Source organism: Mobula birostris, chromosome 4, assembly GCF_030028105.1.
Source record: "Mobula birostris isolate sMobBir1 chromosome 4, sMobBir1.hap1, whole genome shotgun sequence".
Lineage (NCBI taxonomy): Eukaryota > Metazoa > Chordata > Chondrichthyes > Myliobatiformes > Myliobatidae > Mobula > Mobula birostris.
Genome location: NC_092373.1, coordinates 22,705,197 through 22,777,285, shown reverse-complemented (window position 1 = coordinate 22,777,285; position 72,089 = coordinate 22,705,197). Strand labels below are relative to the sequence as shown.

At 38.5% G+C, this 72,089-nt stretch overlaps 2 protein-coding genes across 2 annotated transcripts; one reads left to right on the top strand and one right to left on the bottom strand.

Moving 5' to 3' along the window:
* Positions 1-14,307: 14,307 nt before the first annotated feature.
* Positions 14,308-27,466, bottom strand: zic4 (zic family member 4). The gene is made up of 4 exons (XM_072256935.1): positions 27,440-27,466; positions 18,581-19,037; positions 17,876-18,472; positions 14,308-14,744 (listed from the first exon to the last, which is right to left on the bottom strand). Exons 1-4 carry the CDS (start codon positions 27,464-27,466, stop codon positions 14,308-14,310), a joined length of 1,518 nt encoding a protein of 505 aa, XP_072113036.1.
* A 3,782-nt stretch (positions 27,467-31,248) lies between these two features.
* zic1 (zic family member 1 (odd-paired homolog, Drosophila)) lies at positions 31,249-34,682 on the top strand. The gene is made up of 3 exons (XM_072254503.1): positions 31,249-32,224; positions 33,791-33,954; positions 34,367-34,682. Exons 1-3 carry the CDS (start codon positions 31,249-31,251, stop codon positions 34,562-34,564), a joined length of 1,338 nt encoding a protein of 445 aa, XP_072110604.1. The 3' UTR covers positions 34,565-34,682.
* Positions 34,683-72,089: the final 37,407 nt, after the last annotated feature.

The following is a 72,089-nucleotide window of genomic DNA, read 5'->3' as shown; positions in this document are numbered from 1 at the left end:
TGCAATACAGTCTCCATTTTAAGTCGAAAGTGCGAATCATGGTGTCCGCAATACTTGTTAACAATTCTGGATATATAAATTTATTTCTGCATCTTTAATAGGCCGGAGTTGCCAATTTATATTTTGTCCCAGGATATACACTTAGGCTTGGGCGAAACTTGTTGCAGCACAGGGTCTTTGGATTACGCTGCTACATCTTGATATATTACAAAATGCACAATTCTTCCGGAGTTCCAGGACATCGTAGGCGTAGTCGTTTGAATGTAGTCAGTCCAACACCGTTAAGGCAATTCACCTATTTCAATCCCTCTATCCATTTTTCATTTGCTTTCTTCGAATTATACTATACTTGAGTTCCTCAACTCCATCACATTTGGCTTGGTGAATCTGACATCAGCGAAACAAAATGGAAGTTGATATAGTTTGAAATATAGTGCGTCAATGTATGCTACCGGTCTACTTTTTAAAAAAAATCAATGAATCCAGAACTTATCTGTTACCCTTATTTGTTGTTTTATATATAAAACAGAGACCTCAATGTTTTCATCTTAATTACCAAGCAATTTTGACATGGATATTCTTGTATGGCAACATTGTGTTCATAAAACTGAAAAGCCGAGGGACACTTTTGTTTGTGCTGGGACAGAGTGGCACTCGTTTTGTTTTTGACAGTAGGGTTTTGATGACTTATAGTACGTACATAAAACAAACTTTCCTGCAGTGTTAGTTTCTTCCTGATCGTCATGCTTCCTTCGAGACTGCCAGATGATTTTAAAAGACAAAAAAAATGATAAATAGTGTCGAAGAACTAATCGCTGGAGGGCGCGTTTACCAATTCATAATCATTTGTTCTTGGTGATGTATGACCCTTTCTCTTAAAACTGAAAAGCTTCCATTTGAAGGTGTAAATAGCTTTTTTCTTCAGTAAACCTTGCTGCATTAGGCGTGATTGATCTGATGTACAATTTGTCCCAGAGTGCCATTTTAGAGAGAGAACACAGGTTTAGGAGATTAACAGGCAACCCTGTTACATATTAATGAAGTCGAGAAATACATTGACGTGAAGCTAATTTAGTTAGTTGTTTCCACCGCATTCGCCCTTATTTGGGTTGTGATAGACCCCCGCGGTTGTTGCACGCAGAACCGAGAAAGTAGGTTGTGATATCTTTCCAGAGACAACTGAACACCTGATGCAAAATAAAAGAAGCCACAAACGTGACCAGCTCTATAGGGTTTTTTGCTGGCTAATATATCAGAGACTCAAAACTATTATAGCAGAGTTGTAACCAAAACTAAAATAAATAACCAAACAAAAGCACGTTAATATGGTAAAGGATGGACTATATGCATTTATACCTTGGTGATTCTAATAAAAACATTTATAATGTTGGCTGTTTTTTTTCTGTACGCATTACATCACAGATTGTTTCCATGATTTAGAATATGACTTTTGTTACATCCCAGTGGTCTAGAGTCTGACCTCGAGGAACCCCGGATCACTCAGCTTGCTACCTTTGCAGTTTCGTTCTAGGGCACTCCATTAGAGTTTATCCTGCAGGGATTTGCACATCTACCACTTCAAGAAAAAACAAACTTTATGAAATGCCCTTGGTGAACTACTAGTTAGTCTGATTATCTAAAAAAAATGCACTTGCACACAAAAAAAAATTCCCTGTAGATGTAGTGAGGTGAAATTGAACTTACTGACATAGATTGATCATGATATGTCTTGAAATCAAACATGTAGAAGCCGCTTTAGTTTATAATTTTGCATCTTCCTCTGAGGCGCATAATAAAGAGTCAGATCTCGCCAATAGACCCGGGAAAATATGTTTGCCAGCGAATATTTTAAAATGGTTTGGTGTTTGCTGACAAGTTTTAAAAAAACATGGAATTGACCAATGTATTCAATTTATTAATGGATTTTCTTCGGTATTCGGGAAAGCTCTCCGAGCAGCCCAATTTCAAACTAAATTGTCCGGTACTGTTGTGCGAAATCTCTTCTATACCCTTAATCCTTTGTGTGTGTACGGTTTTATTTAACCCTGTTCTTTTAATTGGCGCAATTAATTAAACAGAGGGTGATTGGTCACAATCATTTTTTTTCTAAAAATGTCTCCAAACTACTTGTAGGAAAAAAAGTTCCTCTCCTTAAGTTATCATTCTAAGTTATGTTCGTTCAAACATTAATGTTAATCGTAACATGTAAAATCTTCCTTGCATTCTGCAACCTTACAATAGTTAATGGCTTAAAATATTTCCCAAGAGATGTTAGTTGTTTTCTGTTGATTTTTTTTATTCTTTAAAATATTTTGGAAAGTGTTTATTTTAATTTGGAAACGTTGTTACAAAGGAAAGGACAAATTAGAAGAAATTTTCTGTGATCAAAGGAAGAAGAGAAAAGCAAGTATGGGCATTCAGGACGCTTGACTTATTCAGACAACTGCTTTGGAACACAAGGGCAACAAGCGTGTCTTATATTCAAAAGACCGATCTATTCATAGTGCAGGTGCGAAATAGTGTGGCACATTCTGCCACATTATGTAAAGGTTGTTAGAGATTAGTGTTCAGACTTAATAACTAAGGCGCTTGATTTACATTGTAGAAAGCCTCTTCATCCGTGAAAGCAAAATAATTTAACGCGTGATCATTTGGAGTGCGGCTGATATCCTAATACATTTATTGTGCTCGAAAACTACTGGAGTACTTTGCATTGCTTCTTTAAAAACCTATCATTTACACCCACTGCACTAATCTTAGAACTGGGCATTGACTCTGTCGTTCTGTGTGTGTGTGTGTGTGTGTGTGTGTGTGAGTCTGTGTCTGTCTATCTGTCTCTCCGCGTGTTTGATGGGGGTGGGGTGTTTCTCGCGTGCGCGTGTAATAGAAGGGGGAATAGAAGGAGGAAGGAAGCTGAAGGGAGTGGTCAGACGGGAAAAGAGGTGAGTGCCGCTAATGGAAAGGAAAAGGGAGCGTTGAAACAAATGACTGGTTGCAAAAGCCAGTCAAGTTTGTTCCAAAAAAAGACAATCAAAATGAATGTGTCGATAAATCCTACGTAGGCAGTCACTGGTATATCGGCTGGTTGTATTCGTTAGACAATTCCTCTTTGCAATTGTTTCTAATATTATTGTGAATAATATAGATCGTCTCATTCTTGTGATTTTTGTCATGTGACCATACTACTCACATGCATTTTGGGGAGATTGTGGCTAATCATTCAGATTGTACGTCAGTGCTTTATAATTTAAATTGTTACTCACACTCGGATATATTATAACATAACCAAATATTAGATCCATCTTATAAACACAAGCATATGTACAAATAAATACGTGCAACTCTAAAAACTTTGAATGATTGTAAGAACCCTGCCGATGCTATTATTATTAAATTCAGAACTGTTCCATACAATAAAAACCAAAATACCCGAAAAGTATACATGATAATTATAAATAGAAAACGTGTGTGGTTCAGCATAGTTTTATGGATTGAAGTGCGACTTCTCCCATTTTCATTTCTCTCAAGTTTATTGTGACGGGTAACGCAACTCTACCTGGTGGCCACCTCAAACATTTCAAGACGTGAACGATTCACAGCCTGAAGGAAATATTTAAAGCCAGCTTTGTTAGCGGAGGTTGGTGCATGCCGAAGTTTGGCGCCTATATTTTTAGCGAGTGAAGGAAGACAACTTTTATTTTAGCCATTATACAAAACTTTGCCTAAGGTGAGCCGCACATGGTAGAGTGCAGCTTTCAACATCTAAACTTGCGATACACAGTAGGGGTTCGTACAGTTTCTATACATTGACAGTAGACTACTATAAGTTCCGTTTCTCATCGGACTAGACACAACGAAGTTATGCTGAATCTAGAAGAGATACAATTTCCTAAAAAGTAGTCCCCCTAGCATATAAGCCGTGAGTTAAATCTTAAAGATTGTTTCCACATAAAAGGTCGTAAGTCAGTCCATTGCTGTCTGACCCTTGAGTTCCCTGTTAAAAGCATTATTCACAGAGCCTCTAACAAAACCTCCTCAGCTTTCACGGAAATGTTTTTATTATTCTATTTTCTTACATGATTCGTTAATTAAGAAAGCTGAATGATTAGAATAGCACCTGCGTGTTGTCAGGACGATTTCTGCATACTAATCTGTACATCTTTATATCTAGTAATTATAACATAAAATAAGACATTGAATAGAATTCAAAGATTTTTTTCTAAGGCTTCTGCTAATCCCCTATTAAAGGAGTCTTGTTAAATAATTCAGGACAGTTTCCGGAAGTGGGATTACCGACTCCATTATTTTTCAATGAAATGATATTTCACACTCAAATGAACCTCTGTATTTCTATAACAGCCTCTGAAAGGTCAGCCTCTATTTTCCAGAAATTAGAAATCTAAAGGGGAGCTTGATTCTTTTATGAACGCAGGATGACAATAATCTCCTTACCCACAACCGTAATTAAAAATCCAACGAAGAAACCAGGCTTTTTTTTTACCCCTGATGTGGAATTTCACTATTTGACTGCATGTCGCCAAATATAAATGTGAACTTTCTTACCAGGCTACCGAACGTGCCACTGATTTATTTCAGTTTCTAATTTTTTATTTCGTCTTGACACTTACTACAAACGTGCGCATTTTCTGTATCAAAATCCCAATAACGTTTTTTTCATTCAGATATAAGTGCAAGCCTCAATCTCTTGGTAAAAAAAAAGTATTATTTGTCCAAAGAATGGAAAGAAAGAAAATGTCAAAACGAGAATATTTAACTTGCTATAATATCGGGTGCGAAATTATTAGAGTTATGCTGCTGTTGCTTCGCTTGCAACCAGTATGCTCATAATATGTTCTGCCAGTTCCCAAATACGTCATACAATTTGTTTATGTGTAATGTCAGACGCATCAATGCACCTACCTAAGAATGCACATGAAATATTGGCACATTTAATTGCTCATTTCCCCTTATATAGTTGAATATGAAATTGAGCTACTGTTGCACTAAAATCATATTGAGAGATATTAATGGTTGAAACATGCCTTATAAACACCAGACTGGCTGTATTTATCATTTCTGCGAAGCTGACGTTTGCATGCTTGATTGATTTGTGTGGAACAGCACCAGATGCACGAGGAATACTGGAACACTACATGTTATTAATCTAAACTTTGGAAATTAACATCATCATATGCCACGTCGCCAAATCCAGCATTACCTGAAAGATAGGGGCGACTCCGTACCCCGAAAAAAGGATTTCAGAGTTATTTCCCGTTTTAGAGAAATACCAAGTTTGTCAGAAACTAATATATAAAACACAGTAACCGTCATTACAACTAGAACCGCACACCAGAATTTTGTACCTATTTATTGAAAGCTTACAAAACATTAACGTAATAAAATCGATGAATCTTTCAGCTATTATGCAGTGCATTTATTGCGTATATTTTGATTCTATCGCTTTTAGGGTTAAGTGTCACGTTTAAGTGTAAAGGGGAGGGTGTTCTGAAACAAAAAGTACGTTAGTGAGGACATGTAGTTTAAACTAGTGCATTGAACGAAACTCGAAGAAGTACTCAGTTATACAAACTTGAATATATACACATCACCTCTTCACAGCTATTGATGCTAGAGCGAAAAAAAGCCGCAAAAATGATGGCGTCTTTGTTTGATTTTTATATGAAAAAGAAACCAGTGCTGGGGTTATTTATCGAGAGTAAACCAAAGCTATATTTCTTGTACTTCATTTATTGCAAGTTATATCATGTCTCCAACAGATATTCAGAAGCCAAATGAAAATGTAGGCTACTTTAGGTTATATGATGTAGTTTCACAGTTGCCTTTCTGCAAAATAAATCCTGGCGAACGTGTTTTAAGGATCCGTCTCAGTGTGGTTTTCAAAATAAAAAGCACGACATTTTATTGCATGTGAAATTTAGTAGAGGTGCTAAACGCCAGCAAGATTAGTTACAATAATTATTGTCATGTAAATCGAAAAACACGAAGTTAAATATATATATAATCAAAAGCTGTGTGACAGTCTACATAGATCCTATGTTCACGTCGTACATCTTTTATTTGGATAGCTTTGCATTTAAATATCACTATAATTGCAAGAAAGCAACAAACCCTGGTTTGCTGTTTGGATATTTTATTGAGAGTATGCACATGTGCTTACTTAAGTAGTCAAAGCAGGGACTACTATTGTATAAACTTTAGTGCACCTCCTGTTATGAAGATGATATCTTAGAACTTGTTCCACGGAAGGGCCGAAAGTAGATCCTTCATTATTATTGACACATGCCACTTCTTGTTCTTATATAAATAGGTTTCATGAATAAACTTCAACGGCGTTCTTGAAATAAAGGTGATAATTATGCGTTTGGAATGGCGGTGAGAGAATGTTCTTCCCAAAGATATTGAAACGTTTATTGCCTGCATGGGTGAGTAAATAGATTTTAACTGTATTTTGCATTCTATAGAGACTCAATTCAATGTTACTAGTCGGTTAAACAGAGCCTTGCTTTGTCTTTATCCGCTTCTGCGCTTTTACTTCTCGTATTTAGGAACCGCACTTGATGTTACTACGGTTTATAATGAATTGTATAAATCAACATATGGTCCACATCTTCAAAGGTTGACCGAAGCTGTACGATTTTAATAAGTCATGTGGGTGACATTGACGACGTCAGAATCTCTACCAGGGGTGATTGCTTCGGACAAATATTGTTTCTTGGAGCGAACTTCCGTCATTCCTGCTCCTTATTAGTTTTACTATAACCAAGTTATTAAGCAACATTATTCAAATTACCTTGTGGCGGGTGTTGTTTTTAAACAAGTTGTGACTATTCCCTTGTTATACGTTGAAAAGAATATACAAATAAAAGGGCGAATGTTGTAGGATCTAACCGTGTTCAGTTGGTGCATACTGAGCATGATTTTTTAACCAATAATTTATTCAACTTGCAATCTGATGTCTTTGGACGATCATTGTATAATATGACATAGGTGCCTATCATTCCCTAAGAGCCTGTTTCACTATTAACGTTACTTGCATTTAGTGGAAGTCAGCTTTTCCCATGAAATTCATTTTAAATCACAATGGCGGTGATTTTTGTTATAGTTTAAATCTGCATCTGGTTTATTTGCAAATGCAGAATAAGATTTTTCCCCATACACCCCCCCCCCCCCCCCCGTTATTCAATTTGCAGATCCACTTCTTAGCTCAAAGCTGTAGGACGACACGACAAGAAGCTGTTGAAATCTTAAACAATCTTAAGAAACTCAGGGCGCGGGGAGATTAGGTGTGTGTGTGTGTGTGTGTGTGTGTGTGTTGGGGGGGGGAGTACCAAACCTCCACTATTTTCAACGTTATATCCACCTTTCGTCTAATTTGTATAAACGCGATGGACCGATATTGTCTAGTATTACACAATATGTTTTTACACATATTGCTTCGAAAAGTCCGGTGATTTGTTGCTGAAATTCAGTTTCAATTATAAATTCTGACGTCAAGTTCTTTGCATAATATAATCACAGAAAAAAAAGGTACCATGTTTTTGATTCACGTGCAAAATCGAAATTCAAATGTCAAATTTGCAAGACAAAAATCTCGGGAACAAATATTTGAGTTGATTACTTTTTTTTATCCAATGCATTGTTTTGTATTCTGGTCGCTTTGTTGTTTAGGGATACTAGTCCTTATATATGCATTGCTTTGTTGTCACAACTGATCACTGAATGGACGTTAATTAATGCTCTCCAGAAGCTTGGATGGGGAGGATGATAGGAAGCAACAGGGGATGAATCCCTCCAAAATGGTTTGTCAACGATGAGAAAGCAAAGCCAGTGTCAATAAAAGAACCACTAATGATGGCCACACGTCTCTCAACATGTTGTCCAACGTGCCTTTCCATCTCTTGTTGACTATAGTCAAGTGTAATATCTGCATATCCTCAGTCAAGCATTATAGCCTTTCACTGTGTGGATTAATTAGTAAGTGTTGTCACCTCTTCGCTTTTCCTGACCACCATTTTGGACAAATATTGAAGTAAGCATGCATGTGAATATATAGCGAATGGGGTTAAATTTCGATTTTCGATCACTTAAAATCTATTTGATCCTTAAAGGTTCATAAATTAGAGACGACAGAAAAAAATTGTTAAGTCACCGGAAAAATTGCTTGCTCATTTCACCATTAACTATAGTGTAAAAGTGAGCGCATGCGTATAATTTTAGGTTCTATTGTGTTTTAACCAAGAAATTGGCCGAACTGCGATGCTCGTGAAATTGTGTTCAATAAAATAAATGTACTTATTTGCTTGCTGCCCCATTTATGTTTTAAAATATGTTCATCAAAACCGTGACATTCGACTGATATAAAACCCGCACTAACCAAAATCATGTGGCTGAAATCTTGCCCTCGTTTTGGTAAGTTGCCATTTACTTCACCTTCGCGTGCCTGATTTAAGGAAGCACTTCACCGGATGTCATATCACATAACTACAAAAAAAAACAATTTAAGTTAAGCAATGCAATCAAACAATATTTTAGATGAGACGATCACGTTTTGAAATTAGCACCTAAAATTTATATAAATATCCTTAACTTTTGCTTGTTAGTTACGAGGGGAAAAATCACCCCTAGACATTTAGGATCCACATTAAGAGATTCGTTCTGTTTGATCAACAATTGAAATAAAGACTCGATCACTTTAGAGACATCAGTTTACAATCGGGCTGGGTAACTATTGATTACAATACATATCTCGCACTTGCGACAGCAATTCGATTTGATTTTCTGCACCCTTTCTGTTACTGTATTAAGAAACATCGTACACATAATGTAGTTGCCAATAATTTCCTGAAATGTATTGACAATAAATCATTTGCCTGAGATCCAGGTCCCGATTTAAGTTCCCTGAATGTCTATGCAAAATGAGAAAGCGTTTCGTGGACTTCAGAGGCGAGATTTTGTAATCATGTTAATAAATTCATTAGAAGATTGCTTCCCTGAAAATTGCATCTTGTCTGTCATATTGAGAGACAGCTATTTACGGAACGAATAGACTGCTAACATATTTCATCAAATTTGGAAAAGATTGATTCGTGACACAATGCTACAATAATCCCATCCGAAAGAATTCCTGATTAAAAGTTAATGTCTATTGTTTTCTTGGGCCTAACTTAGCGTGGACTTTAACATAGAAACCAACAGGACGGAATTGTGGCCAGTTTCGAAGACGACAAGGATGGAGCTATGAATAGTTTAATTAAAACTAGCTTATATTGTTAAACACGGTTTTGTGAAAAAAAAACTGCTGAAAGAATCTGTTTCAGGTTGAATGCTTTTTAACAGATTCCTTTTTAGTGGTGTCAGGCGCAATGTAATGCCTAGCACTTCTTGTATAGTGCCCATTTGCCGTGTTCCCTAAAAAAAACCCTACATAATCAAAAAGTGAACAGCAAACAAAAGATGTAGGCATTACAACCGATTGAAGAGCAAGGCGAAAGTACATTTATTTACTCGGAAGAACTCGGCCCTAAATCCGTTCAGGGATAGTAAACAACAAGGGGAAAGAAATCCACATTTTTTTGTGTTTCTGGTTGTCCTGGGTGCAATATGAGCCTGTAAAATAACTGAACCTAAAAGGCTGTCACTTATTACGGTGTTTTGTTGAATATCCTATACAAACGATATTATCTCTTCGATTGCATTTAATTTTGTTGACACGTTGTTCAGTGAAGTTTTTTCCCATCTTTAATTTAAAGCTAAATACACGACTTGAAAGGCAATGTTCTATAAAACTATTTTGCTAATATAATTTGGACAAGAGAAATTAATTGAAAAAAAATATGCTCCTTGGATAATGGAGATCACTGCGACTAAATCTTCCTGCAATACTGTAGTAAATTGCATTGAACAAAATGGCGACCGTGTAGTAGTTTGAAATGTAAAGCCCGAGATTAATGTTTCTCCCCAATTATATTACATGACCAAAGGAAAATTAAATGATCGATAATAACGCGGGAACCATTCAGTTCATGAATGTATAAATGTAAAACAAAAGTTAGGTAAATGCTGTACTCAACGCCCAAAGATTATGACCTTTTAACCACCGCTCTATTTCTATGACATTTTTATATCAGCAGCACACATCTGAAGTTTCAGTAATGGACTACCATTTTTGAGCATGGATTTGAACAGGTACGGCAGTATTACATAGACATGCAATTGTCCTTTATTCTAAAATGTATCAACAGTTCTAACACTCTCTGCTCAAGGTAGTAATACAAGTCCTTCAATCTTTTATCTCTTTAGAAACGGTTCAGAACTAACGGACAGAAAACGCTTGACAGAGAGGAGAACAAATCGCGGACAAAGAACGCTTTCCGTTTCATCAGCGTCGTTAAGACGACGAGGAAGAATCTCTTAGATAATAACTCCCACTTCAAAGAATTCTGCCCTGAATAGAGAATGTACCATCCTTTTTATACAGCCACAAGGGTTTTCACTAAAGAGGACTCGACTGTTTGGTTATTTTTCACCGTGTTTATTTTTCGCCATTCACTGGGTACTTGTATAAAATAAACAACAAGACAATTACTAAAAGACGAATTCCCAACTTATCTGCTCACAGGACCCAGATCGAACCCGCTGTGCTCCCTCTCCGAGAAGCCAAACCAGTTCGCTTCAGACCATCCCTAATCCGCCTGAGAATTCGTCCCAACCCCAAAATATTAAAGATTATGATGAAGTGAAGATTGACTGTACTAACCTAGCATGAAACCAAAGGTCAACGCAAATGTATCTTAATAGAGTGTCTCGAATCGAATGTGCCTCCTTTGAAGGCAGTTTGCTATTGCTGCGTTCATTACCATAGCGATCCTAGTGTGCGGTGCTGATGTACCATAAAACTCACACTTTGGAATTCTAAAACCCAACTCTTTGAACCGCCCGAGTCTGATTAGAGTCCTTGTGTCTTTTATTTTCCCTCTCGTTCTTTTCGGGGAAAAGAGTCTCCTAGTGCTTTTTAAAAAAGTTTACAGAAAGTTGAACTTGCTCCCTAAGTAACTATATCAAACAGAAACAGGAAAGAAAAGTTAATTGACACTCTATCTCAAGCAGCCCCCTTCTCTTCGCTGGAGGTTGTGGGGTTATATTTGATGTTTCATTTATGTTTGTTATACTTCATGCTTCGCACGAGGCTTTCTTTACTCTTTAAAGTAGCAACGCCGTAAAACAAATATATGTATACACTCGTGTAAATGCACACACAAACTTGCTTACATGTGGCTCTTAAAGAAGTAAACATTCCGTCCTTAATGAAAAGACTGGACTAGCTCCAGACTTGGCTTTCAGTATTTAAGTATGACTTGTCTATTGCCATAGAAATCCTAACTCACCATGAAGATTCACCGTTGCGAAGAAATACTTCTTTGTAGATTTTTCTGCTTTGATGTCTCCACGAGGATATTCAGGCTTTTGAGCCGAAGCTGAAGCTGCCTGGATTACCTATAGCAACTGGGCGGACATCTGCAACAAGTAAATAAAAAAAGGTGAATGGCTATCCAGCGTAATGATTCAATTTTTAAAATTGAATGCAAAAATTGTACCAGATACGACTCAAGAGAGGTTGCAAAATTAATCAAAAGTTGTTTTACTTTTTTTTACCGTTTTAAACGGAAGAAACACACAGTTTTACCAAAGTGAATTAAAATAAATATGTGGAAAGTTTCTCTCCTTTCTGCTGCTCAACTTTTGTGGACATTATTCGTCGGTTCCCCCAATCTTCTGGATTTATTACTGGTCAAAACATAAGTTCGAATGCTCACCATGACTTTCACGCGAATTTCAACACTTTTAAACATGAATACTGTATCTTTCTGAAGACGTGTTTCCTCAATTTAAAAAAAATCGTTTCATGAACATTTTCTTTTTTTCTGTGTCCTGCAATGGTTTCAGCTCTAGGTCTCAAAGAAAACGTAATTAAGGGAAAATTAACAAACTAACTTATTTAATAAGCTGTGAAGGAGGTCAGACAGCCTTACACACAGGCGGTGCAAAAGAGCAAACTGAGGAAAAGATGATTGGATTATTAATATCTTTTCACAGCTGTCCAGACTTTACTGGAATATATAGTAGATTAGGCTTTCTCTAAGGGAGAAACGAATATATTAACCCCATATTATTTATCTTGCATAGCAACCTAGTCCCCTTACTGTGCAACACGTTACATCCCCATTTGCTAGGCCCCTTACCGGAAAACGTGAAAGAGAAAACGACCAGGCTGCGATAGCTACTAATGGCAATCCTTTAGCTCCAGGTCTTTGTGCGTACGTATGTCTTTGAGGAATGGCGAGTGGGGGAAATGATGGCATACTTCAATCACTAACCGCAACTTGGGTTTCAGTAACAAAGTTTATTTTGCACTTCGTTGGGATTCCCGAAGGATTACTATTTTTGTCAAATATAGATTTTGATTCATCAAATGTGTCACAGGGGGACATTTGCACTAAACTGATACAAAATTAATTTGTGCACTGTGGTAATTTATCAATTCTTTCTTCTGCTGATTAAATGTTTTCATATGTATGTTTGTTTAGGAATCACTTATTTCTATCTTGTCTATCGGCAATCATCTGTAAAAAAACTACATTAGTAGTAACATCTGTGACAACTACGTGGCTTTAGCTTCCCATTGTAAAGTGCAGCAAAGAGTCATTTTTCATCTTATTTTACAAAATTTATTAATTTTCCAAGACGCATTTATTTGTGAATTTTTGACAATACAATAGGAAACTATGCACAGTTCATTCGTACATTGTCAAAATACAAAGTGGTTTCAGTACACATTCGAACGACTTCTGCTTAAACAGTAGGGTTTCACCGCGACAATACCTCGCTCTTACAACTTCTTTACCAATTATGTTTAGGGTTCCATAGAAAGTAAACGTGCTTCGCCGATGTTACTTATTTTCAAATAGAAAATGCACTTTGAATAACATACTTGCGGCGTAAAACGATGTACTATGAAATGTATTGCTCCTGACTAAAAAAACATGACCAAGTCAACGAGTTAGAGTTTGTTCTTCAGAAGTGATTAATTATATATGTCACAGAGATAGGACAGAACCAATGCTTTACTATACATATTAACAACAAATATGTCAATTCCTAAAATGTCTTTAAACCTTGTTCCTATTATTATCAATTTATTACAAACCAGTACCCATGTATATCAAAACAGGATCAAAAATACAGAAAGAAAATTATCCTACAAAGTACAAACTTCCATTTATAAAACACTATAATTTACAGAACACACACTAATGATTTAAAATATTCTAAGAAAGAAATATACACTATCTAACTGCCCTGTGATAAAACACTTTGGTTCATTGATACAAAATGTTTTTTTTAATTGTAACATTTTAAATAAATTATGGCAAGAAAAACAAACAAGAAAACAAGACGAATTACTTAACACAGACTTACGGTGCATATCAATACCAATATTTATATGATTTACAGGCATATTCTGTAAAATGTCTAATACGAAGATGTTTGTAAAAACGTTTAAAGATTAGACAGGCTTTTAAACAGACAGTATCCATCTTGTTTTGACCTACAAAGACTTGTGTACATTACTATTCACATCAGGTGTGTCTTCTAACGCTTTCCTGTCTTTCAAACGGCAACGTAATAAGAGTCCTTTGACAAAACGTTATCACAGTTTGTTTCTTTTTTCCTAATAAGTAGGAAAATCCCAAAGAAACATTGAAAAGTATCTGGCCTTATGAAAACAATCCTTTAAGCTAGTAGGACGAGGAAGGGATAAAGTTGGGATGGGGGCACTTGAAAGAGATCGAAAATACCTTGCAGCTAAAGGTGCGTTACTCCTGACTATTGATTTCAACTTATGTAAGATATATATATATATGTGTGTGTGTGTGTGTGTGTGTGTGTGTGTGTGTGTGTGTGTATGTGTGTGTGTATATATACATATGTATGTGTGTGTATGTATATATATATATATATATATATATATACATACATACATACACACACATATATATACACACACAGAGATACATATAAAGGATACTTCCTCTTTAATACATGTCTGCATCAGTTGGTGCATGCCAGTGCATTACATCATTTTCACATTACTTAGGCGCTGGGCCTCCAGAAACTCAAGTATTTCAAGTCAAATTTTGCGGTAAGTATGGGTTGCAAACATCGAATGAACAAAACTTTAGTTGAGATTTCTTATGTGAGTTCATGTCCAAATAGTCCTGTTTCTTGTTATAGAATAGTTCTGGGATCAGAGTTTCTGTAAGAATGTTCTCCTGGTCCAGGTGATGATGAATTGCTTGGAGGAGTTGGGATACTGCTTGCTCCCGTGCTCTGACACACATACCATTCGCTCAGGTTAGCTGCGTGGGAAGATGTGATGGGGTCTAGCTGGGAAGCTGGAGCTGGGGGGTCCCGACCTGAGTCCGAAGACGGTGATACCAGCGAAGGGGTGGAGGATTCATAACCCGAGCTTGGAGGAGGAGATTTGCAGTGGACCTTCATGTGCTTACGAAGGGAGCTGGGGTGCGTGTACGATTTATCACAACCTCTTACTTTGCAGTTATAGGGCTTGTCACTTGTATGCACATGAGAGTGCTTTTTTCTGTCGCTGCTGTTAGCAAAACGTCTGTCACAGCCTTCAAATTCGCATTTAAAGGGTTTTTCACCTAAAAGGAAACCACAAAGGGCAGAGTGATGAGTCACAAACGTTAAGGTATTTTTGTTTCATTACTGACGCTAAAGTGGTATCTACCGCTATTAAAAGTACACATTACTCACCAAAGCGTGTTTTAATAAATATTAAAATTACTACTTGATATATTATAATGATATATTGCAGTCACGTTCTTGTAGATTGGAGTATGGTTTATTCTGGCTGCTAGCCATCATTTAGGCATTCTCCTTGTGATTTACAATAAATGCTTGACGTAGCAAAGGCGGGGAACGGCACAAAATTATACTGGCAATTATTTTAATAAAACATTTCAATATCATTAAATCTTAGACTAATACAGAGTTGTATGCGCAGTAAATATAAAAAGCGGTGGCCACAGCGTAAATCTACGTGCTTTGCAACAGAGTTCTCTCCCGCGAACTCTCAAAATGTCGATTTAATATTACACCGTAATTAGCCAAACGTTCAGAAAGCCGTTAGAATAATTTGACCTTCACTTGCCAGGTTGAGGCGGCCAATCAACGATATTAGTGTAGTACAAGCTAGTAGTAAGTTAGTGGGCCCATGGGGAAGCCCAGACGCATAAACACTGTTATTGTGCCGTGTCTGGAGCGTCCGACACTACGAGAATGAAGTCTGCTCTGACAATTCCCGAGAGTTCCAAGCTCCTCCTGGCTACACATTTCTCCTTCTTTACTATTAATGCTGTGTATAAAAGAGTGAGTAATGTAAGATTAACTGCGACCAATCCTTGTTAACTGTCAGTTCACCAGCTAGCTTAGCCTTGGCTGATACATACATACAAAAAAGTGTTAAATGCCTGCCCGAACTTTGCATTAGATAACTTAGGAAAAGATGGCTACCTGGTGATAACTCTACAAGCTGTTTGTGGTTCTAATAAATTATTTTGATATCCATGTTTAATTCCGGATTTAAACTTTAAATGGTAATATTTTATAAGTGAGGTGACAAAAATACTGATGTCCCTGTTTACCCAGAGGCGATCTTTTCATGCTTGTTGAAATAAATAATGTAAAAGGGACGGGATTTCAATTCAATAAAACCTGCCTATAAAGGACTGAAGCCAATCAAACGGCATGAATATTTTACAAGATAATTACTTTGTTAATAGAATTACTATACTTGCTATTTTTTATTTAAGAATTTAGTAACAATAGTGTTTTCAATTTTAAACTGGAAGAGAAATGCAATATTTATCATAATTACAGTGATTAATTGCAACATATGGAGAATGCTATTTAACTGAAATATGGGAATGTGCATGCATCCAGCGCTACAAAGCATTCAGCTCTTCTATTGGTTCCTATATTATTTTAAATTACTAGAAATACGGATGGTCGAATGAAAAGCTCTTGTAAATTAAGTGCTCAACACTCTGAACTGCTGAGCTGAAGTCGATGAAGTGCTGGGAAAGTTTGTTTAGGCAAGCACAATACAATGCTATCAAGTGTCAGATACGCACAGGCAGCGCGCCTGCCCTGCACCAGGAGCATAGCAAGCATTTACAAGTGCCATATACTCCACGATTTAGAAGTGTGGGGTGGAATAACACAATTGCTTAATATATTTCTGAAGTATCTATTTTACATATTTTGTGACAATGCTCCATGAATTTTATTTTTTATATCCCACGTGCAGCAATTTACGACGCCATCTGTGCAGATTCATTTACATTGTATAGGGGAAAATGCATTTTGAATTTAATATCTACCCACGATTCTTCTTCTTGAAAAAAATGTCACGAACCACTTCTTGATCCGAAGTACGCTGGAAGTGCACTTCGATCGATTGGGAAAAACACTAACCCACGTTTCATGATGACGGGGCGAATAGAAGTTTCAGTGCAGATGAGTGCCTCGGGTTAAATTGTGTCTATTGATTTCACGGAGAATCCCTCTCTCTTTCACCACCCCAAACATTCACCATCCCCCACACCCCCTCCCCTCGCGCCCTCGTCCCCTGCCCCTCCCCCATTCTCCCTTCCGCCAACTATACTGGGATTCAAAACCGACCAATAAACATGTTTTGCTTCCACCGAATAGATTATAGCACTGAAATATGTGAGGCGTTTAAGGGATACCGGGTGGTGGGTAAGGGTGGGGGTGGAGAGTATGGGATGATCGGCGATGGGGACCGGTGGTGAAATGGTGGGGGGGGGGGGTAGGATTGGATTTCGTGGGTGTACATTAATTTTTTGCACCCGAGCAAGGCCGCGCTCAAGCAGGCTGCAGTACACAAAACGTGTCAGCGACGTATCGAACTGCTGCTGTAAAACCAATTAATAGAAGCTGTCCTAGAGAGTGTGAAAATTTTACTTCCAGCTTCATTACTTGTAGTTTATCCTGGGAAGTTCAAAAGCAGCTTGGAATAAGCTTCGATCTATGTAATTTACTTGCGGCTAAGTGGGGCTAGCAGATGTTTTTGACACATGTCCAAGTTTCACAAATGGTTCTGCAAAAGGCATTTTCCCCCCGAAAGCTAGGCCTGAACGCTTGCTTTACTTACTGTTGAGCTAAGAGCATGTTTCGATTTATAAACAATGATTGTTAGAGATGGTAAGACCTACACTTCCGAACTAGTGGAAAATGTTAAATTGAAAATTAGACATATTTAAATTAGTCCCTTTATGTTTCGGGATTCCTGAAAAATAACAATATATTTTCTTTCATAATTGTAAATTATTTGCAAAAGTTCTCCCTTAGATCTACCCTAATATCATAACGTCCATAGATATTAGGGGGGCATACTTTGTCCAAAAAAAAGCCTTTTAACTGAGTCTGACAGAAAGAAACATAGTGATTTTTAATTTTAGAAAAAAATGAAGTAGGACAGCTTCATAATTTGCAACTTTAAGGCTATTTACAATAAAAACAGTTTAAATTATCTATTATCCACGACATTACGAAGTTCTCAGAGCTCGGTGATTTATATAAGTGCTTTAAAAATTAGGCTATCTTCCAAGACACATAAAGAGCAGCTTCATTTTGCGTTTGTATTGAAATCCCACTGGTCATAAATCGAACATATATTTCATTATATTGTTAATTTCCGGATACCGAAAATAAAATAAATACGAAACAACAATCCTTTAAATGTACTGACCTGTGTGCGTTCTCTTGTGGATCTTGAGATTTTCTGATCGGGCAAAGACTTTGCCGCAGCCAGGAAATGGGCAGGGAAATGGTTTCTCGCCAGTGTGGACTCTGATGTGATTTACAAGTTTATATTTGGCTTTGAAAGGCTTTCCCTCTCTTGGACACTCTTCCCAGAAGCAGATATGGTTCGACTGCTCTGGTCCCCCAACGTGTTCCACTGTTACGTGAGTAACAAGTTCGTGCATCGTGCTAAAAGTTTTTGAGCATGGCTTTTTAGTGACAGGGTCCGGTTCAGTCCACTTGCAGATCAGCTCCTGCTTGATAGGTTGCCTCATGTAGCGAAAGAAAGCACCTGGACCGTGGTGGGCAGCTAAGTTCATGCCACCGTAGCTATGTAGAGGGGAAGAAGCAAAAGGATCACTCCTGGAACTTGCCACTTGGCTGTAATGCTCAGACCTGGCGTACATGTCTCCAGGTAGCCCCAGTCTTAACTGTCCGTTCAGATGGTGTCCAGTTGGGGCTGCATGGGGAGGCTGATCATGCAGTCCAGGGAATAGAGAGTGGCTTCCAGCCTCAGGGTGACCATGGTGTCCGGGATAGCTACCTGTTGTTGATACAAACATTCCGTGGTGAGAACTTGTGCCAGGATATTGATCTGTGAGCCCAGGCATGACTGAAGATGTCAGGTCTCTGCGGATGAGAAAGTCTCTACCTGCCGTGATAGCCTGGGCAGTGTAGCTGGTGTGGGAGTGCGAGACCGAGTAACTGACTGCTGCTGCCGCCTGCGCTGGGCCAAAAGCTGCCGTTGGATTGGAGACAACCTCAGCGTGGCCTGCCATATGATGGTGATGATGATGGTGGTGATGGTGGTGGGGATGGGAAGGGCTGAGTTTAAGTGCCGCAGCGGCTGCAGGGTGCCCCATGTGTTCAGGCCCGAATGGACTCGGCCCCAGGCGGGGTTCTCCACTACTCTCCCCAGGGTGCGTGTGTGCCATTGAGTGGGGATGGCCGCTGAACCCCGGGAAGCCTGTCATGCTCTGAGGGGGATGGTGATGATGGGGATGGTGGTGAGCTCCTGCCAAGTCTACTAATCTCAGCGCTGGGTTTCGTTTGGCGAATGATGGATCCACCATCGGGCTCCCCAAAGCGTCCATGCTTATAATGCCTGACTGCAGGAAAATAATAAAATAAACTTTTTTTTTCAAAAGTTACCGAACTTTAGAAACTCGCCCTTTGCCAACGTGGAAAGTCATTCGGTGTAGAGAGTGCAGACGGATAGCAGCAGCAGGACGCATTGAGAAACTGAATTGAGATTCATGAACAGCTTTGCAGCCCGTCGAGCTCCGCGAGCAACAAGCGATCTCATTGGTCAGTTCCAAATGATTGACAGTGCCAGTTACGGACCCCAGACGGGGCACATGCGTATTACACCCAGCCGGTGTTCGATGGTGTGGGGGGGGGGGGGGGTGAGCGAATGGGGGAATAGAGTAAGGGATTGGCAATGGATAAGGGGAGGGGGTGGTGTGGGGTGAAGGGAACATGGAAAAATCACTGGCTGAAGGGCGTGGGATTTTTTTCTACTTTCTTGCAACATATTAATTTTAGTAGAAAAATCTGAAACTCTTCGTTGTTCTAAACTACTATAGCTTAACTAACAAAATCGTAGATTTTTAAAAGTTTATCTGAGCGGGAGATTTTTTTAAAATATAAAGTCCAAATATTTGGCGTTAGCCCCTTTCTATGTTTTAATCATTCACAAATGTGTGCAGCATTTAACAGTTCTGGTGTTTATAACGTATTTTCAACTATGAAATTAAATTATATGCGCTGATTATGAATGCAGATCCACTCTGATTTCGGAGGGATTAATAAGGTAAAGAAGGCCAGGATGATGTGTTGTGGCAGGATTTAAACATTTATGAGGTGTTACACTGGTGTTTGTTTCACGAATAAGTATACAGTTAGAAGTGTAGGAAAGTTTATCCCTTCCCTGAGCCAGTCAAAAACCAGAATCTGCTTAGCAACATCAAACACCGGGTCCCGCACACCGCTTTATTTAGCCACAACAGATCCTGCGGCTTATGCAAGAATTTAGTTTTTGCGGGCAAGAAAGCAAGTTCGGCATTAAACTGAAATGAGGTTATGGCCTGCTATACTCCGGCCGGAAATTAGTTAGTGATTTTTTATCTTTCCTGACACTAGCAGACTTCCAGGCGTGTTATGTTTTTTTGACAAAATCAGACGGCTGGTGTTCTTAGCGGCACAGACGATCAAAGAGATTCCCAGTCAGAGGCATCTGTTAACTTTTTTTTCTTCCCGGGACTGAGTATGAAACTTTCTCAGCATGTAATAACTTATTGAGTTCTCTTGCCCGCAGTCCCGGCTTGGTAATTCAGTAAGCTAGGAGTCCAGGGAAGTTTGGGTTTTCGTGGTGGATGTTGGATCGGACTTGAAGGTGGGGATGGGGGAGGGGAAAGATTTGTGGGAAATACTTTTATTTTCTTAGACTTTACATTTTTTTTACCTCGGTACTGTTTTTCTACAGATTGTCAAGCGATTTGAATTACCGTCTACATCACATGGATGCAAACGTGTTTCGTTTTAAAACAAAAACGTGTGTTTCCAATTCCAAAACACAGCTTGCGAAGGCGATCCCAGACCATTCTTCGAGAATCTGTACTCAGCGCCTAATCTGCAAATAGGAAACTCGCGCCGCTTACGGTGGAAATGAAAGTAAACTCTCGTGTGTTACGGGAGACACGGAGAAAGATAACGCGATGATAAATTGCAGTTTGCTCGTGTCTTTCTACGGGCACACACGAATGAGAGACTTTTATGCAGAAACCTGCTCTTTATAACAGCCTTACGATTTCATATTTTTCTTCTAATACTCGAACGCAATGCTGGTCACAATCCCTCCCCCAACATACAGTCTTATGTCTGCATCTGTAACTTGCTCTCAGTAGAGATCGTCCGGTTAAGTCTCTCTGAGCACATACGTCTGCCATCTACGTAAAAAAGTAGCTTAGACTATTTTTATTGTGAGAAGAGTAGGGTGACAAGACAGGCTACTAATTGAAACATGTACGTTGTGGCTCCTCAGATTATTCAGCAAAGGTAATAAAGGGGAACGGAAACCTAGCGCCGCGATATCGGTGGATTTAGGCCGTCGTCCTAAACTGATCTGCGGCAGGGCTTGAAGCCTACAGCCTAGCACACAGCAGACCTACAGTGCAAGAGAGAGAGAAAAAAAGGTAGGTTTTTCAAAGGGAGGTGGGAGTTATAATGTGGGAATTTATGGGGGTGGGGGTTAGTGGGGGGAGAGAATTACATTTAAGCTGGGAGAGAAATAAGGAGGCGAAAAGCGCGAGCAATATTATACATGCGGGGAATGTATCCAGAGGAACAAGAAAGAAAAAAATGGTTAAAAAGTATGATCAGATGAGAACACGTGGGGGAGGGATATGGCCATGGCGGTGGGTGGAAAGGATCACTCAGTTGTTCAAACATTTCTCTTCAGTCATAGCATGTATGTTGACTATAATGAAAGGTTCGCTCAATTTGTAAACACTAACCTTCAGAGCCTAAGACGGGCCATTGAGACAATGTAGTAAAAAATGTCATTAACTTATACTCACCGTCTAATAGTAATTTCATGTTTAGGTATTAAAAGATTTTGGATATCTAATACAATAATACTTGCACTACGGTGTATGTTTTCCCTTCAAAAACAGCAAACACGTTAACAAGCTGGCATTTTCAGTATTATTTGCATCTACCATATTTCGAGTCCCTCGGACTATTACGCGGAATCACAACCCGAGCTAATAATCCATACATTTATTTCTGTGTTTTTTTTTAAATCACCCGACCCTCTAACGTGTAGCAGAGAAGGATGTAGGGTAGATCTGTGAATGCTGACACATTTATACTTCAGCCTCGGGGCTTCACACTGCCGGCTTAAAATGGGATTTGTACATGTGCTTCTGCATTACCTGATCAAGCCCCCACCTTAGTCCCGGTCTGTCTGCTGTCTTCCGAGCAATTTTTCAGTAGAAACTGACAGTCCCTAGAAGAGAACACAAATCTTATGCACGTTTCACTATATAAATGTTTTTGTAAACGTAAATATAAAGGGAACATAAAGTAAACGCGACTGTAAAATAATATTTACATTTTGTGATTGTGGGAATGGTATTCCACATACACATGAAACATTACAGATAAAAAATCGTGGACCACTAATTTTACAATATCGTTTCATGTTTTTGAAATTAAAAAGAGTGAAAAGGGAGAATATTTCATTACTATAGGTTTTTAAGTAAAAGAAATATTCTGGAAATGCTGCGTTCATGTTACTGAGACTTCAATGTAAATGTATTTCAGCTAGACGACGTGGTTTGAGCTTTATGTTAAGCGTAGAATCTGTAAGGTACGATAATACTTACACTCATACCTAAACATAAGGTTGAGTTGATTCACCAATTCATTTCTTCATTGTATGTGACTGAACCTTTCACACAATCATTTGCTTTATTTGGAAAGAGTTAAAACGTTAACAAACTGCTTGCTTTGCTGGAAGAAAATGGAAATTTTGTCCCAAATAATCTAGAAATGAACATATTACTCTTAGTTCAATCTACGGATTATTTCTATGTGATTAAAATATCACAGAATAATTCAAGATATATTTTATATCTCTCTTATGGTGGGCAGTTCACAGTTGTCTGTATCCCATTATAAACAGGAAATTATTACAGAATTCCAGGTTTGTAGACTCCAGGATCAACACGAAGGAAGTCCAACTGAGATGCCAAGGAACTTCGATTATACCTTTGTGTAATATGAAACACAGCAAAAAAAAAATGCAATGAAAGCAATAACTAGGCATGGTACTCAACTTTAGTTAAACAACAACTGAGCAGTGCAAATTCCAAATTATTCCCTTGCAATTTTTTTCGAGGAACGTGTAGGAATAGATCTGAGTTAGAGAAAACCTTTTTTTAAACAACAACTCAATCTTGCCGTTATTTCGATGCAAGCTTTTTATTATTAATTTTTGATCACAAATTCTATCTGAAAAGGAGCTGGAAATCTCGTTATTTAGGTTCCCAAGATTCCATGCGTTATACTCGTTTCTTTCGACCCACTCACTGAACGTTAAGCGTAATGAGTATGGATATACTTCATTTTTACTACAGTTTAATTTGGCTGCTTGCAAGTATGTGAGTTTGTGCATGTTTGCAGTTTAAATCATAAGGTCTAATCTAAGGATATACTGATTCATGTCAACAAACACAATGAACCAATTGCATTTCTGGGAAAGGGCAATGATTTCCCTATTAAATCATCCCCCTCCCCCCCACAAAACTTAAAGTCGAGGAACATGAAATCCATAACAACATTTTAAAAAGGAAAATAATATGGGTTACTTTATCTAATTGTTAAGATCGACTCCGCATACTCAAGCTGTGAGTGATTTACGGTAGTAATATATGGCGCTAGAATTTAGTGTTATCCTATCTTGCCAAGATACAATTGCAAATATTTAATTAAGTAAGCTTGACTAAGAAATAAAAGTCGAGTGGCATGTTTTATGTGCAAAATATCCAAACTGTATATATTAAACAAAACAAGGATAACATTCCAGATGAAAGAAAGTCGTAACTATAACGTAGTGAATGATAAATTCATCGCGGATAATTAGCAACACCAGTGTGGTGCACTTTGAGGTACCGAAAACAGGGTTACTTTTTACCTTTGCTGCGTTTAAAAATGAGATGTTTATTCTGTACTTGGCCTATATAGGATGCTACATACAGGCCCCTCCCCTCGTAACTGACGATATTAATTTCATGCACCAATAAGTGTTAGACTTTCGTCTGGCTAATTATATTGTTGAAAGTAATCTTCAAGCAGCACCAATTGATAGCATTGTTTGGTTTTGTCTGAGCAATATGTTAGTATCAGCATCATATCTGCCTTTCACACATGTAATTCTGCAGAAGTCAGAATTAAAATTTAACTTTGATGTACTAGCATGCATTTCTTATAACAATTGAAGGAATAAAAGGCTAGACTCGAGGCAGCATAGTCGCTTCCTACAGCTATGAGTTGGTAGACGGAAGGGAGCATTTGTTTCAAATGAAGCTTTACTTTCTCCCCATCCAGTGAAGCTGGGATGTGAGAACAGGTTATCACTGTGGAAGAGAAAAATGGGAGCTCTGTATACAGTTCTAATTAGAGTTAGGATCACCAGTTGCACTTTTAATATAGCCAGAATATAAACACACTACATATAAAAAGACTAAATTAGATACGATATTGAGAGAATCCAACACACTTTTCATCGTCGGAAACAGATACACGTGATTAGTTCATTTACCTGCTGCGCTGACCGCGGCGACAACCATCGGAGTCTATATCTCAAAACTAGCGTATGACTGGAGCTAAATAGCTAAGGAAACAAGCTAGAAAAAAAATGGAGAACTTGTACCATTACGTATACGATTGTATCCTCGTAGAATGTTTTTTCTGACCAAGTGCCCTATTACTCTTCCCACGCCTAATTTCGACTTTGCATTTCTGCAGCTAATCTAAGTATTATGTTTGCGAATTATATTCCACAATCAAACTAAATTTAGAGCAACGCTATTTATGAATTCTGCAAATTTAAAACATTGTCTTATTTTGAAGTTGCGTGAAAAATGTCCTTGTGTCTTTAACTGTGACTATATGTCTACAAGAGGTGCCTTGTATTTTATTGCAACACGGAACAATTATGAAGAAAGGATCGACACTTTGCAGTTTTTGCCGAATTACAGCTAACTATTCACTTAAAGGAAAACTAGTCTTGGTGACACTAACCCCACAAAGTTTTCAACTAACTTGCGTACCAACCATTATTAAATAGATTTTAAGATTTTCTGAAATGAATCGGAGAGCTATGATTATGACTGAACACTTCTACGTAGACACTTGTAACCCTGATCTATGCGAGGATAAAAATTTACCAATATCAACGCTTCACTCCTATACTGATCTAAAACATCCATCCAAATAACATTATGCTCAAATCGTCGCTAAATAAATAAAATACTGCAAGTGTCATACAATAATATGGCCTTCAAGCACACTGGGTCGAAGGTTGTTGTTACAATACGATGGTCGTCAAATATTAATTCTGGTACTTCCAGGCAGAATACGTTGATCTACAGCAAACAGCTGCTTGCAGGATGCACTGTCACTAATTTGTACAGTAGGTGACCACATAAAAAATGTAAATGACCACGGTTCAGACTGGAGGTCGGAAACAATGCTAATGGAGATCCCATTGTCTTTGCAAATATATGATACACACACACGCACACACACACACACACACACACACACACACACACACACACACACACATATATATATATATACACACACATACATATACATACATATAGAGAGAGCGAGACAGAGTGGTTAGGTTGGTAGATGAATGGGTATAGAGGTAAATAGACAGATAGCCACAGTTAAATAGACAGATAAATAGATAGACAGATATATATTTTGATAATATATTTTTTCAACAACTTATCAAACGGACAAATCACAACTTCGTATATTCGAAGTGCTTAATTGAGACTGAGGTAACTACCATACTTTAAAAAAATCCTCATTTAGTGTATAATGTGCTTTCGAATGTAGTTAAGCGAATTTGAGTTCCACGAAGAATGCAATTTTCAATTTGCGATCCTGCATTTTGAGTCGTTTGAGTGGTATTATTAAAATGCAAGTTAGAAATTCCATTATGTTGAATGTCCGGCCGGTCCTGGGACTGATTATGTTCGGAATTCTTCCTGGGTTAAACAATGCTAAAGATGATCCAGGGTCTAGCAAGTCACAGTTCGCAGTAAAGCACCTCAATTCAAGGGAAGTAAAATGTAACTAGGATAGATGAAGAACTTATCTTCAAAACATAAATTGTGCGTGTATGTCAGTGTTCTTTTTCTCTCTTTCTCAGTGTATGTGCACGTGTTTATGGATGTGTATCTGTGTATGTGTGTATGGACGCGTGTAAGTGTATCAGTAAAAAAATAAACTGACCGGCGGAATACTTAATGCAACGTCACATTTTGCAGTGAATGTCATTTTGTAAAAGTGTGCACTTTATTCTAAGACAGCGCGAACAGCAACTGGGGGATGTTGCACAACTATGATTTTTAAGAAGATGCAATGGAAGATTTTTGTTGTAATGTTGTAAACATATAGATAATCAAATAGATAAATAACTGCGCAGATACCAAGCCCCAGCAATGAAGGGGAGTTTAAAGGTATAGGCCGTGTAATCAGGGATACAGATATTCATACAGTGGACAATATCAGAAATATATAACGCACAACTGGCTGATAGCTTCCGCATCAATTTCTTCATCCAGTTTTTATAGCTGCAAGAATGCTAACATAGAGTTGCAGTAAATATCATGTCAGATAAAATGCAACAACCTTTTGTCTTGAATACGGGTGAATTCATCCGGCTATTTTTAAAAGATGCATATTGTATAAAACATCTACTTTTCTAAAATAAATTATAGATCAATAAACAGTCAGAGTAGGCATAGCATGTTAGTTACTCCACTATGATTTAAAGTATTTTTCTTTATGCATTTTGTTCCAATGCATTATTTGCCACGCATATTTTAATCAACTCATGGATGTAATATTGTGTCATTGTTGAATTTATCGTCAGTGTTGATAACCTTGGGTTGAATAATCTTTAATAGCCTCCTTTTAATTAGTCCACCCTTTCATCCACTTCTAATCCCAACATTCTGATGAATTTCCAGGTGCAATTTTGAAGCATTTTGCGCCCTGTCGTGTACTAAGGTGATTTTCCCGCTCCGACGAAATATCTTGTCAGAAAAGCAGACCTAGTTTTAAAGTTAAGCTTTCTTTCAACGTTCAAAGATACAAAACTCGCCCTTCCCTTGATCCACAGATGTTCAGTTTTTGAGACTTCGGGCCCCCCCTTTAAGTTATTCATAGAGGAAGACTACTTTAAGTAAAAAAGAAAATATAACCAGAGACAAAAAAAAACCCTTTTTTAAAAACCCATTCCCGCGACTTGTTTATGTTGGCTAAAAATAAAATATTCTTTAAATATTGTAATGCGAAATTCATATGTAATGGTAAATATATTGGAAATAATTCTAGAATGTGGAAATAACGCGATATGAACCAATCACCCAATATACAATTTGCATCTGTAACGGTGATATGATGCACAGATCTGAAAGCAGGCAGGCGCATAATGGGTAAAAGCAAGGATGACCTTCAAAAGTTCTGGCTCCCGCCCCTGAACTTTCTCAGGCAAACCTCAGATGGTTGAAATTTTAATTCAAAGTAATCTGCAGCTTGAATTCAATACTCAGTTGTCTAATCGAAAGCATAATAAATCTGTTCAAATTCCATGTTTTGGGTACATTTTAAACCGCAGTTTGAAATAATCTGATACTGGATTTTGCCCCGAAATCTCCAGAACACCAGAATGAAAATTAACTTTGCTTTCACGAGTTTTTACTTTCGAGCCAGTGTCCAAGTCGTACATATTTCCGGTTGCATCGTAATTTTTTTTCCAAGCAAAGCACATTGAAGTACCCACTACCGAAATCCTGTCACCTCTACTTGTATGTATGTACCTTGTGGTCGTGTGATAATATTCAAAATTGTATGTGAATTCCGGTTGCTCTTTTAAATATGGAGCAACTACATCTTGAACAGTTGTTTTCTACTTCAATTATTTAGTTCCAGGACAGCTAATATTTTCGAAGGTATGCATTATGTGGCATTGTGCGGCTTTGGCACATGTGGTCGGTCACGGGTCAGGGGTCAAACGATATGGTATTTCAAAAGTCGGCGACTTCAGAGCCATCCTCGCGCGCAGAAGCCAACTGACTAACTTCATTCGAATCGGTTTTAATAGAGATAAGTATAATAAACGAAGCGATAGCACACAGAATCAAAGAGAACTGTCAACACAAGGAAATTCGGCACCAGAAACATTCAAATTAACTTTTGAATTCATTTAAAAGTCATTCCAATAATTGCAATATTTGCTCAGAGGAAGAAAAGAAACAAACATCAGTTCATTATGTCAGAATTCTAAGGCGCTTGCTTACAGGAGAAAGCTAATAAACGGCACGCATTGCTCGGCGCAATTTTTGAAGAGCTCCCAGTATACTAGAACATCCATTAGGACACAAAACACTTCTAGTTGCGAGTGTGTGCACAAGCAAAGCTATATTTTAAGGAGAAGAACGGTTAATATACATTTGCCACAAATAAACGATTGAGATATTAACTTCAAATTATAAATCAAATTTAAATTTTAAATTCAATTTAGGGAAATACTTGAATTTTAAATCAAGTAAAAACAATATCTTTTGTAAACTAGTACATCAGCCTCCAGGCAAATGTCCCTCCACCCCCGCTCCTCCCTTCATAGAACAACCAAATGCTTTGCTATCCATCGACCGAAAACAATCCGAGGGATAATATCGGTACACACAAGTGCTTTCGAATGGAAATGCATAATTCAAAGCCACTCGCACCTAGTTTTGCTTTTATTAGAACATGATGGCCCCTGACAAGGGCTATTCTGAGGAAACAAAAATCTGACTGATATCTCTATTCTCTTTTTAGTCAATTGCATTTACATGAAAGATGATGGAAATTCAGGGGTCAGGAGTCGTTTAGTATAAGTCACTTGAATACACGTGCCTCTCTTACCGTCCTCCACCTGTTGAAGAAGATGTCTTCGATCATTTAATTCAGGTAACTGAAGTTAAAAAAAAATCTACTTTGTAGCGATAACTAGGTAGTCATTCTTCATTTCGCCTTTTCAAGGTTTCTGGAAGCAGTTAGGGAATGTATGATGAAGCAGAAATGAGCCGTCAGGATGATATTTTAATGGCTTATATGTCACGTCGGTGCATGCGGCTTTGAACTCAAGCAGCCTGCGTTTCCTGCGGAGAACGCCGCAAATCCCACTTGATAACTTCTACCATCCTTCAACTTTTAAAATCAGTCCTTCTTTGTATATTGGGAGAGGTAGTCTAAAGATAATGCTGTGGGAAACGTTTACTTTTCATACTCTTAAAATGTCCCTTTAGAATTTGCACACTCAATGAGCAGTAAATCTTTTTGAATCAAATTGCTTCAGCCTCTGCTTCTAGACTGCTGTGATTTTAATATCAATGTTTTCAGTATATTGCATCACTTAAAGTAATGCTATGAGGTTAGCTATTGTAATCACCCAGCAAGACAATATTATGTTCCATTTAAATCTTCAGAATGTAGGATACCCAGAGTACAACTAAAGTAGAAAAAAAATCTTTTTATGCCCAAGTATGGGACCCATCGCGTTAGAATAGTCTACAATTAATCACAAATTGTATCCCCGCATAAGAACAATTCTTGGACCATTAAAGTGCCTAAAACAATATGTTAGTGCTCTCCTCAATATCAAAACCGGCCGCTTTCGGCAAAGTAAGCACAGAACCTCAAAAAAACTGCAAATTGGGAGACCAGGAAGCTTGCATTTTAATTTGTTTCTGCTAAAAGCTCTTCGTGTGAACATTGTCGTTAGGCTCCTACTATGTAATGATAAACTTGTTTTCTTGAGCAACAGCGCTGCTGTAAAATATATCTAGAACTTCGCTGCCGAGCAACATCTTAAAGCAGTCAATTCAATGTCCGGCTTTCGCCTACACCAATACCTTCGGGCAAAAAAAAATCGCAGTTAACCTGTTGTACTTTAATAGAGAACCCTTTAAAAGGGCATTTGTTTGAAAAGTAAGTAAAAGAGTTCCTGTAAATTAGGTAACCACAGGCTGAATTGGAAAGGGGGCAGTCTATAGGAAACAAGACAACTATTTGAAACCAGTGTCCTTCCAAAGTGATGGTTTACTAACGGAGACAATTGTTGAAGGATGCGGTAAGATTTTTTTTGTCGTAAAATAAGACTTTAACGCAGAGGTTTAGCTTCATGGAAGTTCATTGAAGTGGCGAACAAAAGGTAAATTGAACGATTCCGATTCTTTGTTGGCTTTTTACGTTTCTATTACTAGAATGTAATTAGACTTAATGAATATGCAAACCGCTGGCCTCACGTAAATAATTAAATTACTTTACAGGGACTCAGTAAATGGACTTTAACAAATTTGGGCAGCGGATGGAACAGTGCAAACTAAAAGATGATGTGGAAAGAAGCTATATTTTGCTTCGCTGACGATGTTCATAAACAAGTTTCTCTTTCATTGTCCGTAATCAAATCAAAAGAGCACAGGTTTTTAGATATATAAATGGGAGAAATTGCAGCTATTCTGCAATTGTTTGAGAACCTATAGATATGTATAGAGCAATTCATTGCCACCATAGTAAAAAAAAGGCCCAAGCAAGATATTTTCAATCGCCTTTTACTTGTGGAAAGACAGGTTAATCAAGGGTTTCGTCTCGAAAACAACCAAGTGTTGTATGTTTGTACTGAATCCAAACATATGCATTTTTCTAACCCAATTCAATAGAGTGTTCTTTCTCTTTTTGCTCACTCATCTGGGTAAGTGAATTTTCATCGGCGATCAAAAAGCTACTGAACAACAAAGGAAGCCGCCCGCTTTTTTTTCTAGTCTGGAGTTGTGGCACATTAACGAATTTCAAACAGTCTGACAAGGGGTGACTGAATTGTGAAGTCGAAGAAGACAAGAGTTTTCTTCTGTTCCCTCTCCCACCCCCTTTCCCTCCTCCTCTTTCCATATTATATATATGAAAAAAGAGAGGAGAGAAAAAGAAAGAAAATCTGGACGGCAATAATTTATCAGGAGCGACTGTCACGCGCGCACAATACCTGGGATTGATGAGGCGAGTGAGCCAATCAGGAGGCGGGATGTGCGCCACGAGCCGTTGATTGGCGCCAGGGCACAACGGGGCAGCGCCAATCTGGCCAATAGGCACAGACGCCAAGCGCCACGTGACTCCTCCCCCAACTCCCATTCATCAAGGGGATGGTGTTGTCTTTTCAATTCATTTATCTGCAGGAATGATTGCCGCTATCATTCTCGAGCTCACCGCCCGGCTGATGAGGTGAAAGTTTCTCCCCAGGAAGATAAACCGCAAAAGACAATATTGCATGATTTGCGTTTGCAGAGGGGGAAAATATCTTCAGCAAATTCCCACACGCTGAAGAGAGAGAAGAGAGAAAAAATAAGGAGTTTTTGCAAGTCCTCCAAACAGACTCAGAGACTATTTCATATTAAGCAAGTTTCGTTGTGAATTGTTTGTAGCTTGCTTTTATATATATTATTATTTCTTCTCTACTTCCATCGCCAGACGATGCTTCTGGACGCTGGACCTCAATATCCTACTCTAGGAGTGACTACCTTCGGATCATCCCGACATCACTCAACAGGCGATGTCAACGACCGAGAAGTGGGACTGGGGATAAATCCTTTCGCTGACGGGATGGGTGCTTTTAAAATCAGCCCCAGCACTCACGATCTCGCATCGGGTCAAACTGCCTTCACATCGCAGGCTCCAGGCTACGCCGCGGCTCTGGGTCATCACCCCGGCCATGTGAGTTCGTACAGCAGCGCAGCATTCAACTCGACACGGGACTTTTTGTTTCGCAATCGGGGCTTTGGGGAAGCGGCGGCAGCCAGCGCCGGGCACAGCCTGTTCGCTTCGGCCGCGGCTGCGGGCAGTTTTGCGGGACCCCATGGACATACCGACGCTGCGGGGCATCTACTCTTCCCGGGGCTTCACGAACAGGCGACGACTCACGCTTCTCCCAATGCACATGTAATGAACGGGCAAATGCGCTTAGGCTTTTCTGGGGACATGTATGGCAGAGCAGACCAATACAGCCAGGTCACTAGTCCTAGATCGGACCACTACGCTTCGACCCAGCTACACAGTTATGGTCCCATGAATATGAACATGGCGGCACACCATGGGGCCGGGGCCTTCTTTCGTTATATGAGGCAGCCCATTAAGCAAGAACTGATATGTAAATGGATAGAGCCCGAACAGTTGACGAATCCTAAAAAATCCTGCAACAAAACTTTTAGCACGATGCACGAACTGGTTACTCACGTAACAGTGGAACACGTTGGGGGACCAGAGCAGTCAAACCACGTCTGCTTCTGGGAAGAGTGTTCAAGAGAGGGAAAGCCTTTCAAAGCCAAATATAAACTTGTAAATCACATCAGAGTCCACACTGGCGAGAAACCATTTCCCTGTCCTTTTCCTGGCTGCGGCAAAGTCTTTGCCCGATCAGAAAATCTCAAGATCCACAAAAGAACTCACACAGGTATGGCAAATGTATTTAAAAAATCAAGGAGAAATGAAATATTACGGCATGTTTATAACCGCTTCTATCTTTTAACTCGTTTAATCAGTCACTCGTTTATTCGGTAACAGTTTTATGAATACATGTGCAAATAATTATGTATATCAAATAAAATTCACATGTTTAGCACTTTGCTGTTCCTTAACTCTTGATGCTCCTTGTTATGTTTGCTGTTCTGTAAAATGCAAGAAAATATATATTCACCGCGGTTCTGCGATATCAAATGTTACTCTTTTAAAAAAATCAAAATTTCAAAGAGATTCAGTTAACCTAATATATGTCGTGGTCGGGTTTATTTTCAATTAAATTATCAGCGATTCTTATTTTTTTTATCTAAACAGTAGAATAGCCACGGTTGCTTAGTTTCGTTACAAATTCACAACCAAAAGAGCATATACTTGTGCTTTCACTCCCCCTAGTTTGGCTTTTTCATTGATATTTTTTTCTCTATATATGCATGTTTGTAAGTGTATGTACAAAATCTGCGAAATCAACTTTCGTAGATACAGACGTTCCACTCATGTAAATATATTTGCGCGTAAATATTATGTGCGTGTTTGTGTGTGTGTATGAGCGCGCGTCCGAATCCATACGGGTATAATATGTGCCCATTTTACACACATACATTTTCCGGAGTTTATAATCCTGTTGAAACTTACCGGTAGTTCGCAATGTGCGTTTGTGAAAGAAAATGCACTCGACAGCAATGTCGATGTTAATGGCACCTAATGGTTAGGTAGTTGTAAAGATTTAGTAAAGTCGAGATTTAACACTTTCTCGACTGTAAAACCTCCAGGGGCACTTAACAACAATTCACTTCACTGCATGAGATGTCCACTAACTCTTATTTTAAATAAACAGAATTGGAAACGGTTTAATTAAAGCGAAAATGTAAATAGAATTAGCAAATAATCATTTCCGTTGTCTGTTTAAAATGCTATTTCAGCATTTGCGTTACAAAGGCTGCTTCAGTCTGTCAGAGAAGCTATGCTTGTATCAGGGAGAGTCAGTGTTTTAAATAAGAATTAGAATCCTAAAAATAGTCTGGCAGGTATTTTCAACTTTATTCGAGGTATTGTTGCAATTTAAAACAAAAACAATAAGCATGTATATATGCATATAAGGCCGCTACGGCAGCTGCAGCGTCTTGTAACTAGTCACTGTCGATAATATAAATGAAGTAAATGATCAACATTATTAATCAGTGTTATTCATCTTTCATAAATTTTCAAGCCCAGAGGATTGGGACATAATCTAAACATGTCGCAGTTATTTAGGATTTCAGAAGCATAGTTGTAAATTCGTGAGGGAGGGTGATCCAAAAATACGTATTTGTTTTCATGATGGCTGCTTTTCTTTGTTTTTTTTTAAAATAAGTTTAGTACTTTTTTTATGTATACACACGTACTTACTCAGTCATAAACACCCATACACCCCTCCACACAATATAGCATATACAATATATATGTAAATAATGAATTTCCAAAGAACTAAAATGGTATTAATAAAAATTGTCATCGTTGATAGGCGAGAAGCCATTCAAATGTGAGTTCGAAGGGTGCGACAGGCGTTTTGCTAACAGCAGCGATCGCAAAAAGCACATGCACGTGCACACTTCTGACAAGCCGTACCTCTGCAAAATGTGTGACAAGTCCTACACTCATCCCAGCTCTCTACGAAAACACATGAAGGTAATTAAAAAATACGCAATTTGCATTGCAAAGTATTTAATAAATACAATATTCTGGGGGTATTAGGAAACAGAATAGTCATTTCGAATATCTGACAGCTCGGTGAAGATTAAATTATGGAGCAATATCCCTTTTATAACCTTGCATAGTGAATATATTTTATTCTTTCATAGGTCAAATTTAAATATCGCCTACAGTTATGAAAAATCTATCAGATATTTTTGCTATATTTGTTTACATAGCAACTTTTGGTGAATACAACATTATTGAAATAGATAATTCGAAAAGGCCTCAAAATGTTAAGCGATATATTATATGGAAATACATTTTACGTGTTTAATGGAAAACCCTCACACAAAACGCTATAGTTGTTTATAAGGCATTTTTTTTATATGGTGGATGGTTTTTGTAGGTCCACGAAGCATCCTCCCAAGGGTCACAGCCTTCTCCTGCGGCAAGTTCTGGCTACGAATCCTCAACACCCCCTACCATCGTGTCGCCCTCCACAGAAAACCAGACCAACAGTTCAATGTCCCCGACATCTTCTGCAGTTCACCACACATCCAACCACAGCACGCTTTCATCGAACTTTAACGAATGGTACGTTTAAGTAAACCTACATAAAAATACAAAAAAATTACAAAACTTTTCAAAAAAGACTCCAAAGTTACGATCGCGAGGAATCAAAGACAAAAAAAAGCTGCCAATAGACGTCGAAAGGAAAAATAAAGGAAGAAACCAAAACCTTTCAAAGGTTTAGTAGCGAATCTTTAAAATGCATGTAGGACGATGCTATTTTCTAGCCATTGCCAAGTGCTAGATTTAAAGAACGATCTGATAAAGCTCTGAAATTGCATGTGTTCTATGGCAGCAGCCTTTTTTCCTTTCCTTTTTGTAAATATAGAATTACTAGTTTAAGAGTCTAATGTTTGATTCCTGTACATAGACATATCACAGGGGATTTGTCAACGTGGTATTTGCATATCTGGGCGACGGTTGGAAAAATGCAATTATTTGTTTATGGATGGCAAAAAGTTACTATAGTCGATGTGTACCAAAATGTGAATTACTTTGTATTTGTCTCAACTGAGCGTCAGAAAGTTAGCAGATACTATTGTTATTAATGTGCTTTTTGTATCCAGTGCAAACCTTTCGTCCCAAAGTCCAGTCAGAGTAGTGGTGTTCAAAGTGTTGCTTGTTATGTCAAAAATATCGTAGTGCAAGCTTGAAACTTCGTGTTAAAATGTAACTTTGTTTTATGTAAGACTTGATATTAAAGCAAAATAAGAAATTTATCTGTCCATTGCCTTCGCAGTTGCGATAAATTTATGTATATATTCCCAATCTCCATATTTATCCGCATGTACGTAAATTACCGGTATTACGTGTTACAGATATTCGATATTTATGAAAAATGCATTCGTATGTAAAACCTAGTTTACAAACTGTTCCATAACATTTCGTACAATATTAAAGATTCCAAAATCCAATGCGCTGCATTCAGAATTTTTATTCATTCGGCAAAATATTGCATGTCACAGAATAAAACAATCGAGGAAACATGGGGTAATCGAAAGATATTTTCTGTAATCTTTTCTGTTAAACGCTTACAAAAGTGCATTTTGAGATAAAATGATGGATGAAAACACCCCCTCGGATCACTTGAAATCACTTAATTAATATTCATGCCTAAATTTTTGAAATCAAGGTTTTGGACCACTGTTTTAAAATATTTTGAAATAACATTACCATACTTGCTTTCGGGGCCATAAACTATTAGAGGCAATAAAAGAATACCCCAATTCGACATAAATATTGGCGCAAGATATTATTTGTTGCGTGATGTAGTAACAACCGCCTGACTTCACAGGAAACTAGCGAAAGAATAATGTGTCTTTTTTTCGTCGCAGTTGTTTCTGGGAATACGTAGATAAATATTTCCACCAACGTTGCAAATTTTTTTTTTAAAAAAAACACTGTATTTAAAATATATCAATAATAATTACAAACACCTTTTAAATATTCAATAATGACAGATTTGTCAAACTTTTTTCAAAGGTGAATGCATGTGTTTTCACAATTAAGTAAGGCCTTTGTAGCTTCATATCTTTGCGATTATAATCGTTAATAGCTGGCATTAATTGAAATCATTCTTAATTTATGTTCTTTACAGTGAATTATAACCAACGGTTCTAAACCCAACCACTTAGTGCAAAATTAAATCTACAAGAAGACAATTTATTTTATGTAATCTGATTTTCTTTATGCGTCTTTACTTATTTAATTCCCATCCAGTCTAAAAAATTCCGTTCCATTCGATGATACTGTGATAGCAAATTACTAAATGAGGAAAAAATAAAAATCTAAATTACTTATGCTTAATGACTGTAGCCGAACGCCTGTTTCACTAAATCAGATTGTCTCCTTTGCTATTTACTTTGATAGATTTGCAGGCTATATTGCTTCCACTAACTTAGCTACGCTTGTTGGAACTGTTAGGCTTTGTTCTTCATTGTAGCTTGCATGACCGCCCCATTAAGCAGACAACATATCAACAGACAACACAAATCATGATGCTAGCTAAAGTTACGAATTCCCGTGATGTCCACGGAGTACACAACAGAAACTGACCTTCCGGGAAATGAGATTGATAGTTTAACTGTTTTTTTTAGTGATTGTAGTTGGTAGAACCAGTGCTATATGGTAAGTAGGTGGGTTAGACAAAAAAAATATAATTTCATCTGTTCCAGGAATTGTAATGTAGCATTAAACGCAATTAGATTCGTAAACATTAGCTTAGTAATCATACTCTGAAATGTGATGTTTGTATTTGATAACACCACAATAGCCTTAACTTGTTAATAGGCATTTTGCCGAATACTGATTTTGCCCAGCGATGAGAAGTTTCGTCCAGTATTTTTTTAGTAATTAATTAGCTTCAAGACATTTTTTTAAAACCGAGTTGCATGTTACTGAATAATAGCACTTTTGAAAATAATCTTACAACAGCCGATAACAGTCAGCCATAGCAGTGTTCAAAGTAAAAGCAAATCATAGAGCGCCACCTTGCAGAAAGAAGCACTGTGAAGGCAGAGTAAGCGGCGGTGGGCTGGAGCTTCACAGAGCAATAACATTAAAAAAGGCCATTCACATTTATGCATACGCATAGATGCATTTACATTTTTTTTCTTTGCCCATTTCTGGAGCATGGGGGGGGGGGGACACATCGAAATCAGAGTGTTGAATTAAAATACACGAATAAACATCTAGCCCATTTAAAATATAATTTCAATGGATGTTCCATGGAAGTATTTAATATGGGTTACGTAAATGCACAACATTTTAAGCCCCCTCCCCCAACTCCTAGCTATGCCGTACAGGAGAGCTTACTGTTTGTAAACAATTTTTAACCGGTTGCACTGCCGTTAATAGACAAAGCATTGTCAGTAAGAAATGTAAATGTTGTCGTAATAATTTCTGATAAGTGAGTAAAAGAAACGAATTTGCAGAATTTATGATTTAGTGTCTGTGTGGAGCTCACTACTAGCAAGATAAAGGTTGCGTGAAAGGCGCAATGCGTTTTGAATCTGGCCTGCAGGTTGAAATGCTGTCCCTGCACGATAAAGTGTCTTCCTGCTCCAGCTTAGGGCATCTGTCAAACGCACTGTCCACTCACTCCCTGTATTCTTAAGTTTACTTGTTCTTTAAATTATTTTTATTGCAAATACGATATTCGATATTATTACACCGCTTCTCCAATCCCATTGGTATGTTGTCTGTTTGGCGAATAGATTGAAACAAAAGTTTGGCACATATAACTTCCCTAAATGGAAATTAAGCACCAACGAGTATAGTTTCAATTTCAAGTCATTGCAAGCAATAGCCAATTAGCTGCACACAATAGTAGGTTTTTAATTGTACGGACTATCACAAATGGGCCTGGGGTGTAGAGGAGCACCCTTACTGGCCGATGGTATATTATCTTATTGCTTAAATTCAAAATGTACTCAAATGGTTATTGCTATTGTTTCGTGGTTTATCAGTTATTGAGGCGAGCGAGGATTTGATATTGAATGCTCTGTAACACTATGAAGGTGAAACCAAGGATCACATTCTCAATTGTCTGTTTCGGAAAAATATACATCCACATCTATTTGTGATTGAAGTGTGGTGTAACTAGACAGTACAATTTATTGCTCTATGCGAAAAGTACCCAATACATTTTCTTCTACAGGACTTAAAAAAAACAAAAAAAAAGACGTGTTCTACTAACATGAGACCGTGTTGGTGGTGTCTTTATTTTCGGTTTCCCTGCACGAATCCTTATTGTTATTGATCTAATATTGGAATGGTGCAAAATTAACAAAAGGGTCGGAATTTCACCGAAAACGTTTATCTCCGTGTAGCGTCCTTAATAAAGCGAATACATCGGTGTTCCTAATTAACGGTTCCTATCCCTGTATGGGGGGGGGGGGGCAAGGTAACCAAAGGCACATGATACTAATAATTGCTATGTCCTAACCTTGTCTGTATGGATTGATTGGTCTGCATAGTTTTGGAGTAGGAGGGTTCGGTTTGTAAGAACTCTTCACTGGCTTATGATGTTGTTCACGCTGTTCATATTTTATCAGCTCATATCTCTGCTAAACAGCACCAGTTATAGAAGCATCCTGTTTCATTGTCGACAACTAGAATCAATGCAGGTAAATAAGATAATTGGTAGGTATTTGTAAAAAAAAAAGAATTCGGTATGTATATTTTTTTCTGTGGTCACTCACTAAACATTGTAAATCGCAACCCGCCTTTAAAATGGAGTTTCGAACTTTTGCCTTTTATTTACTCGAAGAAAGCAAGTTGGCTGCCATGGGGTCTCGAGAGCTGTGCAGTTCAATAAAGAAACACGAGCAGCCAGTGGAATATCGCTGCTATTTTTAACATGCAGCTGGAAGCTGTCATCAATTTGTAATATTTATTCCAGCGATAGAATGATAGCACGGAGACATCGCACGGAGTTTCCAGATGACGCACTCGGCACAAAAAGAGAGGTTTAAGTGGAATTAGTATCAAAAACATGCTATATTTCACGTTACAAATCCCGCCATGGTAACTAGGAGTGACAAACAGTTTACAGTTTCACCGTAGTGGTTAAAAGAAAAGAAAATGTTTGCCGCTATATATTTAAATTATTCTTTCGTGCTTTTTATCTCAAATGATCTTTTGTTTGCACCATAGAGAAATCTGTGTTTGTTTAAAAAAATCTGATACTTCTGTCTGGTGGAGTAACAGTGAGTTGTGGAATAGCCAGTAGTAGTACATGCGCAGTGCGCTTTGTGGAAATATGGCCAACAGGGCTACACGTGCTGGTGAATATTTATTAAAATCACCTTCTACTGACCTTACAGCAAACGCTGTCCACTGATTCCGAACAGGACAAATTAGTTGCCAGTCACTTATGGCAGCTTTTAATACAGGTTAATGCGATACTACAATAATTAAATCTGCATAAATTATGATACTTTAAATGTCCCCGCATACATATTTATAATAGCAATTGATACGCAAGCAGCATTGAAATGTTAAATTACGTTCCTCATTTCCTCGATGTACAATATTTAGCCAAATCAAGATATTTAATTTATTGATATACGCATTTAGCATTTTCAGCCGTCTTGTGCAAGAAATGTGAACGTCACTTAGCTATTCAAAAACACCGACCTGAAATCTCTTAGCATGTTGGGATAATGTTCATATTCTGTCTGTATTTTAAGGGTCCGCGGGGAGCTTATTTGGACTTTACCAGCATTTCATAAAACGTTTCCAAAATGTACAATTGCAACTTTAAAGCAGAACTACGGTAGATAGATACCTCAACATTTCCTATGTAAATAATGACTACTGTCATCGAGGGGTAGACAAAGTGAAATTTTAAATCATATAGTGAGCCAAATTATTCTTGCTGCATCTAAACATGTTTGTGTGTACGTAGGAGTATTTACATAGCCGATGATGATGCGATAATGATACGATTATCATTGGTATTTTACGGAATTATTGCAGTTCATATGTCAGAACAATAAATAATCTCTTGGTCTATTCAATCTGACTGTTCACTAGGTCCAATCCAAGCAATACATCAACTTACATTCGCTTTCATAACAACCATTTAATAATTCTAACATCGATTAAAAATATTTCATTTTAGTTGTCGAGATTTCTAAACGCTCCCATGTAATTATAGCATGGATTTCAGTGAAAACGGTGGACTATATTATTATTTGTTTTGTGGTCAAAAATATGCCGATTGCTATAACTATAAATGTAAATTCGCAGAAAGAAGTAAATCCAACTCGATAAAAGGATTGGACAATTTGTGATTTCTTACATTGCATTTTCTCCTCACTTAATCTATTAGGCAATGGACAACACAATCAAAGTGCATTAAGCAGTTGATTTAACTAAATGAACATATGCATTTTACATTGATTTTTAAAGTGAAGATATGAAATACCTTTTGAAACACATCGGTTGCGTTTGAGCTGCCGTGATCAAAAAGACTTAATATTACAAACCGTTTTTTTAAAACTAAATATTGAGAATATAGAACGCCAACAACAGGAGCGCATGTAAATAATCAGCAAGCAAGATGAATTTATGGTGTTTTGATATTTTAATGTAGGATTTTCCGCGGGTTTGCCTCGGCAGGATTTCGAATCAATTAGAGGTAATACAAAATTATTTATCACGTTGGCGTCGTGAGTTGTTTTTCTTTACTTTTCGGCAGCTGATTTTGGTCCCAAAGTAGCTATTAGCCGATACCCAATAAAACAATGTTGTAGTTTGTCGCCTGTATTAGGCAAACATTTAAAAACAATAATTGTAACTCTAATAAATACGGCATGTAAAAATTAACAGACGGTTATAAAGCTGAATGAATATTGCTATTACCGACTGAGGTAAAATAGTTGATGCTGCTATAATATCCTATTTTCAGCAGCAATTTTATTGTCTTTAGTAATTGAACTGTATATTTACTAAAATATTCAAAAATTGCATACAGACGTAAGCACAATGTTTAAAGTATTCCTTAACATCTTATTTATCCGCATAACCTAATAACGGAAATAACCTATAAAATCTGATGTGATGACAAAATCCCTTATATTCACCAAGGAGATTTGCGCTTGTTTTAAAATATACATGGATTGTGTTCTTCATAACGAATACTTTATTTTTAAAAGATCCAGCTTTACTCTTCTGTGGGTATCCAACCAGAATTTCGAAAAGCAACACCTTGCAGACCTACAGAAGTTTACCCACAAGTGCCCGAATATCAGGAAGAATATATTTACGTTTTTCTTTAATTCTACGTTCGAATTTCAAAACTATGCATCACTGTTGGTATAGAGTCATTTTCTCAGACTGTTTCCCCCGCAGAAACCCGAGACAGCAACAAACAGAAACTGCACTACTTTTCAAACTGCTATTGGAAACCAGTTAGGGAATCAGTAACTATGTAGCTAATTGAAATTTGTGATTTATAAACACACTCATTTTATATGCATTGTAGTCGTCGGTGAAAACAATAGAAACTGTTATTAATCGTTATATATTCAGAAAATATGACGATTGCAATAACTGCAAAATAATTTCGCATAGCATAGAACATCCAACCCATAGTGAAAGGACTGACGAATCTGTTAATTGTTGTGCTGTTTCTCTCTCTCTCTCTCTCTCTCTCTCTCTCTCTCTCTCTCTCTCCCTCCCCCCTCCCCCCAATCTATCAGGCAATGAACATTACAGATTGTGAGGCACCAAGGATTTTTAATGTTATTTTTCCATGATTGATTAATGACGAGTTGCATGTAATGTAAAAATAAACATGAAGCAATTCATCAGAATTTTCGACTAAATTATTTTGGAGTTAGGCATTTTTATTTGTGTATGTTGCATTTTCATATTGTTGACTGTGTTGTACTGGCATTAAATGTCTTTGAAATCAAACTATGCGGTCGCAGTCTGCTATAGACTATATTTTGCACATCCTCTGGAAACTCACAATCGAAGTATAAAACATATATATTTCCCAATGCGAGGTGCAATGCTTAAACTGCGAAATTGCTTAGTTTGGGCTTGTTGCTAAGGAAGTTCCTACCACGATGACGAAACCTCACAACGGTATATGTGGAGATTGCTTTAATGCTGAGCCCAGTTAAACACTTACGGCGATGGCACTTGTTATTAACTAAAAAGTTATAAAACAAGCAAGTAACATATCGCTCAATTATGAACAGCATTTCTTTTTGTCTATGAATTTGCGACCAAATTAGTTGAAACGTTTACACACACGCTGGAAATTATTATTTCGTACAAATATGCAGACAGGAGGAAAAAGCAGAACAGGTATAGGTACGGAATTGTTCTATATAGCTATCTGCGATTTTAAGTATACATAATCCAGAACGATATGATATAAAGATTTATTGCCCATGTGGTGCTGGTTAGAAGCCTGTAGTGATAATCCATACTGTTGTTGCGGGTAATTTTATTTTCTTGCTGTGTTTATTCACGGTCGCTCTGTATCTCCCTGCCAGTGATTCCGGGTGAGAGGTTACTCTTAATAACTCACTTGCCTATACTCGACGTGCACTTGGCTTCAATTGCCCTCTGCATATTCTGATTCTGTTTATTTTTATTCGTGGGGGGGGCAACTTTGCCAATAAACTTTTTCTTTCCTTGTCACTGTGCATGTAAATTTTAAAATAATGAAATATTGAAATAGAACCTCATTAATATTTCGAACTGATAGGAACAGAATACAATTTTGCATGATTTGATTCAACAGCAGGCTGTTGTTCGTTTGCAAAGAATACATTTACAACGAGTAAAGCTGCAAGGTGCACGCCTCTCTCCAGGTCACCCCACAAGTACACAATACCTGCGCTTCTCGCGGTCCAATCACGTTCTACCCCCTCCACCTGAATCGCATGGACACCCTTGGTCGGCTGTAGCCAGATGGTCCAATCCCAGGCGCCACTGCAGCCAATCATTTTCCACCCTACGTTCTGCGCGTGATTGGAACCCGGTGTTGGTCGATTCCCGCCTAATTTCCACGCGCCCAATTCTGCCCGCGGCGAGCGTCAACCGCGAGCTCGAGCTTCTCCCCAGCCTTAATTCACAAGGTCTTATGGATCATTCCAGTCTTCCACGAAAATATTTATTTCGAATCTGCATTTTTATTTTACAGCAGGATCTAACCTTCTGGCATAACCTGTGTTATCCAGTGGAGTTTGCAGGATAAGGTTAACAACCCAAGAATGTGGTGAACACAGTGCAAAGGAAGAACATTTTCCTCGCACCCTGCCCTCCATATGCATTTGATAAGGATCACCAACTCTGGAAAGGTCATAAAGACATCAAACTCAATTGAACAAAAGGAAGCCAAAAACAATAAGAAACAATTGTCATGAATGCAAAATTAAGTTTGTGTGTGTATACTGGATTTTTAATATATATAAATCAAACTGCTGGAAATGTTTAGCACAGGAGAAGAGCGGAACAGAGTTAATATTTCAGACTGATTAGATGAGCTGGTGCCGCCATGCCTTCTCTCCAACAAAACAGCTGCAGAAACAGTAGCTTTACATCTGACACACATGGAGGGAGAACCTTGTTAGGTCCTTAAGTCCAGCAACACGTCTCCAGGAAGATGTCACCCATTACTTCCAACAGGCATTGAATGGAGCACAATTAAAACACAACTTAAAATGCAGCTGGCAGTTCATTACATCCCAGGGGAAGTTAGCCAATCTTTTGAGTGAGACAAGAGAAATAAAAAGTTGCTCTTATGATCTGATCAAGTGGGTGAAATTAGGCAGCAGAAATAATGACAATGATTGTCCGGACTGGCCTAATTCTGTTTAAGGTTTTCTCCCAGACTTGTCTTTGCCTGCAATAATTAGAGAAAAAAAATCCAATGCTCCCTTAAATAGTCCATGAGATGAGTTTGTAAAAGCAAAAAGGACTAATGATTTCAAAAAGAAAATTGAGGAAAGAAACTTGCAGGGCTATGAAGAGTAGGGTAGTAGAATAGGACTCATTGGATTTCTGTGCTGAGTTTATACATGGACTTGATGGGCCAAATGGCTGCCTTTACTGTGATGATGCTTTGACATCATGACTCTGGTAGAGAACGCAACAAAACCTACAAAAATGAGATGCTGTCTTGATAAAAACAGAAATTGAAATATTATGAAACAATAAAAATATGGGATGTTAGTACATAACTTCTTGATCATTGGATAGATTTTTTTTATTAATCTTTATGGATAAATGAACTAACTGTGCATCCAGAAATCTGTGCCCATTTGAACATGGGGATTGTTTGTCTTCCAAAGAACTGCGTGACATTTGCCAATGAACTCTGGAGATGCCAGAAGACGTTGTTGGAGGTTTGTAGCTGTCTACCAAACCAAGAGGCAATTCTTAATAAGATTTAAGCATGAAATGTCCTTAATTTTGTTATTAGGCAATGGGATTTTCTGACAGCACAATGCATGAACTCCTTTCTCCATGCAGTTGTGATCAGTAAGTTAGAGAAGAAGTGGGTGGATTAATATGGATGGTAACCTGCTCAAATTCCTACTCTGGCTTTACTGGAGTTGATGCCGCTTTATGTTCTTAAACTCCACTATTCCAACCCGAGCTAGAACTAGGAAGGTTAACAGGCCTGTTAATGATGAGGTTCTTGATCCAATGATCCCAGCATCCTGCTTTAATATTCTTTCTAATATTCATTTATACATACATTGCTCATCCAGTGACATTTGATCTGAGGTGATATCTTCTCTGGTTAATCTTGATGAATCAATTGCTTACGATTTAATTCTAAGGTAAGGCAGTCAACATTTTTTTCAAAAACTATATCAATATTTACAATAGTAAATGTCAAGTAAATATAAATATTCATTTAATCTTATTCTTGAACTGCAAATATTTTCAAAACAATACACAAACATTTTTATTAAAAATGTCCTTTTCCGTTGTTCAGACAAAACCCACGTTATTATATAATTTTCTTAAATGCTAGGTTAGCTGAATAAGTTTCATCTTTGAGGAATGTCAGCCTACAGCTCAGATGTATCAGTTTTGTATTTCGTGTTCCAATTAGAGCTGTAACATTAAACATCAACATTTTAAGTTGCAACAAGTTGTTATTCATGTTGCACAGAATGTACATCAAGAAAGATTCATCTCATTGCAGATGAGACTCATTCTTTTGGACTCTTGTTGTGGAATTAAGTTATCGTACTCAAGTTTCCCACATGTTACTGTGGGACGCTGATGACCAGACATACATTTATAATTTATAATACATTTACACATAACAGTACAGGATTTTAATGGTAATACAATCTGACCTATGTAACTCACCTGTTTCTTAATCTAAAAATTCTGACTTACCATCTATTATGTCTTGATAACTATAACATCATAACTTTGATATATATTTTTCTTTTCATTTGACATCAATTTGCTTCATTGAATACTGTACAGTTCCAGTAATCTTGTATGCTCAAGAGCTTGGTGGTATTGAACAGGTAGATTTTCTGGACGATTAGATCTTATTTCTTTTTGTACTCTAACAATCTTTTAATTCACTTTGTTTAAGGTGTTAGACATTTCCTGTTAATTGGTCAGTTTAAATGGTACATTGGAACAGGTTCACTGGTGAGTTTCATTGGCACATGTGAATTAGGGTCCTTGTGACTTAAAGGGAGGAAAGGAACAGAAGCCCAGTGTATTTAAGAGGACTGCGGGGCCAGTGAAATTTCAGAATAGTGAAATAGTGGGTTATCAGATTGTTGCTCCAGTTTGCAAATTTGGAGATGATTAAATAAAATGAATCAAGCTCTTTTAAAAGATCTGATATCACAAGAAATCACATGAATTAAGTAGTTGAATTTTAGATCATGAGTTGGGGCTGGTCTCCCAAATTTTTCAATTGACTTGCAGCACAAACTCCAATTGAATGAATGCCCCTGATCATGAAGTAATGCACTTAATTGGGATTTTTAAATAAACTAAATTGACATTATTATGTTCCATACTAAGGGTGAGTAAACCTAGTTGGTGAGAGCAGTTAGTGCTGTATGTATATAAAGTTTTATCTGGAATACGTTTGTTAATGCCTGTCGAGTCTGATTTTTAAAAAAATGGAACTATTCAGCACTTTCTTTTAAAAAGATGAGTTAAATTAGAATTCATGTTTGCTACTGTATTTGAAGAGAGAATGCACTGTGGCAAACTTCCCATCATCTGGATGACTTCTCAGATTTGTTATGTGGGTCACTGGAACATAACTAAAGCATTTAGTTTCATAATTTTAGCATTAAGTTAACATTTGTGAACATAAATCTAGCAAGTCAGAAAAAATCAACACACCTTCAATGCATATTGATTTTGTTAAACTGCATGTATGTTGTTTTTATGATTTTTGTTAAATAATGCAATTTTGTAGCAACAAATTCTACTTAATTGCTTGATTATGCCTGATATCCTGCATGCAGGTAACACTGTGGAAGAGCTTCTTACTAATCACAATATATAGTTCTTGATGTTTTGCAAACAAAGAACTTCAGGAAGTAAAAAAAAAATCAGATTTTCAATGGCCTCAGGACATTTCAAATAACACAATTTTGAACTGTTGTTTCCATTGTAACATATGGTAAAATAACAGCAAATCTACTTATGGTGGAGTCCCAAAACAGCAGCATTTTAAAAGATAAAATAATTTGCTTCTTTGGTATTATTGGAATTTAAAAAGACATTTTCATTTCATTTTCAGATATGTCTAATAATCCTGTAGTCCACTTTGCTTAACATAATTACTTGCTTCAATTAGAGGACAGTAATTCTTTGAATTTGTCTGCCCCAGAGGTATAGGTAGTCAGTTGTTAGACCATAAGACATCGGAGCAGATTTAGGCCACTTGGCCCATCATGTGGGGCGGGACTAAATCTTTAAAGGGGCTGTGCCAGCTATTTATTTTCTGGAGAATCAGAGCATCTGAATTCCGGAAGCTGGTGTGTATCATAGCACCCTCCTTTCCTAAAGATAATGATTTTGATTAACTTTTGGAATCCTTAGGTATAAAGGCATATAGAGATCGGTGAAAAATCTGGAGTTTAATTTCATGATTAGCAATGAAAGGTGGAATGACTTACTCCCTTGCTATTTCTTATATTATGCTCATCACATTCAAAAGAATATTATGAATAGAAATGCATCCTTTCCTCAATTGAAATTACACTCCTCATCTCTTTCAGTCTTCAGGCTACTGGGAATGTGGTTGGAAGACTGGTCATTAAATTTTCCCATTACAAGTTTACTAAAATGATTAGGGTGAGTCTACACTTGAAAATAACCTTTTGCATTAATAGTAGCATTACAAATGAAATTATTGGAATACATGATTTCACACTTTGTGAGACTAATCGTCGTATGGGTTAACTTTTCACTATTGTTTATATATACTATTTTAGTAAAGCATAATTAAATCAGTGAATTTTCCATTTGACTCTCATGTCCAAGTTAAACAGACTATGGAGGCAAGCTATATTTAGATTACTCCTGTTTCCCAGCACATGGTCAGTTACTTTGTGGGCTATGGATTTTAAAGTGCTTATCAAGGTCTAGTTAAAATAATGTAAGTGTTTGGGCTTCCGTCACCTATCTGGCTGTTTCAGACTTCACTGTTCCCTAGTTGAAATTCTTTTCCCTGAGCTCTCTCCTGATCTTTCTGCCAATTAATTAGAGTCTATATTTTTTAGTTAATCTCTCTGCCAGGGGAAATCATTCCTTTCTGTTCACTCTCGCTGGGCCTTCACAATTTTGTATTCCTGTGTTAACTCTTCCCTCAATGTTTTTGATTTGAAACAAAACAACCAAGGACCAGTCAATTTCTTCTTTAAATGTCAATCTCCAGCACTGACAACATTTTTGTTAGTTTCCTCTGCACCTGGAATTTAGACAAATTTCTTTGAACTATTTGTGTCCATGTACCTCACTAAACATCTTTCAAATGTTGAAAATGTATCTGCCTCTATCACCTCTTCTAACAGCTTGTTCCAAATACCCACCACACTCTGTGTGGGAAAAACTTGCTGCCCATGTCCCCTTTAACTCTTTACCCTCCCTTTACTTTGAGAAAATAGACTGTGGTCATCCACTTTATCTATGCCCCTCATGATTACAGGGGTGGCAAATCAATGGCACCTGTGCCCAAGATGGTACGTCACACGCAAAAATTGTGTTGGCATATGGCATGCAGTGCTGCCCCCGATTCTTTAAACCCCTCCATAATAAAAAGATGCATAATGATCATCTTTACTGCCACATGAAACAGCAAATGATTTTTTTTACAAACCAAGAGCAGTGAGATGTTTTCACAGGAAATGTCTCACGCCAGCTTGGCGCTAGTTAGATGGTTGTGAGAACACGTGACATTGGATGATACATTTGGAAATCCTTGCAGATTCTGGTGTACACATCAGTATTTGGTTAGCAAACAGTTGGGCCAGTTGGCATTGAGTTTTCTCTGCCTGTAATTATCTGTCTTATATATTTTTGCTGTTTGCGAGTGAATACTGGATATTCAGTGATAATAACAGTAAATACTCTATGTACTCTACATGAACATTTTTTTTGCAAAAACATATCTGATTTACATTAGTAAAACAATGTTATTTAAGTTCATCAGTGAGATATTTTTAAATTGTGTTTACCCATTTCAGCTTGTTCAGAATGTCAGATACAACAGCAAAGAAACAACATTCAATTTATGAGAGAAACAGCAGAGATTTTCAAAGTGGTGGAGTGAAAGATTTGGCATGATTAAAAAGATTGATAAAGCATTATGCATGTTACGTTCTGAAACAGTGTGTAGGACAGCTTCCAAAGTGTGGCATTATGAAACTATTCATACATGGTTTTGCAATAAAAGCGAGCAAGAACAAATTTCTTGAGAAATCAACAACAACAACAAAAATAAATGCAGTCAGATATTTTGATGGCTTTTATCTCTGGTAGTTTCAACTTAGTTGCTGCTGGTTCTGAGGTTTTAAAAATTGTTGCTCAATATGGAAAACGACTCAGTGGAATGTGTTAAAGAATTATTTCAGTTTTTCTTTGCTATACATTTATTAATAGTAAAACATGGATTACATATAATAAGCAACAGGACCTTTCCTTTTTAAAAAAATGTCCACAATTATTGTTACTAGTTATCTCTACTGAAAATTGCCATGGCTCACTAGAGAATTTGTTAGAAAGTTATTGCCAATTTGGGCACACTTTCTCAAAACGGCTTGCCACCTCTGCTTTATAAGGTTACCCTTCAGCCTCCCACACACCAGGAGAATAAGTCCTAGCTTATGCAGTCTCTCCATGTAACTCAAACTCCAGTCTTGATAGTATTGTCATTATTCTTTTCTACACCTGTTCTGCTTTAATAACACCCTTCCTATGACTAGGCAATCAGATCCTTGGTTGTCTAACCTTCTGGATGAGCCAGCTGTGCGGGGCCTATCAAAGGCCTTGCTACAGTCCATGTAGCCAATGTTTAGTGTCCTGTTCTCATCAATCCTCTTAGTTACTTCTTCAAACTCAATCAAATTCATAAGGCTTGATTTTCCACACACAGATCCGTGCTGGCTTTTCCAAATGCTTATAGGACTTGTCTCTCAGAATCCCCTCCAATAACTTTCCCATCAATGATTTTAGGTTCACTAGCCTGTAGTTCCCTGACATTATATCCCTTATCAAATCAGCACACAACATTAGTCTCCTCTCCAGTCTTTTGGCACCTCACCTATTGCTTCAAATACCTTGCATGTTACTAAAGAAGAATGGAAATTTTTAGGCAGAAAGTGAACTTTTTTCTCCCTGCATCTGTTAAGAGCATGGGAAACACTTTATCTGGGCTTAATAATTTATCCAACTTTAAAGCTAACCCCTGAATGAGAGAACACTCTCATATTGAATACTTCATATCATATCATAGTGCTTTTCATGTTATTCCTTTCTAATAATGCTGAGTGTAAATGAATTATGTTTGCTGCCTCCTAAATATTCTTCCATTGCATCCCTTTTCACCTGCCTGTATTCAATCCCTTAAGATTAAGTATCATCCCTCTTTTGCATTTGCTATGTACTGATTTAAAAGTAAGTTCTTTCTGTAAGCATTTCAAGAATTCAGCATCTTTTTTATCCTTACCTCTGTGATAGTCCCAATTATTGTCAGGTAGTTTGAAATCCCCTACTATTATCCCCTACTGTTATCTTGTTATTTTTGCACTTCTCAGAAACACTTCTACACATTTGCTCTTCTATCTCCCTCTGAATGGTTGGGGCTAAGTACACACTCAGCAATGTGACTGCCACTTAATTGTTGCTCATTTCAACCCATAGAGCCTTATTTCTTGAACTTTCTAGCATATCAGCCCTCCTCAGAGCTTTAATTGTTTGCTTAAACAATTTTGCTCCCTCTCCTTTTCCTTAACCCCTCTTTATCGCATCTGAAAACTATGTAGCAGGCATTCTTACCCACCTTGAAACTATGTTTCTCTAAAGGCTCCAAAACCATACTCCCAAATGTCCTGATGAAGGGCTGCAGCCGGAAATGTCGACTGTTTACTCTTTTCCATAGATGCTGCCTGGCCTGCTGAGCTCCCCCAGCATTTTGTGTATGTTACTCCCAAATATTTGTCTGTATCCTCAGTTCACTACCTTTATTTCTAAGTCTTTTTTTGGGTGGGGGGGGTTGATGATTTGGAAGCTGTTCTTTTTTGTACGGTGGGGGTGGGTTTGATGTTCCTCTCTGAACGACTCTCAAGTTCTTTCTTTGTTTCGTGGCTATCTGTGAAATACAAATTTCAGAGTTGTATATGGATACATGCTTTGATAATAAATGAACCTTTGATCATTTTTTGAACAATTGACTTGTGGAATTAGAGTGTACATAATTAGGATTTCCAGACACTTTTCCTTCTTAACATAATATTTTCAACTTTATCAAACATATCTCCCTATCTTCAGACTCAGCAACAACACCCTGATTTCAAGATTTAAGGTTATCCCTTCCCTTTTCTGGAACTGCTGCCAGGCTCTTATCTCATTTCAAATCTAATCAAAGCCTTCCTCCATGTGATGATGATCCCTATAAAGCTTTTGCTATTAAAATACAGGGTAAAATGTTGACAGTTGTTCTAGGTTAACCCTTAATACATGCCTGCTTCACTAATGACTAGATTGGGGTGCCATGACAGCATAGTGGTTAGTGCAATGCTATTACAGCTTGGCTGTCAGAGTACAGAGTTCAGGTCCGACACAATACGTAAGGAGTCTGTATGTCCTCCCTGGGAATGCGGGGGTTTCCTCTGGCTACTCTTGTTTCCTCCCACTCTCCAAAGACATACCAGTTGGTAGTTAATTGGTCATTGTCAATGGCCCTGTAATTAGACCAGGGTTAAATAGGTGGGTTGCTGGCAGCACATCTCGAAGGGTCAGAAGTGCTTATTCCACATTGTATCTCTAAATGAAATAATAAAATAAAGGTCATAAGATTTAGGAGAAGAATTAGACCATCCAGCCTATCAAGACTACTTTGCTATTCTAACATAATGGTTGACTTATTTTCCCTCTCAGTCCCGTTCTCATGCCTTTTTCCTGCAACTTTTAATGCCTTTTCCAATCCATAGATTATAAAACTCTGCTTTAAATATTCCCAAATACTTGGCCTCCACAGCCATTTGTGGCAATATATTTCATCGATTCACCACCTTCTGTCTAAAGAAATTCCTCCTCATCTCCATTCTAAATAGACGTCCCTCTATTCTGAGACTGTGCCTTTGGGTGCTAGCCTCCCCCACTATTAGAGATATCCTCTCCACATCCATCCTATCTAGGCCTTTCGAAATTCGGTAGGTTTCAATGAAATCCCCCTTCAGTCTTCAAAGCTCCAATGTCAGCATATACTTTCTTAGATAGAGGCCCCAAAATTGCACTCAATACTCCAAGTGCGGTCTGACCAATGCCTTACCGTTATATACTAATCTGCTCAAAATGAATGCTGATATCGCATTTGCCTTCTTCACTTCTGACTCGATCTGCAAGTTAGCATTTTGTGAATCCTGCACTAGGACTCCCAAGTTCCTTTGCACCTTGTATTTCTGAATTTGCTGTCCATTAAATAAAATGACCTATGTCTTCATTCCTTCAGTCAAAGTGGATGACCATACATTTCCCAATGCTGTAATCCGTCTGCCGCTTCTTTGCCCGTTCTCCTAATTTGCCCAAGTTCTTCTACAGACTCCCTGCTTCTTCAGCACTACCTGTCCCTCAACCTATCTTTATGTCATCTGCAAACCTGGCCATAAAGCCTCAGTTTCTGTTATCCAGATCATTAACATATAATGTGAAAAGTGGTGGACCCGATAATGACTCCTGCGGAACACCATTATTCACCAGTAACAGTTCAGAGTAAAGGACCCTTTCACTCCTACACTTTGCCTTCTGCCAGTCAGCTAATTCCAAGCACTTTCTTCTCAGTGATACACTCACTTCTACCCTGACAGTTTCAAATTCCTAGCATGCTGCTGGTATTTTCCACAGAGAAGACTAACACAAAATACATATTGAGTATGTCTGCCATTTCCTGTTTCTACCTCTCTAGCATTATTTTTCAGCAGTCCAAAGTCCATATTTGCCTCTCTTTTAGTCTTTATATACCTGAAAAAAATCCTTCGGTACCCTCTTGGTTAACTTCATATTTTATCTTTTCCTTCCTGATTGTTTTATAGTTACCTATTGGTTTCTAAAAGCTTTCTAATCCTCCTACTTGCCATTAAGTTTTGTTATATAGTATGGTCTGTCTTTTGCTTTTTATGCTGTTTTTGACCTTACTAGACACAGTTGCATTTTCCCTTTCAAATGCTCCTTCTTCTTTGGAATGAACCAATCATGGGTATTCTGAATTGCTCCCAGAAATTCCAGCTACTGCTGCTCCAATATCATCCCTGCTAGTGTCCCATTCCAGTCAACTTTGGCCAGCTCTCATCTCCTTTTCTCTAGTGGGTCTGACCACAAGCTGCTCTAAAAAGCCAACTCGTGAAGTCACTCATGACTATTGTAACATTATTATGTTCCTTGTAATTTAACCCTATTTATTTATAATTATATTTAATATAATTCAGCACCTTCTCCCTTTTACCCAATCCTCGCATTAATGAAGGTCTCTTCCTATATACTCTATTGACAACGTACATTGTATTGCTATTCTGCTTATAACTCAATCTGCAGTAGTTAAATATCTATGTACTAAAATCTAAGTATTTATGTATTAATGTGCACTATTTATTTATTTGTAACTTATGGTAATTTTTATGTTTTGTACTCTACTGCTGCAAAACAAGCATTTCAGGACATTAGTCTGTGATAATAAATTAGATTCTAAATTTGATTCCATACCCTGTCCAATTATCAACCCTTCAATTCTAATAAAATCACCTGTACCATGGTTTCTTGCTAAAATATGGTACAAATGACCTTTTCATGAATCTCTGCTAATGTTCTGCAAGCTGTCATTCAGAAACCTATGCCCAATTTGACCAGTTTTTGAAGGACTTCTTTAGTCTGAGTGATATAATGCTAATGTAAAAACTTTGTATTTACTTTTGTGAATGCGGATTATCAGGTTAGAATCAGCGTTTACAATTTGAATGTGGAAAATGGACCATTGGAAACTAACAACCATACTTTTTTTCCTTTGTCGATTTCTGATGAAGGCGATTGATATGAAACATTAACTCTTGTTGCTCTCCGTACAGATGCTGTCTGAATTGTTGAGTCTTTTCTGTTTTAGAACATAGGAAACATGGAAGAGTACAGCACAGGAACGGGCTCTTTGGCCCAAGCCAAATAAATTAGTAATGAAATGGCCAACTTAACTATTTCCTTATGCTGACACAATGTCCATATCCCTTCATTTCCCTCATATTCGTGTGTCTGCCTAAACATCTCCTAAAAGTCCCTAATGTATCTGCATCTACCACCACCTCAGGCAGTGCATTCCAGGCACCCACCACTCTGTGTAACAAACCTGCTTCTAACATCTCCTTTAAATTTACACCTTCTCACCTGAAATGCAAGTCCTCTGGTATTAGACCTTCAACCCTGGGAAAAAGATATTGTCTGTCCTCTCTATCTTATAAATCTCTATCAGAAATTCTCTCAGCCTCTGCCGCTCCAGAGAAAACAACCTAAATTTGTCCAAGCTCTTGTTATAGCATATGCCCTCTAATCCAGGCAACATCTTGGTAAACTTCTGCACCTTTTCCAAAGCCTTGCCATCTGTCCTATAATGGGGTGATCAGAAGTGTATGCAATATTCCCGATTAGAGTTTTATAAAGCTGCAACAAAACTTCCTGACTTTTGAACACAATGCCACAACTAGTATAGGCAAGCATGCCATATTATGCCTTATTAACCACCCTATGAATCTGCAGCCATTTTCAGGGAGTTATGAACTTGGACCGCAAGATCCCTCTGCTCATGCATACTGTTAAGGGTCTTGCACTGAACATGGTACTGTCCTTTTATATTTGACCTACCAAAATGCAACATTGCACATCTGGCCAGGTTAAACACTATCTGCCATTTCTCCACCCATATCTAACTGAACTATATCCTGCCAGTCTTCTGCACTATCCACACCACCAACAATCTTCGCATCATTTGCAAATTTACTAACTCACCCATGTATACTTTCACTCAGGTAATTTATATATATCACAAACAGCAGAGATCGATCTAAGTACAGATCCCTGTAGAGCATCACTAATCACAGACCTCCAGCTAGAATAAGTCCCTTTGGACACCACCCTCTGCCATCTATGGGCAAGCCAGTTCTGAATCCAAATAGCCAATTCAGCATTGATCCTCACATGCATCTCAGTCTTCTCTTTGAGCTTCCCATTAGGGATTTTGTCAAATGCCCTAGTAAAATCTATGTAGGCAACATTCACAGTTCTACCTTTATCAATCACACTTGTCAAAAAACAAATCAAGTTAGTAAGACACAATTGCTCCGCACAAATCCATGTTGGCTCTCTGTAATTGGGCTATGGTTTTCCGAATGCTTATAAATCCTATCCCTAAGAATTTCTCTAGTAACTTCCCTACCATTGACATGAGAGTTGCCAGTCTGTAGTTTCCAGAATTAACACTGGTTCCTCCTGAAAAATGAAACAATATCAGCTACTCACCTGTCTTCTGGGACCACACCTGAGGGTAGAGAGGACACAAAGATGTTGGTCAAGGCCTCATAATCTCTTCTCTTTCTTTGCTGAATAATCTGTGGTATATCCCATCAGGCCCTAAGGACTTACCTCCTTAATGTTCTTTAAGAGATTCAAACTTTAACTCAAAATGCCCTAGCATATTAATACGCTTAGCACTGATCTGCCTATACTCCATGTCCTCCTCGGTAAATACTGATGTATAGTGCACATTATGGTGTTCACCCACATCCTTTGCATCCAAGCAAATATTCCACCCTTTATCTTTGAGTGGTCCCACCCTCTCTCTAGTTATCGTCTTGTTCCTAGTGTATGTAGAGAATGCCTTGGGATTAAATTCCTGTCTTGAGTTATTTTCTGGCTGCTTTATACTCCCCAAGGGCTCTGTTTGATTCTAGCTTCTGTCAGGATATGTAGAGGAGGTTTGATCCAAAAGCAGATCAGCAGAGGTGGTTTTAGCAGTAAACGATACTTTACCAATAAACTGCACAATAAAACACCCCGAAGGGCCATAAAACAAGAGAGAAGAGGTACTTAACGTGAACAAGGCAACAAGGTAACTGAAAGCTAGGAGTAACTGGTTGAGGCTCACTTGTTCAATGAGTGAACAAAGGAATGTGGCTGAGAGCTGGGTTTAAATAGGTTGCAGGCAATGAGTTAGAAATGAGAAGCAGGTAACACCTGTTAGCTGGGTAGAGACTGGGAGGTTTCTGTCTGTGCAGGCCTGACAGATTCCTAAGCTTTACATACTTTTCCTTTTTCTTCTTCATTAAGTTCATAGAATATAGAACACAGAACGTAGAAATCTATAGCACATTACAGGCCCTTTGGCCCATAATGTTGTGCCAATCATGTAACCTACTCTAGAAACTGCCCATAATTACCCTACTGCATAGCCCTCTGTTTTTCTAACCTCCATGTACCTATCTAAGAGTCTCTTAAAAGACCCTATTGTATCCACCTCCACCACCGTTGCCAGCAGTGCATTCCATACATCCACCACACTGTGTGAAAAACTTACCACTGACATCCCCCTTGTACCTACTTCCAAGCACCTTAAAACTATGCCCCCTCTTGTTAGCCATTTCAGCCCTGGGAAAAAGCCTCTGGCTATCCACACAATCAATGCCTCTCATCATCTTATATACCTCTATCAGGTCACCCCTCATTCTCCATCGCTCCAAGGAGAAAAGGCCAAGTTCACTCAACCAAGCTGTCCAATCCAGGCAACATCCTTGTAAATCTCCTCTGCAATCTTTCTATAGTATCCACATCCTTCCTGCAGAGAGATGGCCAGAACTGAACAGAGTACTTCAAGTAGGGTTTGACTAAGGTCTTATATAGCTGTAGCATTACCTCATGGCTCTTGAACTAAATCCCCTGGTTGATGAATGCTGAAACACCATACGCCTTCTTAACAACACTGTCAACTTGCCCAGCAGCTTTGAGTGTCTGTCTTCAAATTTGACCTACCAAAATGAACGACTTCACACTTCTCTGGGTTGAACAGCTGCCACTCCTTCAGCACAGTTCTGCATCCTATCATTGTCCCGCTGTAACCTCTGACAACCATCCAGACTATCCACAACACCCCTAACCTTCATCAGGAAACTTGCTAACCCATCCTTCTACTTCCTCATTGAGGTCATCACCACCCTCAACATCCAAGGTTATCTTACCTTGCCATATTTGTCCTTCCTTCTGACTGGAACATACCTGTCCTGTATTCTGTGTAGTTGGTCTTTAAACACCCTCTGCATGTCGGAAGTGGACTTGCTTAAAAAGGACTGTTCCCGATGACCTCTTCCTTGTTTCCGCCTACGGCTCTCATAATATGCCTTACCCCATTTAATACTCTCCCACGATGTCCATACTTATCCTTATCTATAACTATCTTAAAACCTAAGAAGTTCTGGTCACTGTACCCTAACTGCTCACCCACTGAAATGTCAGTCACCTGACCAGTCTCATCACACAACACCAGACTCAGTAAAGCCCCTCCTCTTGTTGGACTATCTACATATTCATTTAAGAAACCCTCCTGGATGCAGCTAACAAATTCTTCCCCATCTAAACCAGTTGCACTAAAAGGTCTCAGTTTATATTAAGTAAGTTGAAGTCCTCCATGACAACATACCTGTTTTTTCACCTTTTCTTAACTTGCCATCAGATCTGTTCCTCTATGTCCCAGTGTCTATTTGGGGACCTGTAATACAATCCCATCTGAGTGATTGCACTCTATCTGTTGTTGAGCTCTACCCATGTAGACTCAGTGGATGAATTTTCCATTATGTTTCCTCTGAGTGCGGCTGTGATATTGCCTCTGATTAGTAGAGCAACTCCACCCCCTCTTTTACCTCTCCCTCTATCTTTTCTGAAACATAAAAACACTGGCACATTAAGCACCCATTCCTGTTCCTCTCTCAACCAAGTTTCCGTAATGACAACAAAACCATAGTTCCATGTACTGATCATCACATTTATTCATAAATCTTTTAGCATTAAAATACACACACTTCAAACTACCTATCCTGTTATATCTATTACTTTGCTCCTGCCTGTTTTTGCTGGCCCTGACATCTACCTTCCTCACCATCCCTCCTTTTTCTAACCTGGCACTCTGTTTCCCATCCCCAGCCATACCAGTTAAAACCCTCCCAAGTAGCACTAATGAACCTCCCAGTCAGGAGAGTGGTTCCCTCCTGTTTAGATACAACCTGTCCCTCTTGTACAGGTCCCCTCTGCCCTGAAAGAGATTGCAATGATCCAAGAAACTGAAACCGTGCCCCCTGTAAAAGTTCTTCTGCACTCATTTATCTGTACTGTCACCCTACTCCTGTTCTGACTAGCAGCTGGCACAGGGAGTAATGCAGAGATTACTACATTGGAGGTCCTGTTCTTCAACTTCTTTCCTAACTCCCTATACTCTCTGTGCAGGACCTCTTCCCCATTTCTACCTATGCCATTAGTGCCTGTGTGCTGCTCACCTTTGACAATATTCTGCAGCCGCTCTGAGTCATACTTGACCCTAGAACCTGGGAGACAATACATCACTCTGACAGAGAATCTCCTGTCTCTCTCCCTCCAACTTTCGAGTCTGCTATCACTACCACTCTGCCTGACTTTACTCTTCCCTCCTGAGCCTCAGAGCCAGCTCTGGGTCCACTGGGTCCTGAGTACATCCTCCTCCAGTTCCACTTCCTTGACCTAGTCAGTTAAGAAATGAAGTTGGGTGCACTTCCTGCATATGTAGTCATAAGGGAGATGATCAGATGTCCTGAAATCCCACATTTCACAGGAGGACCATTCCACTGCCTTAGCCATCCCACCTACACTGAACTAAGAAGTAAGGATTACAAATAATAAAACAGCTTACCTGTTTTTACCTGTGCCTCTCTCTGAAACCCTTGAGTTTCGCACTCACCTTGATCACTTACTCAGCCTCTTCTCACCAAGCTTGTTATACCTTTGGCTCCAACATCTCGAGCCCAAGTTCCACAATCAAAAGAAATGATAACAAATGACTCAGTACCCTAAGCCTCTGCCTACTTTCACTAAAACCTACCGAGCAACATTTATTTATTTATTTTCATTTCACTACCATGTCTAAGCACCCAGTATAATTGAATGGGTTATACATTGTGGGAAAGTTGTGAGTAAATGATACATTTAAGGTTATTTTCTGTTTCATTAATTATTAAGTCCAGATCCCTGAAGATTTGTTGTTGATGATATCATTCAAATATGAGAATAAGCTTCTATAACTTAAGCTCCTGCAGAATAAAATTTCTTCAAAAAGCCACAAACAAAAACCGATGGTTTAAAACTTAGTGAATTTATGACATAAAAAAACACCATGAAACCACAGGCAAATTAAAAAAAAAAATCAATATTGGATGTTAGAAACTGGCTTTTATAAAGGGTAGCTTTTTTTTTACCAGACATTAATTTAGATTAGAACGGTTGATCATCCAAGTTTTGTAAGCTGTAAGAAAAAGTCACAATGTGATAACTCATTATGCAGTAGATGTTTTTAAAATTTTTTTTTTAAAATTCAAGCATTTCTAGCAAATATTTAAGAAGTTATATGACTTGGAAGGGAAGCTGAATGGACTGTACTCCCATGCGTGTCTTTACCCTGTGTGTCTTGATGGTACATGTGGGTTTAGAAGGTATTTTCATAGAAACTGAGACAAATAACTGTAGATGACACGTACCACAACTACGGTCTGACAGCATATCCAACTTGTGTACCAAACAAGCAGGCTCCTTTGGTCCTCGATGGCACTGATTTTATTGATTGTTGTTCAATCTGCAATCAGCCAGGCAGCTGAAGAATATTCCATTGCACTTCTGACTTGTTCTTCTAAGATGGAGGAAAGTTATTTAATGTCAAGAAGTGAGTTTTTCCACTGCAGAATATACAATATCTAACCTACACAATTAGGTGTTCGATGTATGTGGCTTGAATGCTTGAGTTTCTGAACAGCAAAGACACCAGATATTGATCACGGACTCTAAATGATGGGAATGATGTTAAGTTACAACATCCATTAGGTGCACTCTTGTTGGAGATGACGATTATCTGCTGGTTGTATTAAAAGTTACTTGCTACATATGTTGCTTGATGTTGTCTATTCCTTTGTACATGTATAGAAACAGGGAAACATAGAAAATAGGTGCAGGAGTAGGCCAATCGGCCCTTCGAGCCTGCACCGCCATTCAGTACGATCATGGCTGATCATCCAACTCAGAACCCTATACCTGCCTTCTCTCCATTCCCCCTGATCCCTTTAGCCACAAGGGCTATATCTAACTCCCTCTTAAATATAGCCAATGAACTGGCCTCAACTGTTTCCTGTGGCAGAGAATTCCACAGATGCACCACTCTCTGTGTGAAGAAGTTTTTCCTCATCTCGGTCCTAAAAGGCTTCCCCTTTATCCTCAAACTGTGACCCCTCATTCTGGACTTCCCCAACATTGGGAGCAATCTTCCTGCATCTAGCCTGTCCAATCCCTTTAGAATTTCATACGTTTCAATCAGATCCCCCCTCAATCTTCTAAATTCCAGAGAGTATAAGCCTAATGGATCCAGTCTTTCATCATATGAAAGTCCTGCCATCCCAGGAATCAATCTGGTGAACCTTCTTTGTACCCCCTCTATGGCAAGAATGTCTTTCCTCAGATTAGGGGACCAAAACTGCACACAATACTCTAGGTGTGGTCTCACCAAGGCCTTGTACAACTGCAGTAGTACCTCCCTGTAGGTGTACACTGTTTCATGTTGGACTATAAGACCATCAGACGCAGGAGCATAATTAGGCCATTTGGCCCATCAAGTCTGCTCTGCTATTTCATCACGGCTGTTCCATTTCCCCCTCAATCCCATGCTCCTACCTTCTCTCCACACCTTGCAAGCCCTGGCTAATCAAGAACCTCTCAACTTCTGCCTTAAATACACCAATGACCTGGCCGCCACAGCTGCCTGTTGCACCAAATTCCACAAATTCACCCCTACCACTGGCTTAACAAATTCCTTCTCATCACTGTTCTAAAATGGACGTCGCTCTATTTTGAGGCTGTACCCTCTGGACCTAGACTCCCCATCATAGGAAACATCCTCTCTATCTAGGACTTCAAAATGCAATTTGTTTCAATAAGATCACCCCACGTTCTTCTAAATTCTGGCAAGTCATGGGCCTCATATAAGCCATAATATGATAAAGGCTTATCATGTAAGCCTCTCATTTCTGAAATCATTTTTATGAAACTCTTCTGAACCCTCTGCAATGTCAGCACATCTTTTCTTGAATAAGGGGCCTAAAACTGCTCACAATGCTCCCAGTGAGGCTCACCATTGCCTTTTAAGGCCTCAGCATTATATCCTTGCTTTTATATTCTAGTCCTCTTGAAATGAATGCTAACATTGCATTTGCCTTCCGCATCTCTGGCTTAGCCCACAAATTAACCTTTAGAAAACCGTGTTGAGAACTCCCAAGTCCCTTTGCACCTCAGATTTTTGAATTTTGAAAAGCATAGAAAATGCTATGCTTTTATTTCTTCGACCAAAGTCCATGACCATACACTTCCCTGTATTGTATTGTATTTCATCTGCCATTACGTGCCCATTCTCCTAATCTGTCTAAGTCCTTCTACAGCCTCCCTGTTTCAATACTACCTGCTCCTCCATCTATCTTTGTACTATTCACAAACTTGGCCATAAAGCCATCAATTCCATCATCCAAATCATTGATATATAACATAAGAACATTCCTGACTAGGGGAGCCTAGTCCAGGTCTGGAGGGTACAGCCTAGAAATAGAGGGACGTCCATTTAGAACAGCGATGAGAAGGAATTAGTTTCTTTCTTTTCAAATCTTTTTATTATTATTATTATCCAAAATTAACAAGAGTACATAGAAGTAGGCAACATATACAATCCCTCAAGAAAAAAAAATTGTTTTAAAAATTGAAAAAATTTTGGTGACCAAAAAAAGGCAAAAAAAATCCCTACTAAGCAAGGAAAAGTGAGAAAAAAAGAACATTAGGTGTTTAACCCCGGAGCCAGTCATACAAAAAGCTTCTAAAGATAAACATCAAACCACCAGCAAGAAAAAAAAGTACCAAAAATTTACAATTAGATCGTGGGGGAAATCTATCAATTAACTCAAATGATGGTAACGAGCAAATGAGCCCCATCTTTTCTCAAAATCAAACGTGGGTTCAAAGATTCGACTTCTTATTTTCTCCAAACTAAGACATAACATCACTTGAGAGAACCATTGTGACAAAACTGGAGCCGATGTATCCTTCCACTTCAGCAAAATGGCCCTCCTAGCTATCAATGTAACAAATGCAATAACATGTTGGTCAGACAAAGAGATACTGTGGATATTTTGAGGAATTATTCCAAAAAGCACAGTTAATTTGTTAGGTTGTAAATTAATTTTGTGTTTTAGAAATTGTAGAAAAAATTGACTTCCAAAACTGTTGCAGTATAGAACAGGAATTTGTTAAGCCAGAGATGGGGATGAATCTGTGGAATTTGGTGCAACAGATAGCAGTGGTGGCCAGGGCATTGGTGTATTTAGGGCAGAAGTTGAGACGTTCTTGATTAGTGAGGGCATGAAAGGTTATGGGAAGAAGATAGGAGCATGGAGTTGAGAGGGAAATGGATCGGCCATGATGCAGGGGTCAACACTGACCCCTACAGAGCACAACTAGTCACCGGCAACCAATAAGAAAAGGCACCCTTTATTCCCATTCTTTGCCTCCTGCCAATCAGTTAATGCTGTATCTAATACTTGTATCTTTTCTGTAATACCATGGGCTCTTAGCTTGTTCAGCAACCTCATGTGTGGCTTCTTGTCAAAGCCCTTCTGAAAATCTGAATACACACATCCACCGATTCTCCTTTATCTATCCTGCTAGCTATTTCCTCAAAGAATTTGAAGATTTTCCTTTAAGGGAACCATGCTGACTTCAGCCTCTTTTATAATGTCTCCAAGTACCACAAAATCACATCCTTAACAGTCAACTCCAAAATCTTCTCTACCACTGAGGTCAGCCTAACTGGTCCATAATTTCCTTTTTTTTGCCTCCTTCCCTTCTTGAAGAGTGAAGTGACATTTGTGATTTTCCAGTCCTCCGGAATCTTGCCAGAATCTAGTGATTCTTGAAAGATCAATACTAATGCTTGCACAACATCTTCAGCTACCGCTTTCAGATCCTGGGGTGTAGTCCATATGGTCCAGGTGACGTATCTACTTTCAATTTCCCAAGCACCTTCTCCCTAGTAATAGCAACTGCATCCATGTCAGCCCTCTAACACTCTCAATCTTCAGCAGTGTCTTCCACAATGAAGACTCATGCAAAATATTTAATCAGTTTGTCCACCATTTCCTTGAACTCCATTACTACCTCTCCAGCATGGGTTTCCATTGGTCTACTCTCTTTTACTCATGATACATCTGAAAAATAAAACATTTGGTATCCTTTTTGATATTGTTGGCTAGCTTACCTTCATATTTAATCCTTTTCCCCCTTATGGCATTTTTAGTTACCTTCCACTTCTGGGTTTTAACGGTTTCCCAATCCTCTAACTGCCCAGTAATTTTTCTATTATATGCCACCTCTTTTGCTTTTACGTTGGCTATGACTTCGCTTGTCAGCCACAATTGTGTCATCCTGCTTTTAGAACAACTTTTCTTCTTAGGGATGTATCTATCCTGTGCTTTCCAAATTGTTCCCAGAAACTCCAGCTCTTGTTACTCTGCTGTCATCCCTGCTAGTTTCTCCTTTCAATCAATTTTGGTCAAATTCTCTGTCATGCCTCTGTAATTCCTTTTACTCCACTGTAATAAAGATACATCTGACTTTATCTTTTCCTTCACAAATTGCAAGGTGAATTCTATCATATTATGATTGCTGCCTCCTAAGGCCTCCTTTACCTTTAGCTCCCTCAACATATTTGGTTCATTACACAACGTCCAATCCAAAATAGCTGATCCTATAGTGGGTTCAACCACAAGCCTCCCTGAAAAGTCATCTTGTAGAATTCTACAAATTCTCTCTTTTGGCATTTAACACCAACTTGACTTTCCCAATTTGAACTTTTGAAATCCCTCATGACTATTGTAGCATTGTCCTTTTGACATGACTTTTTTACTTCCCATTGTAATTTGTAGCCTACATTCTGGGTACTGTTTAGGGGCATATACAGTATGAAACTCCCATCAGGGTCATTTTACCCTGGCAGTTCCTTAAATCTATCCAGAATGATTCTACATCTTCTGATCCTATTTCACCTCTTTTTAAGGATTTGATTTTATTTTTTACCAACAGAGCCGCATCACCCTCTCTACCTACCTGACTGTCCTTTTGATTTTCTACTGGAGTGGTAAATGAATTTGAGCATTGTGCCATGAGACAGACATACAAATATACTAATTAGGAACTGGAAAGGCTACTGAGCACCTTGAGAGATCTGTACTATTCAATGAAATCATGGCTGATCTGACTAAAACCTGAATTCCACACTTGTGTTTATCTTTGGAAATCTTTCATCTTCTTGCTAATAAAGAATTTTTCTAAATCAACCTTACAAAATATCAAAGACTCTGCTAAAATGCTTGAAAGCAAAAGAGTGTTAATAATTTATGTTGAAGAAGTTTTGTTCCTTTGTCCTTTATTCTTATTCTGATGGATTTTTCAACATGAAACAACCAATCCATTTAATGCTTCCATTGGCCAACGGTTTGATGCACTTCCACCTTGACACCACTTTCACCTCACCTTTGGATTTAATTGTTTAGTCTATGTTTGTATGGAAGTGAGGATGTGTACAGGAATAAGATAGATTGGCTGGTTGTGTGATGTGGTAACAACAATCTCGCACTTAACATCAGTGACTGCAAGGAATTGATTGTGGACTTTAGAAAGGAGAAATTGGGAGAAAACACACCAATCTTCATTGAAGGGTCACGGATAGAAAAGGTGAGCAGCTTCAATATTCTTGGAAATTAACAACTCAGGGGATTATGTTTATCGGCCCAAAAGATAGATGAAATTACAAAGAAGGCATGCAAGCAGTTCTACTTCATTAGGAGTCTAAGGAGATTCAAAGACTCTTAGAAATTTCTATTGATGTGTAGTGAAGAGCTTACTGACTGGTATGGAGGCTCCATTGCACACGATCCCAAGAGATTACAGGGGATAGTAGACTCAACCAGCTGGGTCATGGAAACAATCCCCCCCCCCCCCATTATTGTAGGCATTCTTAAAAGGGAGAGCCTCAAGACCGTGGAATCAACCATTACGGATCTTAACTATCCAGGATATGGCCACTTCTTGTTACAACCATCAGGAAAGAGCTTGAAGACCGATATTCAATGATCTTGGAACAGTTTTTTGCCCTTCGCAATCAGATTTCTGAATGGTCCATAAACCCATGTATACCACCTCATTATGACTTTATTTTGCACAATTAATTTTTTTTGTAAGTTGTAGATTATGTTTTTGCACTGTACTGCTGCCACAAAACAACAGCATACAAAAATGATAATTTTAAATCTGAATCTGAGGTGAATGTTTATTGCAACTACAATCTATAGACCAGCTGATAATTTGGAATAGGGATGTGTATTATGAGAAGGAAAATTAATAATGAAAATAATGGCGAAGAGACCTGATATCATCTTTATTTCTGGTATCTATGTTTGTCTTGTCTATGTTCTTGGGATATTTATCTATGTTAAAGGCACTGTATTTATGAAGGTTCTTGGGAAATAAAAACAGAAAATGCTGGAAAAATTCAGTGAGTAAATCGGCATGTGTGGAAAGAGAAAGATTTTACTGCTGTGCAATGCATATTAAAGAAATATGATAGTTTATAATTTGGCTGAACAAAGACCTGAAATACAATTTGAAAGAATGCAGGCTTATAGGTTTTTGTTTGAGTGTTGTAACCAAGTGGAGAAGGTTTGGAAATATGCAACTAGGCCATTAAGATTAGACAACCTGGCATCATGAAGCCCCCCACTTCTCACACAAAGTCACATGATTTCCACGGTGGAACTACAAAGAAAGAAAACCAATCTACAACTTCAGTTCAACACTTGCGGAATAGTTTTCTGAACCAACATGTTGAGGAACCAACTAGGGAGCAGGCCATTCCAGACTGGGTATTCAGCAATGAGGAAGGGTTAGTTAGCAATCTTGTCGTGCAAGGCCCCTTGGGTAAGAGTGACCATATTACGGTGGAATTCTTCATTAATATGGAGAGTGATATAGTTAATTCAGAAACAAAGGTTCTGAACTTAACGAAGGGTAACTCTGAAGGTATGAGACGTGAATTAGCTAAGATAGACTGGCAAATGATACTTAAAGGGTTGACGGTGGATATGCAATGGCAAGCATTTAAAGATTGCATGGATGAACTACAACAATTGTTCATTCCAGTTTGGCAAAAGAATAAACCAGGGAAGGCAGTGCACCCATGGCTGACAAGGGAAATTAGGGATAGTGTCAATTCCAAAGAAGGAACATACAAATTAGCCAGAAAAAGCGGCACACCTGAGGACTGGGAGAAATTCAGAGTCCAGCAGAGGAGGACAAAGGGCTTAATTAGGAAAGGGAAAAAAGATTATGAGAGAAAGCTGGCACGGAACATAAAAACTGACTGTAAAAGCTTTTATAGATATGTGAAAAGAAAAAGATTGGTTAAGTCAAATGTAGGTCCCTTACAGTCAGAAACAGGTGAATTGATCATGGGGAACAAGGACATGGCAGACCAGTTGAATAACTACTTTGGTTCTGTCTTCACTAAGGAGGACATAAATAATATTCCGGAAATAGTAGGGGATCGAGGGTCTAGTGAGATGGAGGAACTGAGGGAAATACATGTTAGTAGGGAAGTGGTGTTAGGTAAATTGAGATATTGAAGGCAGATAAATCCCCAGGACCAGATGGACTGCATCCCAGAGTGCTTAAGGAAGTAGCCCAAGAAATAGTGGATGCATTAGTGATAATTTTTCAAAACTCATTAGATTCTGGATTAGTTCCTGAGGTTTGGAAGGTGGCTAATGTAACCCCGCTTTTCAAAAAAGGAGCGAGAAAGAAACCGGGGAATTATAGACTGGTAAGCCTGACATGGGTGGTGGGGAAGATGCTAGAGTCAGTTATCAAAGATGTGATAACAGCACATTTGGAAAGCAGTGAAATCATTGGACAAAGTCAGCATGGATTTGTGAAAGGAAAATCTTGTCTGACGAATCTCATAGAATTTTTTGAGGATGTAACTAGTAGAGTGAATAGGAGAGAACCAGTGGATGTGGTATATTTGGATTTTCAAAAGGCTTTTGACAAGGTCCCACACAGGAGATTAGTGTGCAAATTTAAAGCACACGGTATTGGGGGTATGGTATTGATGTGGATGGAGAATTGGTTGGCAGACAGGAAGCAAAGAGTGGGAATAAACGGGACCTTTTCAGAATGGCAGGCAGTGACTAGTGGGGTACTGCAAGGCTCAGTGCTGGGACCCCAGTTGTTTACAATATATATTAATGACTTAAATGAGGGAATTAAATGCAGCATCTCCAAGTTTGCAGATGACACGAAGCTGGGCAGCAGTGTTAGCTGTGAGGAGGATGCTAAGAGGATGCAGGATAACTTGGATAGGTTAGGTGAGTGGGCAAATTCATGACAGATGCAATTTAATGTGGATAAATGTGAGGTTATCCACTTTGGTGGCAAGGACGGGAAAACAGATTATTATCTGAATGGTGGCCGATTAGGAAAAGGGGAGGTGCAATGAGAGCTGGGTGTCATTGTACACCAGTCATTGAAAGTGGGCATGCAGGTACAGCAGGTGGTGAAAAAGGCGAATGGTATGCTGGCATTCATAGCAAGGGGATCCGAGTACAGGAGCAGGAAGTTGTACAAGGCCGTGGTGAGACCACACCTAGAGTACTGTGTGCAGTTTTGGTCCCCTAATTTGAGGAAAGACATTCTTGCCATAGAGGGGGTACAAAGAAGGTTCACCAGATTGATTCTTGGCATGGCAGGACTTTCATATGATGAAAGACTGGATCGACTAGGCTTATACTCTCTGGAATTTAGAAGCTTGAGGGGGGATCTGATTGAAACGAATAAAATTCTGAAGGGATTGGACAGGCTAGATGCAGGAAGGTTGTTCCCGATGTTGGGGAAGTCCAGGACGAGGGCTCACAGATTGAAGATAAAAGGGGAGCCTTTTAGGACCAAGATGAGGAAAAACTTCTTCACACAGAGAGTGGTGAATCTGTGGAATTCTCTGCCACAGGAAACAGTTGAGGCCAGTTCATCGGCTATATTTAAGAGGGAGTTAGATATGGCCCTTGTGGTTAAAGGGATCAGGGGATATAGAGTTCTGAGTTGGATGATCAGCCACGATCGTACTGAATGGCGATGCAGGCTCGAAGGGCCGAATGGCCTACTCCTGCGCCTATTTTCTATGTTTCTATGTTTCTTTAACTCATGAATTTTTGGTACAACTGCCTCACATCTCCAGCAATCTGGGTCCAACCGAAACCTCTGCTGCCATTTGTATGGAGTGCTCATGAGCTCCTTATAGTTCCAGGGTCCTGCTGGATGTTATGATTTCCTCCTATGCACCAAAGACACTATAGGGGCTAATTAGCTGCTGTAAGTCACTCCCAGTAAAGATGATGGTCAGAGAAAAATGGTATTTCAATGGGCAAGTGTGAAAAAGGTGGTTAAGCAAAATGTATGGATTTTATTGGATAGCTCTGAGATGTGGTGGCATAGGCTTGGTGGGTGAAGTGCATATACTTGTTTCCAGAGAAACTGGCTGAAAAAGTAATATTGGTAACTGAAATATTCTGGGTTTTCATCCTTTGTGTTTAGGATTTTGGATGTTATTGACTTAGGCCAAACAGTTGCAGTCAGGCATGAGGCATCCTCATCAAGAAGGGTGATCAGTAGAGAGAATTAACAAGAGAATTATCTTGGATCACATTTATGGCAATCTAATCACACAATACCACAGGCAGATGTTTGAAGTCTTTTTTTATACAAGATATTAAAATAAATACAGCTCTAAATAGTCAATTACAGAAGGTGCATTATGTGTAGAATGTATTTTCAGATTAGAGTTGCTATACCATTCTTTCTGTGAAGAATAATAGAAACATTTATGGGACTGTCCATTGAGGCATAGAAAGTTAGCATTCAAACAAAATCTAATTTGTTTTTCATCTGTGAAATATAGAAATAACAGCTATATTTTGCAAGTTGCTTAATATGTAAAGATTTTTCACATTACATGTTTGATGAATGATCCACTATCTCCATTTGATTTCAGTTAAACTATGTTTTATTTTGTGCTTCTTATAGTGCAAAACATTGAACACACATTTATCATGTGTGGTCTGTCACTTCTATTGTGATTCTCTGAGTACTAAATTTGTCATGTTAATACTTGTGGGGATTGTAATTAAATGGGGAAGGCCCAAAATGCTGAGATAGTAATAGTGAATAACACACACAACTGCGTTCTGACAAGAGGCCATTCACCTGAAACTTTAATGCAGGGTTTTGACCTGAAAGATAAACAATTTCTTTCCTCCCACAATGATGCTCGATTCCAGCAAAATGTTTGTTGCACCTGACACTTCACACTATTTCTCTCTCCAAGGATGCTGCCTGATATTCCGACTAGTTCTGGCATTATCCAATTTTTTTGGTGTTATTTTCATATTCACATAACCATTGTGTTTGTTCTCCAAAGAGCAATAATTTTCAAAATATAGTTTGAAAAAACTTCCTTTGAAATATATTGAAATACATCAAAAGGGCATTAGAAAACAGAGTTTGACACTAAACCACATTACAAGATACCAGGAAAGATGCAGGAAAAGAAGGAATGTATGTATTTATAAACAAGTTTAAACCATTCTAAAATGTTTTACAATTAACTAATTTGGCTTACAGATAATTGCTATAACTGAGAAAAGGTGACTAAAAGATTGGCCAAAGACTTGATTTTACAAAGGAGAAAGCAGCAGAGAAAGTAATGAATTTGAGGGAACATTAAGGTCTCTGCAAGGCACAATTGCCAATGGTACTAAAATTAAAAATGAGGTATCAACAACAGGAATTGGAACAGCACTGAGAAGATGAATAGCTTGTAGAGCTGGAGCAGGCCTTTGCAGTAGAGAACATTCAGGTCATGTAATGAATGAGCACAACAAATGGCATGGAGGTATTTGCATACATTCAATCATTTGTTACTGCAAACTATGACCAGAAATGCTTCAGTCTTCAGCAACACACACAAATGCTGGAATAACTCAGCAGGTCAGGCAGCACTGATGGAAATGAATAAACAGTTGACATTTCAGATCGAGATCCTTCTTCAGGACTGGAAAGGAAGAGGAAAGATGACAGAATACAAAGATGGGGGGAAGCGAAGGAGGATGGCTAGAAGTTGATAGATGAAGCCAGGTGGGTGAAAAAAGTAAACGGTTGAAGAAAAAGGAATCTGATTGGAGAAGAGAGTGGACCATGGAGAAAAGGAAGAAGTAGCAGACTCAGGAGAGGTGACAGGCAGGTGAGAAAAGGTAAGAGACCAGAGTGGGGAATAGTAGAAGGGAGGTGGGAGAGGTGGAAAAATTTTCTTTACTGGAAAGAGCAATCAATATTCATGCCATCAGGTTGGAGGATACCCATATAGAATATAAGGTGTTGCTCCTCCACCCTGAGGGTGGCCTCATCTTGGCACAAGAGGAGGTCATGGACCGGCATGTCACACGGGACTTGGAATTGGAAATAAAATTTTTGGCCACTGGGAAATTCCATATTTGGTGAATGGAGTGAAGGTACTTGATGAAGCGATTCCCCAATTCATGATGTGTTTCACCAGTGTAGAGGTGGCTGCATTGGGAGCACCGGACACAATAGACGACCTCAGCAGATTTGCAGGTGAAGTGTTGCCTCACCTGGAAGGATTGTTTGGAGCCCTGAATGGAGATGAGGGAGGCAGTGAATTAGCAGGTATAGTACTGTGGCCACTTGCAGGGATAAATACCTGGAGGGATGAGTAGATGAGGGAATCATGGAGGGAGCGATGCCTGCGGAAGTTGATGGGGGGGGGAGAAGGTAAAGATTTGTTGATGGTAGGATCCCTTTGGAGAAGGCAGATGTTGTGGAGAATGATGTGTTCGAAGCGGAAGATCATGGAGTGGTTGGAATGGACAAGAAGAGCTAAGGTACCGGTGACCCCTGTTTCCATCCAGGGGGTCAGTGTGGACATGGTGGAGGATTACAAATACCTGGGGATACGAATTGACAATAAATTGGACTGGTCTAAGAACACTGAAGTTGTCTACAAAAAGGGTCAGAGCCGTCTCTATTTCCTGAGGAGACTGAGGTCCTTTAACATCTGCCGGATGATGCTGAGGATGTTTTACGAGTCTGTGGTGACCAGTGCTATCATGTTTGCTGTTGTGTGCTGGGGCAGCAGGCTGAGTGTAGCAGACACCAACAGAATCAACAAACTCATTCGTAAGGCCAGTGATGTTGTGGGAATGGAACTGGACTCTCTCATGGTGGTGTCTGAAAAGAGGATGCTGTCTAAGTTGCATGCCATCTTGGTCAATGTCTCCCATCCACTACATAGTGTACTGGTTGGGCACAGGAGTATATTTAGCCAGAGACTTATTCCTCCGAGATGCAGCACAGAGCGTCATAGGAAGTCATTCCTGCCTGTGGCCATCAAACTTTACAACTCTTCCCTTGGAGGGTCAGACACCCTGAGCCGATAGGCTGGTCCTGGACTTATTTCATAATTTACTTGCATAATTTACATATTACTATTTAACTATTTATGGTTCGATTACTATTTATTATTTATGGTGCAACTGTAACGAAAACCAATTCCCCCCAGGATCAATAAAGTATGACTATGACTGAGAACATCACTGTGAAGGCAGTGGAAAGATGGGGGGGAGCATGAATGTACAGGAAATGGAGGAGATGCAGATGAGAGCAGCACCAAAGGTGGAGGAAGAGAACCTCCTTCTTTGAAGAAGGAGAACACCTCTGATGACCTGAAAAGGAAAACCACATCCTAGGAACAGATGTGGTGAAGTCAAAGGAAATGAGAAAAGGGAATAGCATTTTTACAGGAGAAAGTTTGCGAAGAGGAATAGTCAAAAATAACCCATGGGAATCAGTTCAATCTTTGTCATTTTGTGCAAATCACAATTATATGCAATACATTT

Excerpts from the sequence above, each read along its gene's own strand:
- zic1 (XM_072254503.1), top strand. The coding sequence starts at position 31,249 with ATGCTTCTGGACGCTGGACCTCAATATCCTACTCTAGGAGTGACTACC. Across the intron at positions 32,225-33,790 it reads CCACAAAAGAACTCACACAG|GCGAGAAGCCATTCAAATGT; the intron begins GTATGGCAAATG and ends CATCGTTGATAG. Across the intron at positions 33,955-34,366 it reads CTCTACGAAAACACATGAAG|GTCCACGAAGCATCCTCCCA; the intron begins GTAATTAAAAAA and ends TGGTTTTTGTAG.
- zic4 (XM_072256935.1), bottom strand. The coding sequence starts at position 27,466 with ATGTACGACTTGGACACTGGCTCGAAA. Across the intron at positions 19,038-27,439 it reads ACTTGGACACTGGCTCGAAA|TCAGGCATTATAAGCATGGA; the intron begins GTAAAAACTCGT and ends ATTTTCCTGCAG. Across the intron at positions 14,745-17,875 it reads CCACAAGAGAACGCACACAG|GTGAAAAACCCTTTAAATGC; the intron begins GTCAGTACATTT and ends GTTTCCTTTTAG.